Source organism: Megalobrama amblycephala, linkage group LG12, assembly GCF_018812025.1.
Source record: "Megalobrama amblycephala isolate DHTTF-2021 linkage group LG12, ASM1881202v1, whole genome shotgun sequence".
NCBI classification, from domain to species: domain Eukaryota; kingdom Metazoa; phylum Chordata; class Actinopteri; order Cypriniformes; family Xenocyprididae; genus Megalobrama; species Megalobrama amblycephala.
This window is the reverse complement of record NC_063055.1, coordinates 12,737,982-12,799,538: the sequence shown is the minus strand read 5'-3', so window position 1 is coordinate 12,799,538 and position 61,557 is coordinate 12,737,982. Positions and strand designations below refer to the sequence as shown.

Here is a 61,557-nt window from a genome sequence, read left to right as displayed (position 1 = left end):
CAGCGTTGAGTAGGCCTAGGCCTCTTGTAGTCAATCGGGATATTGAAAAACTATACAAAATAGGGATTTCTGTTGAAAATAATGACCAATCAGATGTGTTTAAGTTCCTGGTTGTCTTAACCAGCCGCGACTATTCTATTTTAGAAACGTTTTTTTTTTTTTTTCGGCTGGACAACAACACAAAGTATGGCAATGTTAATCTCAGGTAATGTTTATGTGCTTTATTTAATGTTAAAAGTGTGTAACATGACTTTGAATATCATTTAGTGCTCCCAGCTTTGTAGCTGCATGTAGCCTAGTAAAAGATAATTCACCTCAGATCATGAAATTAAACAAATGGAAGCAAAAACGTTCAAACTGTGAACAAACAAGTGTAGGCCTATTCTATGACAAAGAGTGTTTTTAATAATGGTGTAAATAATTTTAAATGGTGTAATCTTTGTGAATTTGATTATGTAACTTACTTATCAATTTCCTTGCAAGTGCCCTCAAGTTTAATCTCTGCTGCCTCGCGAATGCCGCGAGAGCCCGCTCACAGTGTGTTCTGATTGGTTGTGGTTTTTGATTGATTGACTTTTAGTTGTACAAATGAGGACAATCTGTAGGATGGACAAAAATGTTAATATTAACATATTAAAAATAACACTTAAATTGGATAATATTCAGACTTTTGAGCTTAAGTGCTGGAAAAAGTTGTGTGAAGAAAGTGGGCTGTCACGTGGAGGGAGTATGATGTCTGATGTCATAGGATCTGCAATACCCTGGCTTTTGGTGAAATGAAACCACTTGTGAAAAACTAAACAAACCCCGCCTAATATGCACTATTTTAATCGTATTTCGCACCCAAATGCCGTATTTGCTACGGCCATTATATAGCTGCAAACAATAGCTATAACTTACTGCTTGGTATTCGCCAAAAATGAAATTATTTGGAATGTCACAAAAAATGAAAGCAGTTTGAATGGGATTCCAGAGGGAACAGGGAGCAGCAGGTGTAGTGAATTCGGTAATGACGTCATGTCTGAACTCTCAGAAGTGTTGGGATATACGAGGAGACGCGAATGGAATGAGATCGAGCACCCGATGGAAAATTAAATGAGCAATGAGGAAAGAATGGGGAAAAGGGGATATAAAGAGCTCCGGCCAACAGCGACTCAAAAGCCAAAATAATAAATAAACAATTATATATTCATTCATTGTTAAAGGGTATAGGCAACATAATAAAATAGATGCATAGGCCTACTCTAAAAAATGCTAGAAACAACCCAAGTTGGGTTAAAAATGTTTTATTTAACCCAACTATTGTTTAAAAAATTTGCTATAGGCCTATTGCTGGCTTAAAATGAACCCATAATAGGTTGGAAATTAAAAATCAGACACATAATTACTAGAGGCAACAATAATAATCAAAAGGAGAACATTTATTGATAAGCAATTTCATATATGATCAGGCTATTGTTTAATTATTAATTGAACTTATTAATAAATGTTCATGTAGCCATGTAATTCATGTAATACATTTTCAATATACTTTGGGTTCATTTTAAGCATGCAATACAGTAATTTTTAAACAATAGTTGAGTTAAATAAAATGACCGACACTGGCACCCAGCATTTTTTAGTGTGTATGACATAGTAATTGAATTCATTCTTTTTGCCATTGAGATGACTTTAGAAAAAGTTTCCCAATCAATCTGCAATGTCCTCACTAATATAGTGAAAAATTGTGTGTGTGTGTGTGTGTGTGTGTGTGTGTGTAGGCTACAGGTTTATATTACATTGTGGGGTCCAAATGGTACCCACAAGGATAGTAAAACCTGAAGTCATCCACATTGTGGGGACCACCAAGCGGTCCCCATGGGGGAAATGGTTAAACATACCAAATTATGTTTTTTTTTTTTGAAAATGTAAAAATGCAGAAAGCTTTGTGTGATGGGTAGGTTTAGGGGTATAGTTAGTGTAGGGGGATAGAATATTCAGTTTGTACAGTATAAAAACCATTACATCTATGGAGAGTGCCTACAAGGATAGTGAACCAGACGTGTGTGTGTGTGTGTGTGTAACTTCAGATCTCATCCTTCAAGCTCCTCACTGATCTGTCCTGGTGAAGGGTGTGGAAATCTAAAGGAGGCAACCCACTTTCTCAAAGGTGACCACTCTAAACCTCTCCACCTCTCTCTACTCCTCCTTACCCACCCTCTCTGTCTTTCAGCCTCTCATTCACTCACATACCCCGTTCAGGTTGTGACAGCGGTGTCCATCAGGCAGAGATGCCGGCTGAGGGATTCGTGATTGTAGCTGTGATTTGCGCTCTGATGGCGCAAAACTGCCGTGGCGAACTTATGGCTCACGTGCAGGACTTGAATCCCGTGCCCGAATCCTCTCTGCTTAAACCCAAAGTCATGATCGCGATTTTGGCTCGAAACTCGGCGCACAGCCTGCCGTACTACTTAGGCTGCATCGACCGCCTGGACTACCCGAAGGACCGGATGGCGATATGGTGAGAATCTCCAAAATTGGGCTTTTGTGCAGTGTTGCCGTTGAGGACGTGTAATGTGTGTGTGAGAGATGAGATGGTTTGCTTTTGCAGCAAGTGTGGTGGTTGAAAACTGAGAAGGTCGTGTACATAGTGGAGTTATTGTGGAGCGCGCGCAGGTAAGGTTTGGTTAATGAAAACCTTCTGGCTGATAGAGGAACAGAGACGCCGCTGTCTGCGTGAAGCAGACCTGTTAAAGCGGTTTTACTACACTGTCCACGCGTGTGAGCAAGGATTTAATTACATGTTAAATGAAGATGAAAGACATTTGCTGGCTAAGCAACATGTCCTGTCGGGTTTCTTTATAATTAGAGTGCAAATTGTTACGTTTAAGAGAATTTCTGTCAGCAGAATTTTCGAGGCGCAATTAGTTGACTTTTGTATCGAGTTAACCGTCCGTTAACAATCTTTAACTTTTATGCAACATATACTTGTAATATGGGAACGCGTAATAATCAGCGAATAAAATGTGAAAAGTAATGGCAGTTTATGTTTTGCACCGTCCGAAACATGGCGAACTTCCCAAGCGAACGACTGCAATTACTGATCAGGGGTGCGTTTCCTGAAAGCATCTTTAGTCAACTGGTCGTAAGTCCCATTGAACTCTATTGGTAACGACGGAACTTGCGACCATAGTTCGCTTTGGAAAACGCACCCCAGGCCTATATTTATTTGCTCTGACTAGTAAACCTTTGTTGTTACTGAAATGTTATTTGAAAACGCAGGTGAAACGAATATACATTGCAAACTTCTTCATAATTATATGAATACCCCCCACCCCAGGCCTATTTTTCAATAAATACAAGGAGTGTTTGCCTCTGTCTTTTTCCTGCTTAGTTTCTAACCTTAATTATATGCTACTACAGATGAACATCATAGGAACTGTCTTCACTTCCCTTTAGCTTTCCCAAGGGTAAACAGCTGATTTACATTTCTAGCCAAATCCATTGAATGGAGGCACATGCACAGCTTTCATTTCAACTCCTCCCTTCTCTAATGCCACTATGCTCCACCATCCGAGCGGAACTGCTTCGAGTTTGAGAACTTTTAGTTCCATGTGTTTGGGCTGGCATTAGACTCCACTCCAGTGTTATGACTTTGTGTTTTACCACTTTACCTCTATTTCTTTTGGCAGGAGTGTTCTGAATGAAGCACATACTTATGAAGTGAAATCCTTTTGTAAATTGTTTGAACTATAGCTAATTAACCAATCACCTGTAAAAATTTGTCTGACAGTTTTTCATTTTTATTATTCGGTATTAAAATTAAAGTTGTGATGAAACAGAAGTAAGGACAAATCTTTTCTTCCGTATTGTGATGTACATCCGAGTGAAACAAAAAAGAAAAAAAAGAATGTAGGCTGGGGATTTGGTTCTATGCATTGGTTGTTGATTGGAGCTTGATAATGGAGCAGATTAATGCAAGCTTGTAAAAGTTCTGCATATGTCATCAGAGAGAAGTCTGTCATTTTCACCTGAAGGTCCAGTTATGACATTTTCATTAACATTACTCAAAAAGAAAGAAAGAACATGAATAGATTGTTCACAGTATAACATGCATTTAGAAAATAGGGTGAATTTTCATTTCAAGCCAACTTGAATGAATTAGCTGTCTTTGAACATTTATGTTTGTATGCGCACTATCAGGAAAACCTTCAGAAGTTTACTGAACAAACGGAGCATTCAAATGACAGGCTGAAAGTCTCACTGCTTTGCGAAAGAATGCGGGGAATTAGGGGGAAGAAAGGATGGAGAGAGAGGAAAGTGCAGGGGAGGGGAACTGTTGAAAATTACACAGGGGCACCACGAGTGCCCTAACAATCCACATTCCATCCCTATTGACCATGTGCACAGGTCACCCACTATGACATCTCTCTCTCTCCCACTTTCTCTTCTCTGGTTTGTTATGGATCTCAGATTGGATCAGAGACTGTATTAGGTGGAGGAGATGTTTTTACACTAGAATTTGCATGTGCATTAACTGAACTAGCCTGAAAAATACTGTTAAATAGCATGATTAGTACAGAATAAGCAACATTACAATACAGTTTCATTGCTGTTATTGCTGTTGTAGCCAAGATGGCCACCAAGTGCACTGACCTCCCTTAAAGTTGACATTAAATAAAAATTCACTTAATGTTTAATTCAGTAATCTTACTATGAACAGTTACATGCATGTTTAATTTTTTTGACCTCATAATTCTTAATCAATATGTCATAACCTGATCTTCCAGTGAAAAGACTGCGCATGTATGCAGGACTTCTCCAATCAATTAGTCCACTTAAACCCCACCCAGCGTTGCCAAGTCTGCGGTTTTCCCACGGAATTGGGCTACTTTAACACTGTTGCCGTGGGTTGTTTTTCATGTCCGCGGGCTGAAGCAACCCCAAATAACATGATATTTAGCCCCTGGAATATGAATTTTACTAGGGGAACTCTGCCAAAAAACTTGTATTTTACCCCCCGGAACATGAGGGTTAAGGTTTGGGCTAGTTTTGAGTTGCGAAATCCTGGTAACCCTAATCCCGCCCCCTTATTACAATCGACTGCAGGCATGTATTCAGATCTGCCTCTGTCCAATCAACCAGTGAACAGAACCAAATCCCAGCCCTACACTTTTTTTTTTTTTTTTTAATTTTCCATTTCACTCAGATGTACATCTCAATATGAAGAAAAGATCTGACTCTACTTCTGTTACATCAACTTTAAAGGATTAGTCCACATTTAAATAAACTTTTCCTGATAATTTACTCACCCCCATGTCATCCAAGATGTCCATGTCTTTCTTTCTTCAGTCGAAAAGAAATTAAGGTTTTTGATGAAAACATTCCAGGATTTTTTTCCATATAGTAAACTTCAATGGGCACCCACAGTTGAAGGTCAAAATTAGTTTCACTGCAGCTTCAAATTGTTCTACACAATCCCAGACGAGAAATAATGGTCTTATCAAGAGAAACAATTACTCATTTTCTAAAAAAAATTAAAATTTTATACATTTTAACCAGAAATGCTCATCTTGAACTAGCTATCTTCTTCTCTATTAGAATTCCAGCAGTGTAGACACTGCTAAGTGTATTACTGCCCTCCTCAGGTCAAAGTTTTGAACTAATTTTTATATGCAATATGCTAGTTCAATAGTATATAACAATTAGTTCAAACTTTGACCTGTGTAGGCCAGTAATACACTTAGCAGTGTCTACACTGCTGGAATTCTAATAGAGAAGAAGAAGAGAGCTTGTTCAAGATGAGCATTTATTGTTAAAACTATATAATTTTCAATTTTTTTTTTTTCAGAAAATGAGTGATGGTTTCACTAGATAAGACCCCTATTTCTCATCTGGGATTGTGTAGAACAATTTGAAGCTGCAGTGAAACTAATTTTGACCTTCAACTGTTTGGTGCCCATTGAAGTTTACTATATGGAAAATGATCCTGGAATGTTTTCATCAAAAACCTTAATTTCTTTTCGACTGAAGAAAGAAAGACATGGACATCTTGGATGACATGGGGGTGAGTAAATTATCAGGAAAAGTTTATTTAAAAGTGGACTAATCCTTTAAAGGGACCATGATTACAGTTTCTGCGATCGACTGGCTTTAGCATGAACAAAGTACTACTGTAATATGAAGTGAATTGTGAGTGCAAACAGAAGAGACAGAGAGGACAATCTCATCTGGCAGTGTCTTGATTAATGGCCCAGACAGTGAATCCAGCGTCATGTTCCCTAGAGGCACAGTCCGTTAATTAGTGAAACGGTGTTCAAGCTAATGGCGCTAACACAACTTCTGACATAAGCTAAACATGACTGATCAAGTTACAATCAGATTCATTAAACACAGACTCGTTTATGAGAGCTGACTGCTCTTTTGTTTCTGTCTACTAGTCTTATCGGTATGATATGATTTTCTTGACAACCATGCAAGAAGTTTCCCTTTAGACTCAGGTGTTCGTTCCAGCAGTTATTATGCGGTTGTTGAGGAACGCTGGGCATTTTGGCAATTAAATAAACAAAGCATGGTGAATAAAACAAAGGACTTGAGAAAAGGATAGAGATATGTTGGGTATTGATCTGAAGGAGATCTGTAAATTATTGTTTATTTCATTACAGCTGTAAGTGTTTGTGTTTTTATTAGGTTTGCATGAGTATTGCTGTAATCAAAACCCTGGCGCAATATCAGTTCAGTGGGGTCTAAAGCCTAACTTGAACTTTTCTGCCACTCTCCTTCCTCCCTTTCCAACATTGATTACGTCCATTCAGTTGTCCATCCAATCCACTTAAACTCAGAAGTCATCAACCAGACAGGGGTTCAAGAGTAGAGGAACAATAGTGCACAAAAGTCCAGAAGGCAGGACGATTGCTGGCTTTAGTCACGGCTGTCTAGAGTCGAGCTGGAGAAGTAGTTTATTGGTGTTCAGTGAGTTGAGTTAGGGCAGGTGACCTGCGTGATACTGTTATGTAAAAATGTAATGGTTAAAAAACCCATGTAATACAATAGACTGTGTCAAGACTGAATAAATTAATAATTTAACTTAAGACACTGATCATATGTCATATATTACATTCTAGACCCAAACAGAATCTCTATGATGTCTATTAAAAAAGAGCAGTGTATTCTGAGAAAATGTTTTGCAAAAGTAAATAAAAATATTTAAGCCATAGATGGCTTTTAATAACATTTTAGAAAATTGCATATTTAATTATATAAAATTTATATATATATATATATATATATATATATATATATATATATATATATATATATATATATATATATATATATATATATATAATTTTTTTTTTTTTTTTTTTTTTTTTTTATTGTTATTTTCTTGCAACTCTGGAGTGATTATTCACATAGCTCAGCTGATTTACTCAAAATATTGTGTGGTCCAATGCAGCTTCTATTGGGATATTTGGGAGATATTCTCTCTCTCCAGGTATTAGATAGACTTCCTTGGGTCTGACGCTCTAACTGAGAGACTTTTGTCTCAGTCACAGTTGTTTTAGGTTGTCCCAAATGGCACATTTGCCTCAAGATCCGAGGACAAAAGACATGTGTGAAGCAAGCAGCTCTGCAGGGACATATTTTAGTGAATAACTAGGTATTTCGAAGTAACAGAGGTTTGTGTTGTTGCAGTTTTAGTGCTGTCTGCTGGATTCATCCTTCTGGTAAACCACTGGGATGACTAACATTGTCTACACAGCAAGCAATCCATCTATCTGTCTGCCTCTCACTGTTTGTCTTTTTCTCTCACACCACTTTTCTCATTTTTTACTGTCTATTTGTCTTTCTCTTGTACTTTGCATAAATCACACACTTTTTAACATCGTAGCAGATGTGTTTATATTGTCAGGAAGATACGGGAGCGTGTCTGAGTTCATGTGAATGTTTGATAAACTCCGTCAGTGCGTCAGGTGAGACTGTGGGAATCTCTCCTGCTCTAGGCTAGTCTATGGTCCTATATGCGCTTTGAGCAAAACATTTCTGTCTTTACTGATGTGTGATTGTTTTTGTGATTTACAACATATTTGGCTGTTTTTGTTGCTTTTATCACATTTGTAACTCCAAAACACATGTATAAGAGAACAACGAGTCATTGAAAAGCTGATAAAACTATAATGCTGTGGATGGAACGTTTACAGTCTCTGAGGCTGTAGTATGCAGCTGTATCAAATTAAATGTATTTGTACTTTTAATGAGAATGTGATTATGAACTTGTAACTTGATTATGTATTGGTACGTGGCATAAATTGCTGTTGTCAGCAGGGGTGAACAGGCCTCATACTCTACAGTAGGTGTGTTTGTGTGTGACATGGTAGAGCTGTGTTGACAGAGAATGGCTGGAGGAATTTGAGTGCAGCAGAGGTTTCACAAGCCCTTTTGCCCCCTCCTCAATATACAGAGCCAGGGAGCCACGTCAGCCTATGCATGATGGGGGGAGAGCCACTGGAAAGCAAACGCACACGCACACTTTGGGCTTTTGTGTTTTATGGGGATTTCCATAGACATGATGATTTTTATACTGTACAAACTTTACATTCTGTTCCCTAACCTTAAATCTACCCCTTTACAAAAAATGTTCTGCATTTTTACATAAAATAAGAATAATTTAGTAAGATTTATAAGCTGTTTTTTTCATATGGGCTAAAATTTGTCCCCACAATGTCAAATATTTGGTCCCCACAATGTAGGGGACACCTGTACCACATACGAACACACACATATGTTGAGTTTTCATGTTTTATGGGGACTTTCCATAGACAATTATTTTTACACTGTATATTCTATCCCAGTGGTTCTCAAACCTGTCCTGGGGACCCCCCACCACTGCACATTTTGCATGCCACCCTCATCTAACACACCTGATTCAAGTCATCAGCTAATTAGTAGAGACTGCAAGAGTTGAATTGGGTGTGTTAGATGAGGGAGACATGCAAAATGTGCAGTGGTGGGGGGGTCCCCAGGACAGGTTTGAGAACCACTGTTCTATCCCATAAACCTACCCATCATTTTTTTTTTTCCATTTAAAGGTGCCCTAGAACTTTTTTTTAAAATATGTAATATAAGTCTAAGGTGTCCCCTGAATGTGTCTGTGAAGTTTCAGCTCAAAATACCCTATAGATTTTTTTTAATAAATTTTTTTAACTGCCTATTTTGTAGCATAATTAGAAATGAGCCGATTCAGGGTGTGTGGCCCTTTAAATCTCGTGCTCCACGCCCCAAGAGCTCGCGCTTGCCATAAACAACATAAAAAAAGTTCAAACAGCTAATATAACCCTCAAAATGGATCTTTACAAAGTGTTCGTCATGCAGCATGTCTAATCGCGTAAGTACAGTGTTTATTTTGATGTTTACATTGATTTTGAATGAGTTTGATAGTGTTCCGTGGCTAACGGCTAATGCTACACTGTTGGAGAGATTTATAAAGAATGAAGTTGTGTTTATGAATTATACAGACTGAAAGTGTTTAATAATGAAAATAGCGACAGCTCTTGTCTCCGTGAATACAGTAAGAAACGATGGTAACTTTAACCACATTTAACAGTACATTAGCAACATGCTAACGAAACATTTAGAAAGACAATTTACAAATATCACTAAAAATATCATGTTATCATGGATCATGTCAGTTATTATTGCTCCATCTGCCATTTTTCGCTGTTGTCCTTGCTTGCTTACCTAGTCTGATGATTCAGCTGTGCACATCCAGACGTTCTGCCCTTGTCTAATGCCTTTCATAATGTTGGGAACATGGGCTGGCATATGCAAATATTGGGGGCGTACACCCCGACTGTTACGTAACAGTCGGTGTTATGTTGAGATTCGCCTGTTCTTCGGAGGTCTTTTAAACAAATGAGATTTATATAAGAAGGAGGGGAACAATGGAGTTTGAGACTCACTGTATGTCATTTCCATGTACTGAACTCTTGTTATTTAACTATGCCGATGTAAATTCAATTTTTGAATCTAGGGCACCTTTAACTAATGGACATTTACATTTGGAAACTTTTGTTTCAATTCCATTTCATTTGGAATGAAAATATGAAATCTTGTGTCTGTCTACTAGTCTTATTGGTATGATATGATTTTCTTGACAACCATGCAAGAAGTTTCCCTTTAGACTCATGTGTTCGTTCCAGCAGTTAAGATGCTGTTGTTGAGGAATGCTGGGCATTTTGGCAAATTAAATAAACAAATCATGGTGAATAAAACAAAGGACATGAGAAAAGGATAGCGATATGTTGGGTATTGATCTGAAGGAGATCTGTAAATAATTGTTTATTTCATTACAGCTGTAAGTATTTGTGTTTTTATTAGGTTTGCATGAGCATTGCTGTAATTAAAACCCTGGCGCAGTGTCAGTTCAGTGGGGTCTAAAGCCTAACTTGAACTTTTCTGCCGTTCTCTGTATAGTTCTTTTCAACATGTTCAGAAACAGTTTCTTCTCTTTCCAACAATGGTTAATGATCCATTCAGTTGTCTATCCCATCCACTCAAACCTCAAAAGGCCTCAACCAGACAGGGGTTCAAGAGTAGAGGAACAATAGTGTGAAATCTTTGGAATGAAAATAAAATCTTTTCACAAATTTTTGTGTTGTAACTTCAGGGATAGTTCACCTAAAATTGAAAATCATTTACAAATCTTCATGTTGTTCCAAAAGTTTATGCATTTTTTCATCTGTTGAACACTAAAGAAGTTTTTTTTAAAAAGTTGTCCATACAATGAAAGTCAGTGGTCCAGTGTTGATTTTTGACCCCATTTGCTTTTATTGTATAGACAAAAACAGTTCTTTCATCATATGCAGTATCATACAGTAAGTCATACAGGTTTGGATCAACATAAGGATGTGTAAATAATGACTTTATAAGTTTTGCATGAACCATCCCTTAAACTATAAATGTGGTGGGTCGCATGAGCACAGGTGAAGTTACAAGGCTTCAGAGCATCTAAAAGAAAAATCAGCACTGATATAAAAACAATACATGTTATTCAAGACTGTTCTCTGTCATTATGAACGCACATGCTAATCTTAATACAGCAGACACTGTCATTGTTATGGTTGAAACTGGTAATCGGCCTAGAAGAAGTTTTTCACTGTTTTGTCTAAGCAGGTTTGGATAGTAGAAGATTTTCCTATGGTTTATCTAATTCAGGATTTTTTTCATGTAATCTAATGTTTTTTTCTTCTTTATCTGTGATGGCTGTATACTGTGCAGGTGGGGAGAGTATAAGATGTGCGTGTATGGTGGTGAGTAGCATGTGGTGTCCAGATGCTTTCAATAATGACATATGGAGGAGAAACAGAGAGACAAAAAGAGAGAGTGAGCCTCAGGCAGTCAGATAATGAGCTGGAGACTTACAATAAACTTCAAAAAGGCAGTGAAAGAAAATCAGGTTTTTATAAGCAAGGTCCTGCTTCCTCCAAGCACAGCAGGAGCGCACACATACATACAAATCTAGAGTTAAATATCCTGCTGTGCACACACACACACAAGCAGCTCTAAACACTTTTCATCACCTTTATCATGAGGTCCACTTACAGATTAAATGGGATACCTTTCAGTAGTAAAGGGTGTTTAAAGGGTTAGTTCATCCAAAAATGAAAATTCTGTCATTAATTACTCACCCTCATGTTGTTCCACATCTGTAAGACCTTTGTTCATTTTCGGAACACAAATTAAGATATTTTTGATAAAATCTGATGTCTCAGTGAAGCCTCCATTGACAGCAAGATAATTAACACTTTCAGTTGCCCAGAAAGCTACTAAAGACATATTTAAAACAGTTCATGTGACTACAGTGGTTCAACTGTAATGTTATGAAGCGACGAGAATACTTTTTGTGCACCAAAAAAACAAAACAACGACTTTATTCAACAATATCTAGTGATGGGCGATTTCAAAACACTGCTTCATGAAGCTTCGAAGCTTTACGAATCTTTTGTTTCGAATCAGTGGTTCGGAGCGTGAATCAAACTGGTACACACTCACATAGTTTCAGTAAATGAGGCTTTGTTACGTCATAAGTGTTTCGAAATTTCAATGGTTCACCACTGGGGGGGCGTGACTTTGGCAGTTTAAAGGTCCCGTTCTTCGTGATCCCATGTTTCAAACTTTAGTTAGTGTGTAATGTTGTTGTTAGAGTATAAATAAAATCTGTAAAATTTTAAAGCTCAAAGTTCAATGCCAAGCGAGATATTTTAATTTAACAGAAGTCGCCTACATCGAACGGCCAGTTTGGACTACATCCCTCTACTTCCTTCTTTAATGACGTCACTAAAACAGTTTTTTGACTAACCTCCGCCCACAGGAATACACAAGAGTTGCGTTTGTAGAGTGTGTTTGTCGCCATGTCGTCGAAACGCTGTTATTTTCATCCCGCAGTCCAATCACCGGGTCTGATTCCGGCTCAAATTGATAGGGTAAAATTAAAGACATGTTTACAATAACACTGAGCGCGTGCATCTCCACGTTATGGTAAGAGCCGTGACTTTTCTGGGCACGGTGCGCTCAGAGCTGTCGAATAACAACACAGGAACCGCTGGCACAATCAGAACTCGTTACGTATTTCTGAAGGAGGGACTTCATAGAACAAGGAAGTCATCAGCCCGTTTTTATGACAGTGGAAACAGCGGTATACAGATAAGTAAATTATGTGAAAAATACTGTGTTTTTTTTACACGCGAAACATGAACACATGTTATATTGCACACTATAAACACAATCAAAGCTTCAAAAAACCACAAAAAACGGGACCTTTAATACACGCTCCGAACCACTGATTCAAAACAAAGATTCGTAAATCTTCGAAGCTTCATGAAGCAGTGTTTTGAAATCACCCATCACTAGATATTGTTGAATAAAGTTGTTATTTGTTTTTTTTTGGTGCACAAAACGTATTCTTGCTGCTTCATAACATTAAGGTTGAACCACTGTAGTCACATAAAATATATAACTGTTTAGCTTTCTGGGCATCTGAAAGTGTTAATTATCTTGCTGGCAATGCAGGCCTCACTGAGCCATCGGAATTTAGCGAAAATATTTTAATTTGTGTTCTGAAGATGAACGAAGGTCTTACGGGTGTGGAATGACATGAGGGTAATTAGTGACAGAATTTTCATTTTTGGGTGAACTAACCCTTTAACAGTGAAATATCAGATTACTTGCTGCTTGGACTGAGGATTTGTGTCCCAAACATAAAAAAAAAAATGAATATGAATTAATACACAGATAGGGGAAAGTACATAAATAATTGCACCTATACCTGGACCATGAAGTGTATGTAACGTGGTCAGTGTCAGAAGTCTGTTGTTGCCCTTGGGTGTGGAAATTTGTTAGAGATCGAAAGGTGAGAGTGAAAGGTGCAGAGAATGCGTCTGCCCGGATATATAACTGACTGAACCTTCAGAAACCAGAAGTTTGAGTCATTCATAGGCTGGCAGGTTCAAATTCTTCAGGTTGTTTGCTTGTCCGGTCATGAATATGAGTGTTGCCTCCTGCGGCCAGAGCTAAGACACAGGATCAAAGACTTCAAACAGGCTGCTGACTTTGCTTTATTTTTGCTTTTGCTTAATTTTTATTATGCAAAATATAAATAAATTCTTTTGATTTTGGGAGAAATATGATACAGATATATTCTTTACTCATCATATACACTCAGACATCATGCAATCATATAGTAATGTAGCATAAGGTCATGTCATAAAGAAATCATAAATCTCCATACCCACCAGAGATTGTATTTGCACACTTTAGTATGTGTATATGTGCAGTTTTCTTTGTCATGGAGCAGCATAACCCAAAATGCATTGTATGGGTCTCTCCCCAGGAGGTTTGGAGAACACATGTGAAATCATTAGCCATTAGAGAGGCATTTAAAGAGATGCAGCATGTCCAATTATTCCAGATGTTTATATTAGTTGCAGCAGTGTGATGGAACCGAACCGAACCGAACCATACCGCTCAGTGGAAATGAGCCATAATATACCTCATATAAATGCTAGAATGAGAATCGCATGCAAAGAAAAGCTAACACACGTGTATTTATCCTCATATAAATACATGCACATGCATTGCTTTTCTGCTTCATTGTTTGTTCTGATTTTGATAGATTTTTCACAGATGTTCTTGAAACATTGTTGCATCTTGAAGGCCTGTTTTCCTTTAAAAAAACTGTGGCACACTTATATTAGCTGAAGTCATCAAAAAAGCAGTGTGTGTCTGAAACCAGTGATCTTTTAGACACTGCATTACCTGTCATTACCTGTGTGTCAGGTGTTTCGAACCAGTGATAAAGAACCAGACTGCTTATCAAGCTCAATGCTGTCTGTTCCCTCTGCTTTTATACACTCATAAAACCTTGGACACACATAAAGCAAACTTAAAACACATATACAACATCTTGGCCTGTATTTTCTGGACTCTTTGTTGGGATATGTTGTTAAGAGCAAGACTGAGCAATTGTCTGTGTTTGAGTGACAAAATAGCAGTTGTGGTGTCGAATAGCTGGTCCATCACTTGTTATTTAAAGACAAAGAGTGTATAATAATATGAGTATACTTAGATGCACACACTGCATACACTGTTATCTGTTGTCTGACAATGTTTGTTTGTGGGTGGTGTATGTGTTTTTGCAGGTTTACACTAGTATTATTCACTGCAGATGTTCATGGCAGACATAGGTGTAGATTTGGGAGGCGGCAGTAGGAACAGGGTAGACACAGGGCCTGCGTGTAAAAAATCTGTGTTGGCGAGTATATGAATGAAATGCAATGTTGTGAGAACTTGAACGTGACCAAATGTACAGTTACAGTATCATAGACTGTAAAAAAAGATGGACGACGCACCTTCGTTCTCTTCCATTGTAGTATGCGAAGGTGCCAGTGTCCGAATATGGCGCTGACATCTTGAGTCTCAAGCGCATAGTGAACTTGGTGCCCGAGTCTGCACAGTAGTGAGCAAAAAGTGGAGCCGCGATATCAAAAGTCCTGCCTACATTCAGAACAACTTATTATGGCTGTGTGAAATAAACAGTTATGGAAATGTAGAAATTAATGTTAAAGCTTCAATCTCTTCATGAAGATCCAGAAAAAAAGTTTGTTGGGCCTCAGTGACGCTGTCAATCTCAGCTGTCAATCATGATGTCACATCCCCGTTTTTATAGCATCAAATAACTAACTAAAACCAAACTTATATAAAGAACGAACTCTTGAATTAACACCAGTGTGATTAAAAACTCCCTAAAATGACAGAAACCTTCAAAAATATTTGAAGTGTGATTTGATTGTTTAGTTTGTTTCACGTCCCATTACATTCCATGGAGAGGGCGGGGTTTATGACCTATACTGCTTCCAACCACCTTTTCAGGACTTGTCTGGCATGCTTGGCAAGTATCCTTGTAAGTGAGCGTAAACTATTGAGACAGAAAACGCATTAGCTCTTAAAGTGACAGCAGCCTAATATTCCTGCTGATGTCTGTGTTTTTAATTTTAATCAAACAACAAAAGACAAAGAAAAATTAAGGCCGGCCGCCACAAACACGCCTTTCAGCGGAAACTCTAGATCTTCGCAATTTAACGTCTCAAAGGCCTTTAGATTAGACTGACCAAATATGATGTTGATCTGATTAAAGCTCTAGGAGAAGTTCGTTAAAGTACAACATGTGAAAATGGCAAAAACTGCCAAAATTTTGTAGAGAAAATTCAAAATATCTCACTTCCTGTTGGGTTTACAAACTTTGCACCCAGGGGCTTTTTTGTAGGTATTGGGCTGTTACATCTGTCTACCGAATTTCATAACTGTACGTGAAACGTAGCACGAAGGGTGCTTAATTGAAATTTTGTAGGTGGCGCTATCGAGCCATTTTGCCACACCTAATTCTGAAACCCATATCAGATGTAAATTTTCACCACTTCTGACACGTGTGCAAAGTTTCATGAGTTTTTAAGAACGTTTAGGCCCTCAAAAATGCGATTCATTTTGGAGAAGAAGAATAATTGGCTGAGCAATTCCAATAGGGTCCTCACACCATCGGTGCTCGGGCCCTAATAACTCAAATCGGCTCAGACTAAATAACTTTTGTAACTTTAATAAGGATTAATCTATGTTTCATGGCTGGTAAAAAAAATAAAAATAAAAAAATAGTTATGGCTGGTAAATTTCCTTAAATTGGCAGGTGTAGTAAAAAATTAATTTTAGGCAATGTATATATACAATAAATGTATATATTTCTGTATTGTTAACAATATCTAAACATTTTAAAATTATTTTCTTTTAATTAATTTACATGAGAATAGAATAGATTAAAAGAGCAGATGGACTTTTTTTCCTCAGATAATATATTTTGAATAAACCGTGTTTTGACTTGTTTCACCGGCAAACTGTTTTTATCCCTTGTTTTACTACACCTTAAAGGTGCCATCGAACGTTTTTTTACAAGATGTAATATAAGTCTAAGGTGTCCCCTGAATGTGTCTGTGAAGTTTCAGCTCAAAATACCCCATAGATTTTTTTTTATTAATTTTTTTAACTGCCTATTTTGGGGCATCATTAAATATGAGCCGATTTATGCTGTGCGGCCCCTTTAATTCTCGTGCTCTCCGCCCACGGAGCTCGCGCTTGCCTTAAACAGTGCCTAAACAAAGTTTACACAGCTAATATAACCCTCAAATGGATCTTTACAAAGTGTTCGTCATGCATGCGGCATGCATGCGTCGGATTATGTGAGTATTGTATACTGTTATATTGTTTACGTTTGATTCTGAATGAATTTGAGGCTGTGATCCGTGGCTAACGGCTAATGCTACACTGTTGGAGAGATTTATAAAGAATGAAGTTGTGTTTATGAATTATACAGAATAATACAGTAAGAAACGATGGTAACTTTAACCACATTTAACAGTACATTAGCAACATGCTAACGAAACATTTAGAAAGACAGTTTACAAATATCACTAAAAATATCATGATATCATGGATCATGTCAGTTATTATCGCTCCATCTGCCATTTTTCGCTATTGTTCTTGCTTGCTTACCTAGTCTGATGATTCGGCTGTGCACATCCGAACGTGACGTTAATACTGGCTGCCCTTGTCTAATGCCTTTCATAATGTTGGGAACATGGGCTGGCATATGCAAATATTGGGGGCGTACACCCCGACTGTTACGTAACAGTCGATGTTATGTTGAGATTCGCCTGTTCTTCGGAGGTCTTTTAAACAAATGACATTTATATAAGAAGGAGGAAACAATGGAGTTTGAGACTCACTGTATGTCATTTCCATGTACTGAACTCTTGTTATTTAACTATGCCAAGATAAATTCAATTTTTCATTCGAGGGCACCTTTAATAAATTTAGCAAAGTTTATGCTTTAAATCAAGCGAACAGTGTAATTTAGTGTCAGTTTAGCTAAATGTAGGCCTGTATTGTTTAAAGGATGTGTAATTTGTACTGTAAGATAATACAAAATGCTAATTAAGAACAGGCCTTTTCTAATATTGTATTATTATTATGACTCTTTTAACCTTTTTTTACTCGTCTACACATTAGGTGAAAAGAATCCGATTTAATTTTCCCCATTGCCTCATTTATCATCCTGCTTCTACTGCAGAACAGCCTGCAATGCTGTGTACAACTGTATAAATATGAATTAAAAACACCAGTTGGATTTTATTTCTGGTAAAGGTGGGGCGAGGAAATGTGCATGTGTGTGTGAATGTGACAACTGAGGTGATGTCAATATTTGTTGGTTCTTTCCCGCACGATTTTACTGCAGAGTCCCTGTGCAGTGGAGGTTTCCATTGGCACAGCCAAACAGCCCTGACTCAACTGAGGACACTGTGTGTGTTTGTGTGCTTGTGTGAGTGTTTAGTGTAGTAATACTGGGAAAACTTACTGTTATGTCACAGCGTTTGTATGTTTGGAGCTTTTAATGTAGTCAAAACATGAATTAGTTGAGCTGTTTTGCATCATTTTTTTGGTATATTGTTTTATGAAGTCTATAATTGCTCATCTTTTGCATACTTAAATCTGCACTTTATCTCTGAGTTGCCAGCAAACATATTTAAGCATGCTATGTTAGGCTCTTGAAATGCTAATATGAAACTTAGACAATACGACTTTTACCTCTCACAAGCTGGTGTTGGCAAGCGGTTGTTAAGTGCCTCACTTCCTTGCAAGCACATAACTGCTCCCGAGGAATTTATCAGCACTGGCAAAAGCTGGCTAGCTGCTTGCTAGCGCTGTCAAATAGCACTTTTGACATCTTTATGTGAATTTTAATAGTCTTATCATCACACAAGTCTTTGAGTCTAGGAGAAGGAAATACTAAATCAAAACACATTGTTCTCTGTTCCACCCTAGCCTGAAGGATGCATCACTCTTTCACTCCTCCTGATGAGCAGCTGTTTTTGAAGTTTGTCTTGTTTATGTTAAAATAAAGTAAGCTCTCCTTTGTCTTTTGAAGGGCTGCAACGGACCATAATGTGGACAACACCACAGCCATGCTGAGAGAATGGCTGAAGAACAGGCAGAGCAGATATCATTACGTGGAATGGAGACCCATGGATGAGCCACGGTTGGTTAAAAACATCTTGTTTCAGAACAGATGGTGTCAGTCAATTAGCACTAATGGCTGTTTATGTCGGGAATTTGCGACAGTCTACTTATCTCTTTCTCATCTAAACTGAATGTTTTCCAGAACAGGGATTAAATAATTCTGTCAAGCTGTGTGACCTTCTTCCATGGAACACAAATGGAAATGTTGAAGAATTCTAGATTATATTATATATTATATTATGTTATAACATACTAATTTTCATGTACCTAAGAGCACATATGCTTTTAAAGCTGCAGTCCGTAACTTTTTTTGGTTAAAAAAATCTATTTTTGAGCAAGTACTTAACCAGCCAGTGTTCAAAACTATCTCCTTATCTTAGCTCGATTCACAACAGTAAGCTTGTAATAATGTTTTAAAATAAGAGCGACCTGGTGGATTTCCATGGGAAATTCGAGCATGCAGCAGTTCGTCTTTGCGTCATTACGTTACGTCTGTAAACAGAAAGGAAGGAGTCCCATCCAGGCTAGTCGGTTTTATTATGTGAGGATGCTGCTGCAGCGGATCATTTATAGCCTTTTCTCACAGCAGCTGAAATAATTAAACTTATTATTTTGATGGCGGATTGTAATCCAGGAAGACCCAAATGACAATCATCAGTGACAACTGGAGATTCACCCATAGTCAAAAAGCAAAAGGCTTTGAACTGTGGAGTGGCTACAGAAATTGAAATCTACAGGTAACGCTAATACACACTAAATACACATAGTCACTCAATGCTGATGTATAACATTAACAATTTGAGAACAATGTATAACCGTAATAATAATTTGCACAGTTTGGCATGATCCGAGCTAAGCGATCGTTAGATTTAATCATCATTGGTAGCACGATTTATTGTAGGCCTAAAGCTTTTTTCTTCAGTTGGTCAGAACAAAAGTGGCAGAAATGTTACTGAAATCCGCGCTGACGAGCTGTGCCGAGGCACAACGCACGTACAGATAACTATTCCGCATATGACTGCAATTGCAGGTTTCAAACAGAGATGGCAACAAAGAGGAAAAATGGCAGACTGCAGCTTTAAGCTACAAAAAATGATACAAAAGCACCATAAGTATCATGAAAGTGTTCCATATGACTTATTCCCTATATTCCAAGTCTTCAGAAATCATATGATAGCTTTTTGTGAGTTTTTTTCACTGACAGTTTTTTCACAGTCAGATCTTTGCCCTAGTGGTTAGTGTACTTTCTCCTACACATTATGCTGTGGTTCTCATGCAGAGGATGTGAGTTTGTTTCCTTTTCCCAATCTTATCTCTATCATTTCTTGTTCTTTTTTTTTACTAAACCATATATAAAATTAAAATAAAGGCCAAAAAAAGGCGGTAGTGGTGTAGATATCTGTAGAATAAGTTTGCTTATTATAGGAGTTCAGCCAATTGAACAGATTTTATTTTATTTTAAGAAAATGTGTATGCATCTTTTCTGATGTAAGGTCATACACGGATGAGTGGGGTCCGAAACACTGGGCTCCGTCTCGTTTCAATCATCTAATGAAGCTCAGGCAGGCGGCACTGAAGGCTGCACGAGAACGCTGGGCTGATTATATATTGGTAAGATCATGCTGCCATTCTTGTAATACCCAAGTTAAATAAAAACCACAAGGTCTAATACTCTACCATATTCATCATGTGTCATTCTCTCAGTTTGTTGACAGTGATAACCTCCTGACCAACCCACGGGTGCTGGATCTCATGATGGCAGAGAATTTCACACTGGTGGCACCTATGCTGGATTCCCGATCCCTCTACTCAAACTTCTGGTGTGGCATCACACCTCAGGTACAGCTCTGTCAACTCAGAAAACAGACTAAAAGAGTATTATTTTAAAGGGATATTTCACCCAAAAATACAAATTCCGTCATCATTTACTCACCCTAGTGTTGTTCCAATTCTGTATAACTTTCTTTCTTCTGAGGAACTTTGAAGATATTTTAAGAAATTGAGGTATTTTACTTTGTCCAATCAATGATTGTCCTTGGTCAACAAAACTATTTTTTCTTCAAAATGTCATCTTTTGTGATTTTTCAGAAGAAAGAAAGAAAGTCATACAGGTTTGGAACGGCATGAGGGTGAATAAATGATGACAGAAACTTAATTTTTGGGTGAAAAGGCAAGATTTATTGCTTTTCTTCACCAGTACACAAAATGTACATTCAACATTCACATTGGAAACTAATTATAAACAGTAGGGTGAATTCAGGTTGATTGGAACACTTTTTCCAATTCATCTCAATGGCAAAAAGTGTCCCAATCACCCTGAATTCACCCTACTTCAATAGCCTGGTTTCTCTGCCATCCTCTCAGGGTTATTACAAGCGCACCCCAGACTACCAGCCTATCCGTGAGTGGAAGCGTTTGGGCTGTTTCTCTGTTCCCATGGTGCACTCCACCTTCCTGTTGGATCTGAGACGTAGCGCCACGCTAGAAATGACCTTCTACCCACCTCACCCCGACTACAGCTGGGCGTTTGACGACATCATGGTCTTTGCATTCTCTGCACGACAAGCTGGTGAGAGATCTCCACTGGGTTGCTTTAACAGCTGTCCATTAGAAATAATGTATATTTTTCTACACTATAATTACAGAAGTTACTATCAACTATAACTAACAATGAACAACATTTTTTCTAGCATTTATTAATCTGTTAAATTATATATATTTAATTTAAATATTAAATAATTAAATTAATATAATTATATTACTGCACTATGACTGAACATGAAAAAATTGTATATTTGACTTTACATTACATACATACAACACTTTTAAAATAAAAAAATTATATATATATAATTTTATTATATTTATGTACTATTCTGCTAGATTAACAAAAGCTGCTAAAATATTTTTCATTGTCAGTTCATGATAACCTTAACTAATGACCACTATTGCAATTGTTACCATTTTATTACTTAAGTGCATGAGTTGTTTTTGAAATCAGTGTTTTTAAGCACAGAATGTTTTCAGAGCAAACAGATGAGGGCAGTTAAAGTGGCATTCTTCTGTTTTTGGGACCCAGAACAGACACGGATCAGAACATAACACATAATTCACAGCACCTCCAACTGTCCTCCACTTTCCATGTTGCTGAGGAGGGTAGCTTTAATGTCGGATAATCTTGTGGTTAACATAACCAGCTCCAGCTGGGCATTTTTATGGCCTCTTTGGGTGTTTGTGGATGTTCCATTGAGGAAATAATGTGTGTGAGAGAGAGCATGCAGTGGAGTTACAGTACATCCAGAGAACACACAGCTAACACATAGTCGATGCATCATGATTCCAAACACACCCATGAATACAAACTGTAACAGCACAAAACCACTCAAACACATATTAATGATGTAACACTCATGTTTCTAATTGTATTGGGTGGGCTATACAGTGTTTCCATGACATGTATGTATTATGCTATTGTTTTTTTCTGTAGGTGTACAGATGTACGTGTGTAACAGAGAGCATTATGGTTTTCTGCCTGTACCTCTGAAGGCCCAGCAGAGTGTAGAAGATGAGAAGGAGAGTTTCACACACACCATCACTGAGGCCATGAGTAAGTATTATCATTTACAAAACAACACATTATATACAATTCATGGATGTTCATTCATTCAGTCATTCACTACAATTCAAAAGACAATTTAAAATAACTGTATTCTATTTTAATATATTTTAAAATAAATGTTTATTCCTGTGATGGCAAAGCTGAATTTTCAGCATCATTACTCCAGTCTTCAGTGTCACATGATCCTTCAGAAATCATTCTAATATGATGATTTGGTGCTGAAGAAACATTTCTTATTATCAGTGGTCAAAACGTTTTTTGTGGAAAACATTATTTTCTTTTTTCCAAGAACAGCATTTATTTGAAATAGAAATCTTTTGTAACATTATAGATGTCTTTACTGTCATTTTTTGTATCAATTTAATGCATCCTTGCTGAATAAAAGTCTTAATTTCCTTTAAAAATCTTACTGACCACAAACTTTAGAACAGTAGTATATATATCTATATGTAACACACATGCACTCTCATATGCATTTGTTTTTCTGTCATGGAGGAGATTATGATGTTTTCCTTTCCATAACCCTAAACACTCACTGAAACCTGTGCATTGTTATGTTTTCATTACGACATTGAGTATGTTTATAAAGGCTTTTTCTTCTTAGGGACCGTTGCCTGGTCCCTACAATGTAGGCAAACACACACACCCATAATGAAGCACACCCATTGCAACTGCCCCTAATAAACAACCCTTTTTCCAGCACTTTAACTCTTTTAGACTTTTTATTTTCAACCTCCATTAATTGGAGGTTTTATTTCAAATTTGTTATGTCCCAGTGTATAATTGTTAGTCAAATGCCTTTTCTTACAGTCGATCATAACGTAAAACCCTCCGAGTTCCTCTTCACTCCACCCAAACCCCAGGACAAGATGGGCTTTGACGAGGTGAGAGAGCAGAATCTCTGGAATGTCTTGCTTGACTGGACACTCATGACAGTTACCCTGCAGAGAACCTTCAGCTGATTTAAGCTTCTGTGAAGTGACATTTTCTTATTTTGTCCTGCTTCATGCCTCAGACTCTCTCGTTCTCTCTTTTCCCCTCAGATCTTTCTGATTAATCTGAAGCGGAGGTTGGACCGGAGGGAAAGGATGTTGAACACTATGGCGGTGCTGGGTATTGAGGCTACGCTGGTTGTTGCTGTAGATGGGAAGTAAGTCATCGGCGGCATCACGTTTATGGTGTTTGGGTATTTCGAAATGTGGCAGAACCATTCGAGTGAAAGTCAAACTTTGTAGATCTTACCTTTTGTACTCTCTCTCAGGTCACTGAATACATCTCAGCTTCAGGCTCTAGGTATAGAGATGATGCCAGGATATAAAGATCCGTATTCTGGTAGGGTTCTGACTCGCGGAGAGATTGGCTGCTTCCTCAGCCACCACTTCACCTGGAAACAGGTACAGACACACTCACAAATAAACATAAAATAAAATAAAAATAACTGTCCAGTTGATCTCGGCTGGACAAGCAACAATCCAGTAAATGTTACCAATTGCTGAAAGAGCTTTTCAAAAACACAAAGCATTTTCTGTTTAGTTCCAGCAGTTTAAAGGTGCACAGTGTGTGTGTGTGTATGTGATAGGTGGTGGAGAGGGGTCTGCAACATGTGCTGGTGTTGGAGGATGACGTGAGGTTCGAGCCTCGGTTTAAGAAGAGGTTACAGACCATCATGGAGGATGTTGAAAAAGCTCAGCTGAACTGGGACCTCATGTAAGAACAACACCAGCTGATGAACAAGCACATGATGACACGTTTTCATTGCTCACAAAAACATCTTTCTCTTTCTTTGCCTTTCTCAATAGATATGTGGGCCGTAAGCGGATGCAAGTAGCTAAGCCAGAGGTGTCTGTAGAGGGTGTGAATAACCTGGTGGAGGCCGATTACTCATATTGGACTCTAGGTTATGCTCTTTCACAGCAGGGGGCCAAGAAACTCCTCGCCGCTCAGCCTCTTGGCAAGATGCTACCTGTAGATGAGTTCCTGCCAGTCATGTTCAACAAACACCCCAAGTAAGTGCTATGGATGGATGGATGGATGGATGCTTATTCCTAAATGACAACAAGTCGGCTATGTCTATTAAACCTTTGACAAGTACGATCACCACTGACCCAGAGGGAGCAGTTTTCATGTATAGGTATAAAACAGCTTCACAAACAGTCTTTTAAACCACATAAAAATAACTATTTCTATGTCACAGTAATTGAAATTATTACAGAAGTACTGAGATAAAAGTTAATAGTTCAGATATAAACACTGATGTCTACATTAGCAAACAAAATAGTCACCTTTTGAAATCGCCTTTTGAAAGTAACTTGATGCTTCAAATAAAGATTGTATCAATTACATTGTTACATCAGTAGGTGGCGACAATGACTATTACAGTTTTTTTACAGACGCTAGGACACATTTCTCAATACTTAGGTCACTTTTGCAAAACTCTTCACACAGTGAGCACAACAGAAGTCTATGTGGGCTAAACTGAGGATCAATTATCATTGCTTTGGCACAAAATGCATTCAGTGACTACATCTCTCAAATTTCATGAATTCTTTTCTCACTCAGACACAACAACTGCCAAAACTCTTGTATAATGATACCTGATGTTAGTGTTTTTAGGTCAGTATTTTATGACTAACAAAGTGTGTTTGCTGGGTGAAAACCTTTGCTAGTGTTCTGGAAGAATGAGTTGATTTGAGACATGAATGAAGTGTTTTGGTAGATTTAGTGCATTTTGAATGTGAAATTAACTACTGTGCCAAGATGAAAGTTGGTTAGGAGAACTGTGTGAAGAGTTTTGAAAAAGTGGCCTAAGTATTGAGAAATGTGTCCTAACGATTGTAAAAAAAACTGTAAAAATGTATTTGCCATTGAATCATTCATTCAAAAATGCTAATTCATTCAGTAATGAAACAAGTTAAGCCTTTATGAGTGAGTCACTGAATCATTCATTCAAACTGTTTAAAAAAAAAAAATTCAAATGACATTATTTTATTTAGAAGATTCAGAATTTTGTGATTTTGTGATCAAGAATCATGCAGCGATAGATAGATAGATAGATAGATAGATAGATAGATAGATAGATAGATAGATAGATAGATAGATAGATAGATAGATAGATAGATAGATAGATAGATAGATAGATAGATAGATAGATAGATAGATTGTGTTTTTTGCAGCAGTTACACACAGGTACACACTGGGGCTGTATTGCTGAGTGGCACAGACACAGTGCTAGATTGTTAAGAGTGAGAAAATAAGTACGGTGTCCCTGCTGGGTCACACAATGACTGCCTTTCTACCTCATTTCCTCTAGTGGGAGAACTGCTCAGCACTGGCTGTGCCCCCAATATGTGTCACCTTTACTGGCCCTTCTCTTTCTCTCCTTCAGTACCCTGCGGTCCTTCTCCCCTGTTGTCTTGCATTCTCTGGGTTCCCCTGTCTCTCTCTCTCCCTGCTCTTTCTTCAAGGAATTTTGGGAAGGGCCAGTTCTTCCTGTTGCCAGCTTTAGAGGGACAAAATTCCCATTGATAGCTCTCTGAGTTTGGGGGAAGGGCCATTGGTATAAGACAGATGGATTACTGTATAAATATACTCCTTTTTCTGTGTTTTGGTATGTATGTGTGTGTGAGAGAGAGATAAAGACTCATTGTGTACCCCAAGTGTGTGAATTTACTGTTGTTTTAGCATAAAGTGTAGTGAATAACACAATGTTTCTCTAGATGTAGTGTGTAAAATATTATCGTTATGTAGATAATTTTGAAATTTCGTTAATTTTAACATTATATAGACTACCGCTCAAAGGTTTGGGGTCAATACGATTTTTTTTTTTTTAAAGAAATTAATATTTGCTGTTCTTTTGAACTTTTTTTTTTTTTTAAATGTTAAGCAGCACAACTGTTGTCAACATTGATAATAAGAAGAAATGTTTCTTAAACATGAGATCAGCATATTAGAATGATTTCTGAAGGATCATGTGACACTGAAACCTGGAGTAATGATGCTGAAAATTCATCTTTGCCATTACAGGAATAAATTAAAATTTTAAATATATTAAAATAGAAAACAGTTATTTGTAATAATATTTCATGATATTACTCTTTTTAATGTATTGTTGATTAAATAAATGCCACCTTGGTGAGCATAAGAAACTTCTTTCAAAAACTTAACTTCTTAAAAAAATCTTACCAACCCCAAACTTTTTACATAAAAATTTAAAAACTATATAAATAATTTATCCACCAAAAAAAAAATCTTCCAGTTTGTAATTTTTCTCACGCTCCTTGCTTTTCTTCCTCCCTCATCCTCGCTCTCTTTCTCTCTCTCTCTCAGTGCGGCATACATGTCTCACTTTGATCCCAGGGATCTGCGTGCTTTCTCTGTTGAGCCGCTGCTTTTGTACCCAACACACTATACGGGTGAGCCGGGTTACTTCAGCGACACAGAGACGTCCACTATTTGGGATGACGAGGCTGTCAGCACAGACTGGGACAGACAGTATGCTCAAAAAACTGCCCAGCAGGCACAAATTCACTCCGTCGCCCAGAACAGCGTCACCGGGGACACACCACCGCCTGCGTCCCGTGCCTCGCGAGACGAACTCTGAGTTCTTTATTTGTTCTTGAACTACACAACTGAATGACAAAACACACTGACTCATAGACAGCTCACTCCTCAATGTCCAGCAGTCCCCTCCTCCTTGGCGACACATCAGCCAATAGCATTACAGCTGGCTGGGATGCTCGAACACCATTGGCTGGCTGGTTGATTTTGCACAAAGACACACAAGCTCTTTTTATTTCCACTTTATTTATTTCATCAAGCCTTCCAGAGACATCAGGGGACCAAACGGTCCCCGATGGACACTTCAAAGTGTTTGAAGAAGGATGAGGACATTGCGGAAGGACTGGACGGAGAAACAGACATATGGGAGTTAGATTTGGTTTTGCTAGTCAATGAACAAGACAGATGAATCTTTATTTTAAAGTTTTCTTTTTATATTGTAATATAAAAACAGATACAGTTTTGAATAAAATAAACCTACAGCCTGTCCACATTTTTACTGTATATTATCGGGAAGGAAATGATATTTTAATAGCATCACAAAATCACTTTTAAATGTCATTCATGTGTCAAGTATATTTTAGAGCCAAAAATTAAGAGCACTGGTTACATACTTTTGTGGGGAAGTTGTTCAAATCTGCCATTTTCACATGTTGGACTTGATTTAAAACCCTGTCTAGAACATGTTAAATTGCCATAGAAGGAGAACATGACTTCTCATTAAGAATGGGAGTTTTTAATAATTCAGAACAGCTGTACAAAATCTAGTTCAAAGTGGTGCTTTTGTGTTATTGTTGACACCCTATTGTCACTAATTCCTTTCAGAATGTTTCTGGAAGCTCAAGGAGATACATATTCCATGCATCTTAAAAGAGTTGTATGATTCTATTGGGCATTATGTCATATATCCTATTTCGAAATAGCTCTCATTTTTCCATACACACTTGTATTTTCTTTAAAAAGTTGTATGATTCTACTGGGCATTATGTCATGTATCCTAATTCGAAATAGCTCTCATTTTTCCAAACACACTTGTATTTTTCCACTCAGCAGGCTGGCTCCTGTTCTCTGACTGTTTCATTACCTTCTTTGATTAACTGAAGATATCATGGTGCTGGTGGTGGGCTGATTCAATAAAACTGACCGACTGATAATATAATGTGTCTAATGATGTCTGTTGAAGCTAACAAACTAGCCTCAGATTCATTTTGGTATATCAGAAACCTATTTGTGCTTGAGTAGTTAACTGTCATCTTGAATAACATGTACTTCCAACACCCTCTGGCTGTTTCTGTGCTAAACTCTCATAGATGTGTTTGTCTGAAACCTCCATTCGGTGTAGAAGGGTTGTGTACTCGCTGGGTTATTGTTAAAATAGGCTGCTACTGCATTTGGCACATTCTAAAAACATTGACCATAAATAAGCTTGCCATTTCAGAATGTGCTGCCAATTTTATGTTAATGACCACTGAGTAAATAAGAGATGTTTATACAAACCAGCTCCAGTGCTAAAATGTCTCAAGTCTGTGCCATGTTAGAGTTGGTAGATTAAACCATTAGTTTAGAAATTTATTTCACTTGGTATTATTGTGTCAGAATAAAAAGAGCGGGAAGGCCTTTGGTTTTTACCAATCAGTATGGGAATCATAGCATGACACAAATATATAGGACAGACAATGTCTTTCTATATTATTTCGGTGGTGTAGATTTAAATAAAACGCCCAACACAGTCTGTTTCATAAGTGGCAAAATGCAGCTTGGAGTTGGTAACTCTTCGTGCTGTAATATTAGGAGGCCCTGTCACCTGCTGGAGCATAGTGGTATTGCAGTTCGTCTGTGAGGTGGAGTTCAAGTCATGGCGGGTACGCTATTTCGGATTAAATCTTGTGTAAAACAGTGTAATATAATTTATATACCGAAATGTATTGAAACGGAAACCATTTAGCATAATTATAATTAATTATCCATGTGTGTTATATATATTTTTTGTTTATTATGTGTAATTTAGTTTACCAACATGCTAACGGACAAACTCAATGGAAATCAATTGCAAGTTGAGTGTCACGTGAGCTTTGCTGTTTGAGTACACACATTTCAAATCCAGTTATGATGCAGCTTTACTAACCCAAGTGTCCAAACCTACAAGTATATGAACTCTGACTTGGTAAAGCGCGCCAGCGTCTACCAACCTCACAAAGAATTCGCGTTCCGGGGGCGGGAGAAATGGGAACGCGGGGGCACCGAGATGCGACCACATTTTATTTGTGCTGGCAAAGAAAATGTGTTTAAAAGGACATAGCTGAAATCACAACAACCTCTGCATTTATAACAGAACATGTACAGTGCACAGCATAAATGAGTACCCCCTCTGAAACTTCTGAAAGTCAGCAATTACTCAATTACTTAGAAGACATGTTAGGGTTCTTTAGAGATATAATGTTCCAGCAAGTCTACTTAATCAATTACCAAAGAAGCATGTCAAAATTATATAGGAAAATAAGATTTTCTTATCAAAGTGATAAAATGATGTGTAGCAAAAATGAGTACACCCTCCTAAAAGTTACTAAATAAAAGGAAATAAAAATGTTCTGGTGTAAGTTTAAGGCAATGTTTGATCAACAGGTAAGTATGTTGAACCAAAACATTTAAAGAGAAGTAATTTCTTGACAATTAAAAGTGCTACAGAGGATCTTTTCGTTGACTGAGAAACCAAAGACTGTTACTGAGTTTTTGAAATGAGCACATGCGTAAGAACAACCCCCCTCCTTCACAGCTCATTTCGAGGGAACGCCTCCCAAAACTCGTGCACGAGTATCAGAACACGAGTGTTTACCACCGGCATTCGCTGTGTCGTGTTAGTGGATTCATTATGTCATTATTCATTAACTCATAATCTGCAGTTGTTACTCCTGTCTCCTAATAAAAACATTGCATGCGGCACCTGTGGAGTGTGGAAAGTTACTGGAGCGCGCAGCCACGCACGTCTCTCACAAGGAAGTCATGGCAGTGATTGACAAGCCAGAGGGCCAATCGTTTAAGCGATGATCACGTAAACGATTGGCTGATGTTTTTAAGGCCCTACCTCGTGCACAGATGATGTATATTAATATTATTACTTTCAGTGAACCTAATACATAGTCTTTTATCAGTTAGTAAAGACAGTTTCAAGTAATATTGCAAAAATGTATAAAACAAAACATCCTCTGTAGCACCTTTAAAAGTGTTATATAGCCCACTGAATCATTCTCAGACTTAATGCTGACAACAATGGAACCACTTGAGGAAACTGTCAGGAGACTTATTTCTTAGCACAAAAGAGGACAGTGGTACAAGAGGATTACCAAATCATTGTTTTAAGTGTGAAAATATAGCAAAAGTAACACAGAAATTCAAAAACAATGGACTTGTAACAAGGCCCCTGAAATAATCAGGCCTTCATTTCATTTAGTGATGAGGGATTGTTTTGCTAGACAAAGAGCAGGAGAAATACCAAGCCAGCAAAAGCTATGAAAAGAGTGACTGTTTATCTCACAGAGTAAGATGCAGCCTGCAGAAATGACATGCATGGTTGTTGTTCTCACTGGAACTACCTACTGTAGCCAAAGCACAATAAAGTCAGTTAGCCATTTCCAAAGTCCATATTTACAAAATATAAATTCTGGAATCAATACTCTGGTCTCATGAGACCAAATCAATCATTTTGGATCTAACAGCATCCAAAATGTTATGGTGTTGCTAGAGGAGGAGTACAGTGAGAAGTGCCTGGTTCCCACAGTAAAGTTCAGTGGCAGTAAAGCTCTTATATAGGGATGTATGAGTGCTGAAGGTGTGAGTTGTGCTTTATCAATGCTGTCATGAATTCACACACCACTGTATAATTTAATACACAAACTTGAAACAGAAGATGTTACCCTTTCCTCACTCCCTGCATTGGTGGGCATTTTTTGGGATATGCATTCTCCCAAGGTGAAAAACCTTCTATGGACATGTATTGCACTCAATCTTAACACTCTTGAGCGCCTGTGGGGGATTCTGTAGAGACGAGTTGAGCAACACTCCCCATTAAAGATCAGGGCATTTAAGGAGCTCATCATCCAGGAGTTAAACAGGACAGATGTGACAATTTGTCATGAACTTGTACACTCTGTACCAAGAAGGGTCAGAGCAGTATATTCAAAATTATGGAGGGCATACTAAGTACTATAATATTATATATTTGTTGAATTAAATCTAGGGTGTACTCATTTCTGCAATCCTTAATTTAAACAAAATTGGCTAATTTACATATTTTATGGCTTTTAATGACATATATTTCTCGGTTTTTATTTTATATGTTTAATACATTTTAGTTTTGCCATCTTTCCATGAATTGTATTAGTGATCATAAAGAAAATACATTGTTCAGAGGGGGTGTACTCATTTATGCTGTGCACTGTATGGCATCCTGTGATTTTTGTTTAGGAGTGTAAGCAAATTCCTGTTCCTGGTCCAGTTCTGTAACCCTGTGTGATCAAGGAGAGGACTCTTCAAAGAACGGAGTGAAAAAAGAGCAATGGAACAGGACAGGTTTGGATGTCACAGAAACACTCACTTTCTCAGGCTTGACTTCTGAAAGATTATTCATTAAACTGTGCAAAAAAATAGACTTCTCAAAGGGTGATAGATTCAAATAGCAAGGTTTGGTGAAACTGGGAATTCAAGGAGAGCAGAGTGATTTGTGTGGGTTTGAATGTACAGTTTGCAAAATTAGTTGACTGTAGGGCACTGCCACGATTTCACTCACACAGTAAAATCTATTTAATATGGTAAAGAAGAGATTTACACCAACAAACCTTTCAGGGTAAAACCAAAGACTGCACACAATGAAATTAAACCTGAACATATTACATGTTAAATAGACGCCCTCTACTGGAGAAACTAACAACGTGCCAAATACACTGACGGATATAGAAGTTTGGCCACATCTAGGAATGTCACTGCATTAGATAACAAGTTAGCTACCAAATAGAGTCATATACCTTCATTAGATTTTTATATCATATATATTTGTTGTAATTTAAAACCAGACAAAAATACTAACAGCAACAATTTTATTAATAATAAAAGGATATATTCAGCAAAATTCAGGAGGAGGAGGAGGGTGATGGAGAGAGGAGGAGAGGAAGGAGAAAGGGAGAGTGCAGGAGAAAAGAAAGAAGAAGAAGAAGTTGTGGAAGAGGCTGCCCTCTTTCTTCAGAGCTGCCATAAAACAGCCTCCAGAGAGCAGCTCAGGTCAGGGAGAGGTGAAGCAACAGCAGGATGAGGGAGAGAAGAGGAAGGGAGCATGTGCAGAAAGAAGTAGTCATGGTAAATGACATGACCATCTTACGAGAATATAAATTACTACATCTCTACATTGACAAAGTAAAAACTCATACTATCAATACTATCTCACACAATATCAAATACACATCAGTAAATATTATACCAAAATCCACATCAATGCCATGATGAGATCTTTATTCCATGATATTAAAAACATGTGTACATCTAATGTTAAAACTTCAAATATTATAGTCTCTATTCATTAATTAAAATACATTGAAATGAATAATTATATGAATTAAATGTTGCATGTTACAAAACACTCCTCTTCTGTGAAATTTCATGTCATTTTATCTTTTAATAGACTACATCTTCAGCCAATAGTGATGATACATGTGATGGTGATCAGCTTGGGAAAGGTGGTTTTGGTGTGGTGTACAAAGGGAGAAGTCTGGTGGATGATCTTAAAGTAAAAATAATTGATCAAGCCAGCAAATGTTGTCTTATCATCATCTTTTACTCTACATCCTCATAGTGTATCTTTTAATTTTTTTCATTAGGCTTTGAAATACGTCACAAACACTCAGGACATGAAATGTTTATTAATTGTAAGTACATTACACTATATAAACAATATAAAACATCTCATATTAACCTAAATCACAGACAACAAACCCCTATTTGAAATACCACCTTCATCTATTGACGAAAAAAAACTGTTTGTCTTCTTGCTTGATCATCTAAACCCCCTTCCGAAAGAGATCACCCTCACCCTCCTGGTGAATAAAGGTCTCAGCGTGCCAGAGATCATCAGGCTGCTGGACTGGCAGAACCACCCTGACCACTTTGTTATGGTCCTTGAATGTCCCTCTCCCTGTGAGGATCTGGTACAGTTTATGAGGCATCACGGTGGAAGACTCGATGAAGAAAAGGCATGGCGTATAATGAGGCAGGCGGCTCACACTGCGAACATGTGCTGCCTTCGTGAAGTGCTCCACCGTGACATAAACTGGACAATCTGCTCATTAACAGCGAGACATTTGAAGTCAAGCTGATTGACTTCGGATGTGGGGACATCCTGAGGAGTTCGCCATACAGGTCATACTCTGGTATGTATTATATAAATAATTTATACATTGCTAATGGATACAGAAATAAAATCATGTTGCATTAATGCAAACTTACACAGACAAAATCTCTTTCCTCCAGGAACAACACGTTACTGTCCTCCAGAGTATCATGTGAGGGGAATGTACTACGGCAGGCAGGCGACGGCATGGTCACTAGGGATTCTGATGTTCGTGATGTTGTGCGGACATTTCCCTAGTGACTATGATCTGCTGCTACTGAAACGGAAGCTCTGGTCCAAACCTGGCCTGCCAACAGGTCAGATCTTAAATGAATAATTCTGAATCATACAAAACATCTTAACATGATCAAATAGAGCAGAAGTAAAGTTTAAAGGTGCCATTGAACGTTTTTTTACAAGATGTAATATAAGTCTAAGGTGTCCCCTGAATGTGTCTGTGAAGTTTCAGCTCAAAATACCCCATAGATTTTTTTTTATTAATTTTTTTAACTGCCTATTTTGAGGCATAATTAGAAATGCACCAATTCATGCTGCGGCCCCTTTAAATTCTCGTGCTCTCCACCCACGGAGCTCGCGCTTGCCTTGAACAGCATAAACAAAGTTCACACAGCTAATATAACCCTCAAAATGGATCTTTACAAAGTGTTCGCCATGCATGCTGCATGCATACATCGGATTATGTGAGTACTGTATTTATTTGGATGTTTACATTTGATTCTGAATGAGTTTGAGGCTATGCTCCGTGGCTAACGGCTAATGCTACACTGTTGGAGAGATTTATAAAGAATGAAGTTGTGTTTATGAATTATACGGACTGCAAGTGTTTAAAAATGAAAATAGTGACCGCTCTTGTCTCCGTGAATACAGTAAGAAACGTTAACCACATTTAACAGTACATTAGCAACATGCTAACAAAACATTTAGAAAGACAGTTTACAAATATCACTAAAAATATCATGATATCATGGATCATGTCAGTTATTATTGCTCCACCTGCCATTTTTCGCTGTTTCGCAGCTCCAGACGTTAATACTGGCTTGTGTAATCCCGTGAACATGGGCTGGCATATGCAAATATTGGGGGCGTACAACCCGACCGTTACGTAACAGTTGGTGTTATATTGAGATTCGCCTGTTCTTCTGAGGTCTTTTAAACAAATTAGATTTATACAAGAAGGAGGAAACAATGGAGTTTGAGACTCACTGTATGTCATTTCCATGTACTGAACTCTTGTTATTCAACTATGCCTAGATAAATTCAATTTTTAATTCTAGGACACCTTTAAGGTAATAATCAGACATCCTTCCATCTTCCTGCACAGAATGCTGTCATCTGCTTAGGGCTCTACTGCAGGCAAACCAAGGTGACTTGGTCTGGGGCTAATCCTGTCCCACAACTGGTTTAAGGTAGTGAAGATCGGCTAAATTTTTTATTTCCTCATGGGAAGAATTTGCAAAGTCAAATCTGTTCTTTTTTCTGTTTTTTTTTTCAGGTCGTTGCATAAGGCCACTCCAGTTGGCGTCTTGTGGGCTGCAATGGGTGATGCTTCCATCCCTCCTCTCGCCTTTGTGTCTTGCGGGGCGGGCAAGCCATGTGTAGCGTCTTGCGCCTTGGTTTGAGAGAGCAGTATTTGCGTCTGGCGGTACTGCTCCTGGAGGGATATGTACATACTTCTTTTGGTTGCCCCTTTTTGTTTTTCCCATCATGGCCACTCCGTTCCTGAGGTTCCTGCCACAGCTGTCCAAATGCCAGAGTTGTCTGTCTCCACAATGTCAGAGTTCCCTTCTCGACCACCTTGATGCCAGCCACAGGTACTAAAGAGGTTTCCGCTACGGCTGCTCCAGACCTGCCTGTCAATGCCAGTGCTCCCAGCCATGGCTACCCAGCAAGTCCTGCAACAGGCACCCCAATGGTGTCATTGCCTCCACAGATGTTCCTGCAAAGGCCCCAGCAAGAGCAAGCACCAAAAGCCATCTCAGCCACTCTGGTTTCCAAGCTCCCAGTCTTCTCTGTCCAGGCTGCAAAGGTTCCTGTAATTGTCTCAGTCAGCAGCCATCTAAGATGACTTAATTCAAAATCTCCTGTCTTCAAGCTCCCAGTCATTTGTCTTGGTCTCCTGGGCCCAAAAGTACCAGTAGTGCCACCTCAGTGGTTCCGTGGCCATTTGAAAGCCAGAACCCGACTGTCTCAGAAGTGCCAGAGGTTCTTGTTACGGCTGGTACAGAAGGTGCCTCCATGAGCGTCCCCATCTCCAAGCTCTCTGCAATGTCACCTCGGTCCCGAAGCTCCCTGCTATGTCTGTCCAACCTCAGAGATTCCTGGTATGTTCACTCGGAAGGTTTCTACGATGACCACCTTATGTTTGCTCAGTCCAGTGGGTCCAGTCACTTAGAGGTTCCTGCCACAGTCAGCCCAGGTTCCTTGTCATGGCTGCTTCAGAGCTCTCTGTCTCTGAAATAAATCTGAAATAAAAAAAATCTGAAATTATTGTTTACATGTCATCATTTTGGAGACTCTTTAACCCAAAGGAACTAATGTAGTTAAGTAATAGTGAGAAACAGTAAGAGAGTTTTAACAGAATTCATTTACAGGAAGTGCCTTTTGACCAGTGGTGGACGAAGTACACAAATCAAGTACTTCAGTAAAAGTACAGATACGTATAATAAAATATTACTCAAGTAAAATTATGAAGTACTCCTTTTCAATTTTACTCAAGTGAAAGTACAAAAGTACTTGATCTTTAATGTACTTAAGTAAAAAGTACTGATTTATGAATGTTTATTGTGTGATTTTTAAATAGGCTACTTGATTAAATGTTATATTATATATTTTATTTAATTCTACTGCTCAAAATACCTGGAGTTTTCCCACTATATGGAGCCAAGACACATTTCTGTTGTTGCTATGGACTACATTGACAAGAGTGATGTAGAAGTATTCACTATGAAGCTTAAGGCTGATTTATACTTCTGCGTCGAGTGTACGACGTAGCTACGGCGTAGGCTGTACGTAGCACGCGTAGCATACGACGTAGCCTGACGTGCACCTCTTCAAAAATGTAACAACGCGTCAATTCTACGCGGACCGCAAGCGTTCTGATTGGTCTGCTAGAACCCCTCCCTCGGGTCAAAAAATTGGCGCGGAGCACTTGGAGAAGAGCGAGCACTTTCAACTTCACTATGAATGAAAAACAGTCTGTTTCAGAGGACACATACAATCAAACTGCAACAAAAGTCATTACCTATTTGCCGCTTCTCTGCCGTTTCTGTTTGTAAGCTTCTCTGACAACGTACATGACGAGCTGCTTCTTCTTCGGCTTTTGTTTTGATACTCAACATGACCACGGACACTGCCTCCTAGTGGTATGCATGCACGTCGACGCGCACAACGACGCAGAAGTATAAATGAAAACAGACGCATAGCCTACGGCGCAGAGGCTCCGGCGTAGGTCCGACGCTGAAGTATAAATCAGCCTTTACACTGGCGATATACCTGAAAGAAAACAGATTTTACCACAATGATCTAATTTTCAGCATTAAGAAAAAATAAGTGTTTTAAAGCTTGTTGTTTTGCAAAACATCACAGTTATATATGATATGATAATAAGGCCTTTAGTTAGGGAGTACATTTTATTTAAGGAAAATATAATTATATTTTCATAGTGACATTCTTTTAAACTTGGGGTAAAATGCCAAAAGATAAAAGCTACAATACTGACTGATTTTCAACATGGTTATAAATAAACATTGATATTTATCTACTGTTATTTTGGCTTGTCTTTTTCATTTTAAGCTAAAACTGCTTAAATGTACAAAGCAAATGGCTTTGTTAGAGTTTGGGGATTTTACCCCACCTGTGGGAAACGCCCCCTTGGTACAAATTTAATTAAAAAAAAAAAAAAAATCTAATAACATCTAATGGGCATTTTTCATACTTGGTTTATAATTGTCTATTCTAGACACATTTAACTTTTGATTCACAGAAAAAAATTACACAATCCTTTAGGGCAGTGGTCACCAACCGGTCGATCTTTATCACTGTTCCAGTAGCTCGCGAAAATAAAAGAAATATGAGTACAAAAATGCATTACATTTCTCCAGTCTTTGTACTGTATTTTTGTATTTATTTTTATGTTATTTTCTGGAACTACTGGGGCAGACAGATAAAGGTAAATAGCCCACATTACGTCTGAATCTGTAAACGGCCGTTAAGAGGCCAGAGACGCTGAAGACGGACGCGAAGAGGAGAAAATTCTGTAACGTTAGCAGGCAGAGCAGCTCACTGTTCACGATGCTCGAAATATAGGAAGAAAATATAAATATTGAATTGGGGGTGAGGGATTATGAATTCATCTCTAAAAAGAGATCAGTCTTCAGGAAGATTTCGACGGCAATGGCATTTTATTTTCCTCTTACCTCCGAATAAAGTAGCTAATTATTAGCGCATTTCAGCTTTGTTTACAGCGGTAACCAAGGAAACGCTGTATCACTGCTGCTCCATAAGCGCCACCTGCTGTCAGAGAGTGAATCTGCTGTTTTTGTTTCATGCCTTTTTTGTGTGTGTAGCATTTATAATTTCACAAAGATAAAGTCAGAGCGTACTGTTTTTGCTTTAAATCTTGAAATTAAATCTAATTCAAATAAAAACCCTGCTGAAAAATCCAGCTAAAACCAGCCTAAGCTGGTTGACTGGTCTTAGCTGGTTTAAGATGGAAGTAGCTGGTTTTAGCTTGTCTCCCAGCCTGGGTTAGCAGGTGTTCAGCTGGTTTAAGCTGGTCAAAAGTCAAAACCCCTCTAAAACCAGCTATGACCAGGCTAGGAGACCAGTTAAAACCAGCTAAGCCAGGCTGGGAGACCAGCTAAAAACAGCCTGACCAGCTTAGGCTGGTTTTAGCTGGATTTTTCAGGAGGGAAAACAACTGCTCATGCAACGTGCATAGCATCTTTGTTTGGATTGTGATTAAAAAGCAGTGGTTCCCTCTAATTTGAAATGGCTATATATTTTTGTTTATTATAATAATATTAATAATAAATATCTGCAACCAGTATCAGAATTGGCCAATTTGCTTGTAAAAAAAAAAAAAATAGGCTAAATAAATCAGAATCTACATTGACCATGAAAAAAATACTAAATACAATCTGGGCTGTCTTTTTCTATCAAGTAGATCTTGTCTTTCAAAAAGGTCAAGGTCAGGGATCTTGGGCTTAAAAAGGTTGGTGACCACTGCTTTAGGGGGTCCACTCTACCCACGAAATATTGTCAAGTAGCCTGCACTAGTCGGTGAGGAAGATCCAGACACATAATAGTGTGTTGACTAACATCATAAAAACAGACATGAGGTCTAAATGCATAACATTTTAATAAAACTGCTACTGTTGTTCTTGTTGACTCAAGAACAGCTGCATTCGGATCAGTCCAATTCGCGAATCAATCGTTTGGTGCGATTTTCAAACCGATTTAACAGGTTCATAGAAAAGAATCAGTTCGTTCATAAATCTGACACTACTTTTGCGTCTCGGAGCACGTGATAGGTGTAACGATATGTTTTATGAAATGTAGACAGTGTAGTAAAAAGTACGACCTTTGGAATGTAGTGAAGTAAAAGTAAAAGTTACTCAAAATAAAACTACTCCAGTAAAGTAGGCCTACTTGAAAAATGTACTTAAGTACAGTAACGAAGTAAAAACACTGCTTTAGACTACCTCATTGTGATGGAACAAAGACTGGACTTTGGATGGAACCACCAGATGCTGCTCGCATAATGGAGAGAACCTGATATCAAATTCTGTTGTATTCCTTTAAATCTATTTATAATGTACAATATTCAGCATCATTATTAATTTGTCCTGATTATATGCCAACACGTTTTAAACTTAAATTTAAAAATGCAGCATAATTTATCGAAATGATATTAAATGTAGGGACATTTTAACAAAATATGAAGTTATATGTAATAGCCTAATTGTTTACTAAACATTTTTCTCAGTAGCCTAATCTACTGTATGTACTATAATAACTTATTTCTTTACTGACCCAAAACATCAGTTTTTATATTGGTGTCCTTGCTGGAAAGTGTAATGTTATCTGGCCTATAGAGACATTTCAGTCAGCATTCAGGATGGAGACAATGCATTTTACACATACACAAATAAAACATGCTGGTTCATGCTCTTGTACTATGAATTAGGCCCTACTTATATATACAGTTTTGTGTTTCTCTCTCTTTTTTTGCTCTAGCTGGCTGTTTAATAGGCCTGTCTTGTGCACGTGTAAGTAATGAAAAGCAGTGTCCTTAAGTGTGTTATGTCTTAGGTGATGTTCTTCCTATATAACCCATACTTACTGGAAAATACATAACCAAACATGTTGCTCATAAACAAGCCACTGTGACTAATGTTTTTACTATGCGAGGCATGAAGGAAGTACTTGATTTTTTGTGTGTTTTTTGTTATCAATATTTGCCATCAAGACCACATTGTCAGAAGTGCTGTGCTGTTTTTCAGAACAGACTTCAGATGCTAGGCCTGTCCAGACAGCAACGGATCTGGGCCGACATTATGTTGCTGTCAGGGTGAATACATATAGCTTTTTACCCATTTATTTTTAACCCATTTTAATTGTAAAATAAATAAATAAAATAAGTCAAATGTGCTTATATGAAGTGTGTGGATTATTTAATGACTTTCTGGGGATTCAGAAAAAGAATTTCTGTCATTTATTTTCTATTTTCATTTATTAAAGTATAAAAAAGAACATCAACAAAACACTGCAGGCTAAATACAAAAACAAAACAAAAAAAAAAAAAAAACAATGTCACTTAACTAGACCTGATTCACATGATTTAGGGTGACTGACTCACATGTCAAGTCATAACAGACCACTCTAAAAACCAGGTTTAAAAAAAATGAAAACAACACAAGCACAAAATAATTACACATATATTATTATGTCATTAAAACACTGGGCCAGAATAAAATTGTAAATACCACCACATCAGTATATTCTCCAAATGCCAATCATTGTGAAATTTGATTACAAAGCTGATAAAGATTGTATTCTTAGAATAATTAACAAACCTGTACTCCATACAACTAAGGTAACAGAGCTTGAGTGGGGTTTTCATTTGTATTCTGTTGCTCTCTCTGACTCTCTACAACACTTTGGCCATCATTGTGAATCTCTTCATACCCCCTGCTTGACCTGAAGTGAGAAAACCTCCTTCTCCTTTTCATTAAAAGGACAATTCCTGCCACCACAACAGCAATCAAAGTCATTACACCACAGGCCAGACCAGCCTTTTCACCTCCTGACATCCGGGTAGTTGACGCATCTAACATTATGGCCATTTGGTTGACTTCACCAGGCTTTGCAAGTCTCCATTGTTTCGTATTTCCAACCCTCAGCCAAGCCCGATCCCCTTCTGTCATCACAGCTACAGTGTTTGTCGCCATCTTGTTGACCAGAGGTGGTTTTGTGAATGGTGGTAGGCGAATAGGTTTTAACTGGCCACCAGTAAACTCGGCTGATTGGACACAGTACAATACCTGACAGCCATCACTAATGGCAGCAAGGTGTTGGCTGTACTGAGGTGGACAACGGTATTCACCCCTTGCAAGAGGGTTACCAGATTGGCAGCTAAAGAAACCCCCAAAAGGCACAGAAGATATCGTTCCTGCTTCATAGTCATTGCTCAAACAAATCATCATGCCATTAGTCAAAAATATTTGTGCAAAATAATTTGGCGGACAGTCATGAGATTTGGTCAATGGGTTTTGTAAAGATGGTCCGAACAGACCTCCAAAGAGGTATCCAGAGTACTGAGGGACTGTCTGATTTGTGGAACACCAGTAAGTGTCAATTTTTGCACTACGGACGTAATAAGCATTTCCACAAACATTGTCACAACAATCTAAAATTAACCAGCATGAATGACATCGCTTATGGCACTCATATTTATTGTAACTCTGCTCTACTGTCTCTGAGTGTAACAAAGAGGAAGCGTACGGCTGGCGGCAAGAATAGTCACCAGTATCCGGATTTTTTTGCGCAAGCTCATGACAGATGACATCTCCATCTGCCGCCAATGGAGTGCATGTTTGGTAAACTCCACCAAAGGTCAAATTGGTGACTGGACCTTCACATGATTTGTCATTTACATTAGCCTGAAAGTTAAAGTTCGGGGAATTTTGATCTACACATCCTGGAATGGTGTTTATGTTGTAGTAGCGCTCTGCAGCCTTTTGGACTGACAAGGCCAGTTTTTGTAAAGTTGGAACTGGAAGATCAGGAAATGTGGATGGATTGAGGAAATAGTGCATTGGCATACCAGAACGGTCAATAGCCACAAGGTTATTTTGCGTGCTCTCTTGCCACTTCTGCAGAGTGATGCCTTGGTAGAATAAAGCCCCGCCGTGACTCTGAACTATAGAATATGTAAGGTTTTGCTGATAACTGAGAGTTTCAGAGGTTTCCTGGGATTCCTTGCTGCCAAAGTTAAAGTTAACCTTGTTAAAAAAGTTCAAGCCTGCTGATGCAGAGACAGAAGACTTGTCTGACTCACTGTCAGAGACATAAGACCTTTTTATATAGTCCTCTTGGACCAAAGTGGCACCGGCATCGATGCTTGTGATGACATGGGTACCATAATCAAGTATGAGTTTCTCTGACAGATAATTTGCTTGACGTGTTTGGTTGTTCTCAATAGCGTCTGCGATTTCCACTATCTGCTGAGCAAATCGGGAGTCCAAAGTAAAGTCAGGATATGCATTAACAGTGTAGAGATGGTTGCGTACCTGAGAAGATATAGAAGAAAAGACAAAATATTTAAACCCTTTTCCTGGTCAGTTTAGACTTTTTTTTCTACTGAAAAAAACAAACAAACAAACAAACAAACAAAAGTTGACCCAGGTATAATTGTTTTCTCATTCATTTAGAGAAAATATCATATTTTTATATATTTTTAGAGTGTGTAAACAACAGTAAATTAAAAAGCTCTTTATGTGAATATATGTATTTTGCGTTCATATTAATTAATATTAGTCGATACAAAATATATCCTTGAACAAGCACATTCTCAGATTATGAAGTGATCATAACCAGTCCAGACTTCTTTAATGTGAAATGAAACTGAAAGTGATCTTGACTGAAAGTCAACTTTGCTCTGTGATTGCGTCCCTTTTGGCAAATAACAACTTAGCGTTCTGTGTTTATTTTTTATATCTCCCTCCTTATGAATGTTAATAATTGCTGCATAATACATTTGAAAAACCCTGCTGCTTTTATTTCCCCACTTTTCTGACTTACCTGAACTCGTGTTGTTACGGAATTGCCTCTCACTTGGTGTATTTTCATACGCGTATTTTCTTCAGAGAATTTTCCGTTTAGTACAGGAGGGAAGGAAATGTCTGCATTGATGGATCCTGATGTGGAGCTTTTCTGTTCCAGCCATGACATGATGGTCTCAGAGTGAGTTTCCACTCCGCTTGTTTTCCGTGGAATAACAAAGACTTCATCTGGGATGAGATAAAGTCCATCTTCTGTGGTCTGGCACTGGGAATAGCTCAAGTTCATCACCCGTCCCATGTCTAAGTTGCGCAGGTTATCCCATCCTCCCCCTGGGAGCACCTCAAGTGCTGTTAAAGTTGAATTTATGCGACATTCGCGGAGGCCATTACTAGGTCGGATAAACGCATTAGTCTTGCAGACAACGACGAAGATAATTAGGAAAGTATGTAACGGCTTCATGGTGGTGTGAAGGAGCACTGACTACACTGCTTCCTCGGGAATTTTTGCCTTTATGTCTAACAGGGGGTGTGGCCTTGGGAAGTTTTAATTTCACATTCAAACCTTAAGACAATATTGTACAAGCTTAGTCCAAATTTCCCAAATGAAGGAAACAACTGTAGTCTGAATTTGTAGAGGAATGTTGTGTTTAAAGTAGATTCCACAAAAAAAAACAAAAAAACAGCTAGAACATTTTAAACCAGCCAAACAGACCAGACTGGTAAAAGTTTTTTTGTTTTTTTCCCCAGCAGTGAGATCAGCTGTATCCCTTACATGTGGGTTAATGTCATAACGCCGAATAATTCATTTGAACTCCCAGATAATTTGAGTTAAAGAACTGATAGAAATATGAAAAAAATGAACAAGCAACTTTAGTTTTAATTTTCCTTTACAAGGCCAAAATACATTTGTGATCATCTGTTCAATGTAATTACATCCAAAACAATTGTGTGACATTACTAAAACCTGATACTAATTTTGTGCATCTAAAATAATTGAACCCCAAATTACTGCAACACAAACTTGTAAGCAAGGAAAGTATTTAATAAAGTTTTATCCAAGTTTTTACTGTTGAATTTAGCCCAGAGTTCAAGTATCTTTTTAGTTTCATTTTGTTGGGAATCTCCAAAGCTCTGCACATTGTGCAACTGTCAGAGATCTGATGTTTCATCTCTTGAATTAGCCTACTCAAATTGTTGTCATCAACTGGAAAAGTCTGTAGGGGATTTTTTTTTTTTTTTTTTTCTTTGTTCTTTGTAACCTTGCAGATATTTTTAATGCTCAAACATCAACATTAAACACTAACTAAAGTTGAAAAAGTGAAAAAGATTAATAGGACCCCAATTAAATGTTAAAAAATTCATGATACACCTGTCACATTCTGTTTTGTTTAGCTTCTGCGTTCCCATTTTCCTTAGTTTCTTAGTCTTCCTGGTACTTAATTTAGTGAACACCTGTTCTGTTTTAGTCAATCATCCTCCATGTATTTAAAGGGTTAGCTCACCCAAAAATGAAAATTCTGTCATTAATTACTCACCCTCACACCCAAAAGACCTTATCTTTTTGATAAAATTGAGAGCAAGTTAACTTATTAGAGTTTGAAATGCCCAGAAAGGGACATATTTAAAACAGTTCATGTGACTACAGTGGTTCAACCTTGATGTTGTAAAGCAACGAGAATACTTTTTGTGTGACAAACAAAATAACTTTATTCAACAACATCTAGTGATGGGCGATTTCAAAACTCTGCTTCGTGAAGTTTCAGAGCTTTACAAATCTTTTGTTTCGAATCAGTGGTTCGGACCACTGCACACGTGAACCATTGAAATTTCGAAACACTTATGACATAACGAAGCTGAAAATTACTGAAATCATGTGACTTTGTCAGTTTGAGATCGTTTGATACACGCTCCGAACCATTGATTCGAAACAAAAGATTCATAAAGCTTCGAAGCTTCATGAAGCAGTGTTTTGAAATCACCCTTCACTACTGTTGAATAAAGTTGTTATTTTGGCGCACAAAATGTATTCTCGTCACTTCATAACTTTAAGGTTGAACCACTGTAGTCACATGAGCTGTTTTAAATATGTCTAAATTAACTTGCTCTCAATGCAGGCCTCATTGAGCCATCAGATTTTATCAAAAATATCTTAATTTGTGTTCCAAAGATGAACGAAAGTCTTACAGGTGTGGAACAACATGAGGGTGAGTAATTAATGACAGAATTAGGGTGAGCTAACCCTTTAAGCCTTGGGTTTCTTGTGTTTCTTTGACTGGTATTGTCAGTATTATTGTGGTTGTGTTTTCTGTATCTCCAGTGATCTCCTGAGTTTATTGATTAAAGGCTGTTTTTGTTCCTGAATTCCCCTCGTTGTGCACTTCATACAGCCACACTATGACAACACCTAATTAATATAAGACATTACTGTTGTCACCAACGATGTACACTTCACTAAATAGCACTCCACTACTGAAATAATGAATTATTGAACTGAGACGAAATGTAATTTAAAAGTTAAATGCAATGGAATTAAATACTCAAACTTTCTGCTGAGTTATGGTCATAAACATTTAGTTTACAGACTCAGATCACGAGAATGCTGAAAGTCTGCAGCTCACTTATCCATGGAATGAAGACAGAGGATGTTTTGAAAACTGTCCCAACTGGTTGAAAAGTCAATTTTTTTCTACAAATCTACAAAAATATTATTTTTTTACACAAACGTATAAACAGCCTCAAACACAACAGGAAACCACCAAGAGAAATCAAGATTAATATTCTTCATAATCATGCATTTCTGTTTCTGTTGACCAAGCAGTTTCTTTAAAATAAGGAAATATATCTGAAACTGTGTGAACTCCAATCACTAACAGGTTGCTATGAAATTTCCCAGAGTCATAGGCATAAGTTCACCAGGAAACCAAGTCACGTTTACAAGGTACAATGACTGCTGAGAACAATTCTATTGAGCTACAAGGATTTGAGCAAAAAAATCGAATTGCGATTTGCAATTTAAAATTTGATTTAAAAAAAAATAAAAATAAATTCAAACCTCATTGGTTCTTTCGTTCAAAGTAGTTGTGTAGCTGTCAATGAAAATCACAGAAATCGCTCAGATTTTATTAAAAATATTTTCATTTGTGTTCCGAAGATGAACGAAAGTCTTACAGGTTCGGAACAACATGAGGGTGAGTAGGCTAAATGATGACAGAATTAAAATTTTCTGGGTGAACTAACCCTTTAATAAATGTTTTCAGTTACCGATGCAAGGTGTGCTATTCGCAGACATCTATGATTGATTGATTTAATGAATGAAAGTGTTCACAGAATGTTAAATGAGTAGTATTTGAGTAGTAGCGACCTATACTCATATGGTCTCACATGTAGCACTAATGAGGCGACAGACGCGGTCTCCGTGGACTGAAGATGTGATATTGCGAAAACACTGATTAAAAGCATGTAAACTACTCTGAATTAGCGTTTATTATTTGGTTAGGATGACAGTGCCTCTTGCATATATGCACAACTACACAAACACATTTTTACACTCATGGTTCATACTCATGTTTTTTCATTTCACCCCTGTCATTAACACTAAATAATAATGAATAAATTTAAGCATTACTTGTCCATGACCTTAAAAAAATAATCACTTTTCTGCTGGGACACCATAGTGAATACTTGTGGATAGTTGATGTAATTTGTATGCAATTTCACAATTGTCAACTAGATGGTGGTAGAGGACAGCAGGAGTTTGAGCAAATATTGAGAAATTATTGAGAAATAATTCATGAATTATTTTTGTATAAGAATTTTGGTAGAAACAAACAATTGATCGCTGTATCAATCTCAACAATGGTGACAACAAAATATTCAGACAATCAGATCAACTCTGGACATCACAAAAAGCTACTGAAAGACAGAACAAAAACCACAGCAAAAATAAAAGCAAATAGTTAGAACTGAAAAAAAAAAAAAACGACAATTCAACTGCATAATTTATTCATGCTGTGATGCATGCTGGGAATTTTGTACTATTGTTCCCAGCATACATTGCAGCATGACACTTTTGGTTGTCACCTTTGTTGAGATTCATGTGCTGATTCTTTGTGTGTCATCTTAGATTTTTTTTTTCCCAATCTTCAGATTGATTTTGTTCCATTATGAGATTTCAGTGATGGTTGGTTTTGTACGATTGTGAGATCTCAATAGATTTCATTCACTTTTGTTTTTTTAGGAGATCTCAATTGCAGTCAGATTAAATTATTTACTTTCAATGACTGTCAGTTTTGTTTCTTTACAAGATTTCAATGACAGTCAGTTTTGTTAACGAGCTTTTAATGATAGTTTTGTTTGGTTACGAGCTCTCAGTGACGGTCAATTTTCAGTGTCAGGCAGTTTTGTTTCTTTACAAAATTTCAAAGATGGTTGATTTTGGTCTTTTACTTGATCTCAATGACAGTCAGTTTTGAATTTTCAGTGACGGCCGGTTTGGGGGGTTATGAAATCTCAATGACGGTTGGTTTTGCTGGATCATGAGAGCTCAATGACAGTTGGATTTGTTGGGACATGAGAGTTTAAAAACGGTTGGATTTTTCGGGTTATGAGATATCAATGATGGTCGGTTTTGCTGGGTAACAAGAGATCTCAATGATGGTAGGTTTCAGTGTCAGTTGTTTTCTTGTTGTTACGAGATTTTGAGAGACGGTTGATTTTGTTTTGTTATGAGATCTCAATGACAGTAGGTTTTGCTGGGTTATGAGATTTGAATGATGGTTGGTTTTTTTTGGGTTATGACATCTCAGTGATGGTAGGTTTTGGTGAGTTATGAGATCTCGATGGTAGATTTTCAGTGTCAATCTTCTTTTTCGTTACAATTATCTCAATGACGGTCGGTGTTGGCAGGTTGCGAGATTTTGCTGGGTAACAAGAGTTCTTAATGATGGTAGGTTTAGAGTGTCAGTTGTTTTTTTGTTGTATATGATATTTCAATATGATATTGTAATATGATATTTCAACCATGTTCTGTTTCGGTGAGTTACGAGATCTCAGTGATGGTAGGTTTTGGTGTGTTATGAGATCTCAATGATGGTAGGTTTTCAGTGTCAGTTGTTTTTTTTTGTTGTCACGAGATTTTGAAAGACGGTCTATTTTGTTTCGTTACAAGTTTTCAATGACGGTCGTTTTGGTGTGTTACGAGATCTCAATGATGGTAAGTTTTCAGTGTCAGTTGTTTTTTGTTATTACGGGATTTCAATGACGGTCGGATTTGCTGGGTCATGAGAGATCAATAACGGTCGGTTTTGTCGGGTTATGAGATTTCAACATTGGTTGGTTTTGCTGGGTAACAAGAGATCTCAGTGATGGTAAGTTTTGGTGGGGTACGAGATCTCAATGATGGTAGGTTTACAATGCCAGTCGTCTTTTTATTGTTAGGAGATTTTGAAAAGTTTTTGAAAAGTCTGTTTTGTTTCGTTACAAGATCTCACTGACAATAGGTTTTGTTAGATTATGAGATCTCAGTGATGGTAGGTTTGTGGTGGCTTATGATATATCAGGGAAAGTCGGTTTTGCTGGGTAACAAGAGTTCTCAATGATGGTAAGTTTAGAGTGTCAGTTGTTTTTTTGTTGTTACGAGATTTTGAAAGACAGTCGATTTTGTTTTGTTACAAGTTTTCAATGACGGTCGGTTTTGTGTGTTATGAGATCTCAATGATGGTAGGTTTTCAGTGTCAGTTGTTTTTTTGTTGTTACGAGATTTTTAAAGACGGTTGGTTTGGGGGGTTACGAAATCTCAATGACGGTTGCTTTTGCTGGGTCATGAGATCTCAATGACAGTCAGATTTGTTGGGTCACGAGAGTTCAATAACGGTCAGTTTTGCTGGGTAACAAGAGATCTCAGTGATGGTAGGTTTTGCTGGGTATCAAGAAATCTCAATGATGGTAGATTTTCAGTGTCAGTTGTTTTTTTTGTTACAAGATTTTGAAAGACGGTTGATTTTGTTTCTTTACGAGATCTCAATGACGGTAGGTTTTGCTGGGTTATGAGATTTCAGTGATGGTTGGTTTTTTTGGGTTATGACATCTCAGTGATGGTAAGTTTTGGTGAGTTATGAGAGTTCAACGATGGAAATTTTCAATGTCAGGTGTTTTTATTTTTCTGTTACAAGATCTCGATGATCGCAGGTTTTGGTGGGCTACAAGATTTCAGTGATGGTCAGATTTGCTGGGTTATGAGACTTCAACCATGTTTTTTTTTGGTAGGTTTTGCTGGGTAACGAGATCTCAGTGATGGTAGGTTTTGGTGGGTTACGAGATCTCAGGGACAGTCAGCTTTGCTTGATAACAAGAGATCTCAGTGATGGTAGGTTTTGGTGGGTTACGAGATCTCAGGGACAGTCGGTTTTGCTGGGTAACAAGAGATCTCAGTGATGGTAGGTTTTGGTGAGTTATGAGATCTCAATAACGGTCAATTTGGTTTCCTTGCGAAATTTCAGTGATGGTTGATTTTGGTCCATTACTAATTCTAAATGACAGTCAGCTTTGTTCCTTTACGAAATTTTAATGGTTGATGCTTTTGTTTTGTTATCTCAATGACGGTTTTGTTCAGTTGTGTGATCTCAATGACAGTCAGTTTTGTTCCTTTATGGGAATTGAATGATGGTTGGTTATGTTCCTTTATGAGATTTCAATGACTTATTGAACTTACTGAAAATATAACAGAGATTGTGGGTTCAGGTCCCGTGTGGGACAACTTTATAAAATTGTGTGTAAAGTTTTGTCAGTTGAATTCCTTTATAATCCCAAGAAGCATTGTTCTAGTCTTTCTTCCTCTAGGATTAGAAGTCTGTTTTTGTTCATTCCGTGTTCATTCAGATCTGAACTTCTTTTCATTTTGAGTTCATTCTCATGTGAACTATGGAAATTCGGCATCTAGGTGAACGTGTCTTCCCAGTGGTGCAACAAGATGAGTTATAGGTGCTTGACCCAGAGACTGTGGGTTCAAATCCTGTGTGGGGCAACTTTATAAAACTGTGTGTAATCTTGTGTAATTTCAATTTCTTTATTATCCGGGTAAGATTTTGGATTAGACATAAGTGTGTTTTTGTTCATTCTGTGTTCATTCTCATCTGAACTTTGCTCATTTTGAGTTCATTCTCACGTGTACTTCTGAACCATCTTTTTCATGTACGTTCAATTTCTACTGTTTTTGCTCTTCCTGCTCCACATTACGCTGCAGCCATATTTATAGTTGGTTTTGTTCTTTTATGAGATTTCAAAGACAGCAGGTTTGTTTCCATTATGAGATTTCAATGATGGCCAGCTTTGTTTCATTGTAAGATTTCAATGACGACTAATTTTGTTCCTTTGTGAGATTTCAAAGACAGCCAAGCTCAGCATGTAGAGCAAAGTAAGAATGTTCTTATTGACCCCAAAAGAATTGAGCTTCCTTAAAATGTACTGCCGCTGCTGACATTTCCGGAGTATCAAATTGTCAAAAGTTGTGCCCAGGTACTTGTACTCCTCAACAATCTCTCTGGGCTTTCCTTAGTAGTACAGTAGTAACTGCCATTTGCCTCTGCTTATTAGAAAAGGTTACAACCATCTCTTTAATCTTATTCATGTTTCGCTCCAGACAAGAGTTGTCGCACCATTCAACAAATTCCTGGAAAGCTGGACCACGCTGCTGTGAAGAGCCTGAAAGCAGAGATACCCCACTAGAAATTTTACATTCCCAGAACATAACAGGACATTTGAGACATTGTATTTCTTTCATGTTCTTATAGTTCTATTATAATGCATAAAATCCTGTACTGCTTTGATATTTTGAAGTTTTTATCATTGTGCAGAAATTATACAGACAGGGTCAGGTAGACTCACACAGACATCAACATTCTGCCTATGAACCTCAACAATGGTGACAAAATTTTCAGATAAACAAATCAGTTCTGAGCATCACAAAACAAGCTACTAAAGTCATAAAAAAGATTTTGTTTATTCTCAACATTGTTGAGGTTCATACGCTGATTCATGATGTCTGTGTGAGCCTAAAAGACACTGCTCAAAACTCTGTCTGTATAATGAATAAAAACAAAACTGTTAATTCATTCAAAACAAACACTTAATACAATCAGAGTTTAGTTTCTGGAGAGGATCAGTGAATCACAATCACTAAATAACCAAATTTATCTGATCAGATATTCTTTTGCAATTTTTGCTATAAGATGCGTGTTTTGGAAACCTATTTAAAGCAGACAGAGACAATCTAAAGTTAAAATGTCAAGAATCAAGAGCCCATCTAAAGCAAACGCTCACCTCCATAACAGTGACATAAAACGTTATTATTTTCTATAAAACATTAACAGAACGTTAACAGAACGGGACATTAACAGAACGTTCCCAAATGGTCCTCTGTTGGTCATTTAATAACGTTCCCGATATGAGTTTAGGGGGATGTCGTGCGAGAACATTACAAAGAGGACATTTGGGAAGTTATCAGAATGTCCTATATTAATAGTCCCCTAAACATTTCCAGAACATCCTGAATGTTCCCTAAAGGTCCACCAAATAACGTCCCCCAACCCTTAAAAGAACTCCACATCGTGACCATCGCTGAACGTTCTGGGAACCTTTTTTGATCTACTTCAAATGTTGACTACTGTATTTTATTATTTTTTGTAAAAAGTGTTTTCATGCATGCTTGGCCAGAGGTTTCATTTACACTGTTCTGACCAGAAGGAGTCACCAGCGTGTGGTGTTTCTAATGCTTCAAAAGAGTGAATCATTTTGCAAACCAATTCGTTAATTTGTTTAGAAGCTTTGAAAAGCTTAATTTCTCCCATCACAAGTGTAATGTATTAAAAAAACTTTTTTTCCCCAACATGTGGAAGTGTTATCAACAATTCACCCTTTGCTGGGAGTTGGATTGACAGGTGATTTGATCAATCATAATGCTCAATGTGCCGTTTTGTTTGACAAATTAACCAGGGACTTTACCATCTGTAGAGTTAGTAGATTGATGTTGGTGGAGTTGTAACTGAGACCAACTAATGAGAAATATGCAGGTAAACTGGCACTAGAAGCTGCAGTCTTTGGTGTTCTTATTAATGGGGCCCACCTCCCATGCCAGTGACCCAGGTTCGAGTCCCGCACAGGTTACAGACATACATTTAAAATATGGGTTGTATTGATGTCTTTCTGCAGTTAGAAATCTTTTGTAACAATATTACAAAAAAGAAACATTTTGCAACAGTATACACTACTGTTTAAATTTTTGGGGTCAGTCATATTCTTCTTTCTTTTTTGAAAACAAAATTAATACTTTTATTAACAAAAGGTTAATGACAGTTGGTTTTGTTCCATTAAGAGATTTCTATGATGGTCGGTTTTGTTCAGTTACAAGATCTCAATAGCAGTCAGTTTTGTTCCTTTACGAGATCTCAATGACTGTCAGTTTTGTTCCTTTTCGAGATTTCATTGACGGTCGGTTTTGTTCCTCTACAAGATATCAATAACACCTGTTTTTCCATTACGAGATTTCAACATCACTCGGTTTTCCCTAACAATATTTTAATAACAGTCGGCTTAATTTCTTAACAAGATGTTAATGACAGTTGGTTTTTTCCATTACGAGATTTCTATGATGGTCAGTTTAGGTTACGAGATTTCAATGATGGATGGTTTTGTTCAGTTGTGAGATCTCAATGACGGTTGGTTTTGTTCCATTAAGAGATCTCAACGATGATTAGTTTTATTATGTTTAAGAGATTTCAATGACAGTCAAGTTTGAAACTATTCAAACTGTTGGTTTTGTTTTGTGACGAGATTTCAAAGACAATCAGTTTTGTTTCGTTATGAGAATTCAACGATGGTCGGTTTTGTTTCTTTAGGAGATCTCAGTAGCAGTCAGATTTGTTCCTTTGCGAGATCTCAATGACTGTCAGTTTTGTTCCTTTGCAAGATTTCAAAGGCGGACAGTTTTATTCAGTTACGAGATTTTAATTATGGTTGGTTTTGTTCCTTTACAAGATTTCAAAGACAGTCGGTTTGTTTCCATGATGAGGTTTCAGTGATGGCCAGATTTGTTTCGTTGTAAGATTTCAATGACGGTTCATTTTATTCCTTTGTGAGATTTCAATGATGGTCTGTTTTTATCGTTTATGAGATCTCAATAGCAGTCAGTTTCATTCCTTTACAAGATCTCACTGACTGTCAGTTTTGTTTCATTACAAGATTTCAGTGACAGTAGGTTTTGTTCCTATGTGAGATTTAAATGACAGACGCTTTTGTTCCTTTACAAGATTTCAATGACGGTCAGTTTTGTTCCTTTGCAAGATCTCAGTAGCTGGGTTTCCATCTAAACGTGAAGCAAATCAGTCAGGGTATCTTCCGTTCATTCGTTTTTTTATTTAATATTGAAATCAGAAAACAAAAAATTGGCTTGATTTTTCATTTTTTCGTTCTGGGGTTGGAAACGAATAATCAGCTTGAATAGTCGATCTCTACATGTGGGAGGGGAATAAAACGCCTCTTTCCACTGATTGGTTAAAGTCCTTCGCTGTACAGCTGTATGCATTCTTAACATGTTTATTCTACATTTCATCTTGATATTTATTCCTGAATTAATCAGTGTTTTGAACGAATCGGTTGAATAAATGTGATGGTAGATTTCAAAACACTGCTTCAGGAAGCATTGGAGCACAATGAATCAGTGTATCGAATCATGATTCAGATCGCGTGTCAAACTGCTAACGGCTGAAATCACATGACTTTGGCGCTCCAAACAGCAGATTCGATACACTGATTTATTTATGATCCGATGCTTCCTGAAGCAGTGTTTTGAAATCGGGCATCACTTTATAAGTGAAAATATTCTCATCTCTTTATAATATTAATATTGAGCCACTGTACTCACATGAACTGATTTAAATATATGTTATTAGTACCTTTATGGATCTTGAGAGAGGAAATGTCATTGCTCCCTTTGAAAGCCTCATGGAGCCATCAGATTTCAACTAAAATATCTCCATTTGTGTTCCGAAGATTAACGAAGGTCTTACGGGTGTGGAACGGCATGAGGGTAAGTAATAAATGACAGAATTTTTGGGTGAACTAACCCTTTAACACAATGACTTGCCGCCACCTACTGGCGACATTAATTTCATAATCCAAATATCGTTTCATCTTGCCATTCATTTAATATTTCTATATCTCATTACATTATGCAATTGCTACACATTTACTGCCCTCTCTGAGCAACACTATCTAACATCTAAAAGCAACTTCAGATGCTCATCTTTGCCATCTCTGCAACTGATTTAATTGGTAACAACCTATAGCGTCATATTATTCTAATTTAATTGACCAAATTTAAGAACTTAACATTAAAGATGGCATACCTACATATTTAATAAGATTGGGAAAAAGATCCTATATAAAGGTAAAAAAATCCCCTGAAAATCAATTACCCCTTAATTTCTGACACCGACAGATGGCAGTAAATAGGCTATAAAAATTCTCTTCATCTCTTTATTGTTATTGTTATTTCAGGGTTTTGATATCTTCTTATAACTAAGAGAGTACTAATGGCTATTTATTTAACATTACCCCTTATTTATTTATTTATTTATTTATTTATTTTTGGCATCATTGGCGTTCACCTCCGTCATCAAATCACGACATCCAATTCGCATTTCAATAAAGTACATCTTTGAACTAATAGCACCGCTAATAACATGTAATATCTTTTCATATCTGTCATATTTCAAATTCGTCCCATGTCCAAAACAAAGGGTGTTGTCTAAAACAAAAGTTATGACTGCTGCTGCATATTTACACTCAAATTAATAGCAGGGCTCTCAAGTGTCACGCACTGAGCGTAACAGTCACTCATTTCGGTCTTTTGTCACGCACTCCCGCCACCCATTGTATTTCTCACGTAGAAAATCTATTTATCATATATTTAATATGCCGCAGCGCCCAAAATGTATCTGGCCGCGCCGCTCTCTCTATGGAACCGGGCAGGAATCAAGCGCGTCTCGAACCTGCCACTTATCAGCCAATCAAAAAAAAAGAAAGAGGCTACACAATAGCCAATCAGAAAATAGCACTATTGTATCTGGGTAAGATTTAACGCAACAACCAATGAAAAAAAAGCATATCCTGGAATTGTTCACCATCATCCTCGTTCACCCACAGAGGAAAACACTGGAGCTCTGAGCATCACTTTGAGCACAGAGTAAGTCATGATCTCCTGTTTTAATGTTACAACAAATTCACAAATTGTTTGACACAAACAATGACAACTGCTGTTAGATAATCAGATAATCAGCTTCAGTTTTTCATGAGTGTGAACTTAGATAACAGTTTTACAGCCTGTTCATTGACACCTGCTCAGAACAAGTAGTCTAGTTATATTTTGCTATCACACGAAGACTGACATTTTGTTACATTAAACATCTCTCTCTCCAAATAGTTTTAATAATTTTATTAGCACTAAATAAATTAAAGTGTATTGCATCGTCGATGTTATAGGTCACTTTTAAAATCATGTCACATTTTATATCCTGGCCATGGATCAGTGTTTCCCATACATTGACTAGACTGTGGCAGCCCGCCACATTCTAATTGGTCCCGCCACAGTCGCAAAATATGAATACGGATATGACGCGATATTTAAATTACCGTCCGTAATTAGACTAGCACCAATTAAGTTTTCGTGCACTATATTCAAAGTCATCTGAAGCCATTCCATAGCTTTTTTTTTTCTTCCAAGAATTAGGCTAGAATACTTTTTGCTGCTGAATTATATACTCACCTAGTTTACTTATTTATTTATTGGTATATTTTTATTTTTATCTATAATGAAGTGGTGTGTTTAGTGCATTCTTTTACTTTTAGAGCACAAAATTGTTTACGAGAGAACAAATTTCTTCATTGATCTAGTCTCTTAATTTTACTCTTAGAATGCACTAGATTCATGCATTTAAATATAAAATGTACAAAATTTTACTCCGGGGTTTTTAAAAAACAAAAATTTTAAATGGGGGGGGGTTGGGAATGTCACTCTTGCCTGTCTCCAAAACTTGAGAGCCCTGTAATAGGCCACTGCACTTTACTTCAATGTATTGTACATTCGCTCCGCACTGCCCAGTGCGTCAAGCAGCTTCGCTATATTTTTTTATAGTTGGTCAGTTAAATAAAACAGGCAGTGTGCCAAAGTTGTAGACTGGGGGTTTGTTGTTTGCAGCTGCAAAGTAAATTAATATTTATGAGAAAGAGAAATGAAATGAAATGTAGAATAATGAAATGTAGAATAAACGCGTTAAGAATCCGGACAGCAAGACCACACACCTGTTGATTGCAGGAACGATTTCCGAGACTCTCAACATCAAACGTGACTTGAGAAGAAAAATAAATGAAGGATAATCGACGTTGTCAGCAGGTTCTTCCGTCACACGTTCTGCTTTACAGTGAAACACACAATAGAAAAAAAGGAATATAGGTAATCTTCTTTCTCAATACTCCACTTTTGTGGTATGTTTGTGGTTACTAAGTTTCAGCTAGAGGCATGAAACAACTGGTATACTTGCTCTCATTTGTTAACACAGTTATCGCATCAGAGGCAGCCCTGTTAAAGGTGCTAAAGAGGATCTTTTTGTCGACTGAGAAACCAAAGACTGTTACTGAGTTTTTTAAATGAGCGCATGCATAAGAACAACCCCCCTCCTTTCGAGGGAACGCCTCCAAAAACTCGTTTATATTGGAATATACTCGAGTATTGGAACATGAGTGTTTACCACCGGCATTCGCTGTATCGTTTTAATGGATTCATTATGTCGGACTCACCGCAGGTAACTCATAATCTGCAGTTGTTACTCCTGTCTCCGGACAAAAACATTGCATGCAGCGCTTGTAGAGTGTGGAAAGTTACTGGAGCGCGCAGCCGCGCACGTCTCTCACAAGGAACGTCATGGCAGTGATTGACAAGCCAGAGGGCCAATCAGCGCACGTCTCTCACAAGGAACGTCATGGCAGTGATTGACAAGCCAGAGGGCCAATCGTTTACGCGATGATCGCGTAAACGATTGGCTGATGTTTTTAAGGCCCTACCTCGTGCACAGATGATGTATATTAATATTATTCCTTTCAGTGCACCTAATAAATAGTCTTTTATCATTTAGTAAAGACAGTTTCAAGTGATATTGCAAAAATGTATAAAACAAAACATCCTCTTTAGCACCTTTAAGAATAGTAAGTATCACACATTTTGAGGATAGAGTATTTTTGGATTTGTGTCACCAAATCTCAACAATGGTGACAATCAAAAGTGTCATGCCACAATGCATCCTGGGAACAATAGTATAAAACTCCCAGCATGCATCACAGAATGAATAAATTATGCAGCTGAATTATCCTGTTATTTTCTTTCATTCTAAATATTTGCTTTTATTTTTTGCTGTGTTTTTTGTTCTGTCTTTTTGTATTTTGGTGTTTGTCATTGTAGTTTATTGTTTTCTGCTAACAGTTTTTATCTGCAATCTTCTAACTGATTTATGCAATGCAGTGCGATCTCATGTTGCAGTAAAACAGGGTTTGTAATTTAAATGTATTAATGGCACAAGACAATTATTACGTTCAAATGACAACAGTGATTCAGGCAATTTCACTATTATTATAAAATCATCACCTGGTCTGATTTCAGCTTTCTTTGGTAGGCTACTGCAAATGTGTTTGACAAACACACTGTCTCAGCAGCCAGAGAAAACAAACATATCGTAAAGGCAGGAACACATCAAGCCGACGGTCGGCCGTTGGGCAGTTTTTATTTGTCGGCCAACTAAGTTTTCTCAGTGTGTTCTGCACCGTCGGCTGAAGTTGGTCCTCGTCTGCTTTTTTTCGGCCGATTCGACATGTTGAATCGGTGTCAGATCTCGTCTGTCCATCAGATCATTCTGATTGGCTGTTCAGCTACTGCCGTACTGCTGGTACGGAAAGGCATTTCTTCTACGCAGGCACAGAACGGACATGCTACTTGGCCGTCGGCTGTCGAGCGCTGATTTGGTGTGGCAGGGCAACTTTGGACCCAGACGCCGCCGATGTGAACCGACCCCGCAATCTGCTTTTGTCGCCACTAGTTTGTCGGCATCGGCTTGGTGTGCTCCTGCCTTAAAGGATTAGTCCACTTTTATATAAACTTTTCCTGGTAATTTACTCACCCCCATGTCATCCAAGAAGTTCATGTCTTTCTTTCGTCTTACGAAAAAAAAAAACGAAACTGGCGTGCGTTCATTCCGTAAGTAGAATAGAGAAGGTGTAGAACATTCAGCGTAAGCGTTTTGAAGAATGCGGAAATGGGAAGTACGTTCAAGGCGATATTTTGTGTTTATAAAGCATAAACGGGTGTATTTTTTTTAGAAAATGACAGATCGTTTCGCTATATAAGACCCTTATTCCTCGTCTGGTATCGTTTAAAGCCCTTTGAAGCTGCACTGAAACTGCAATTTGGACCTTCAACCTGTTGGTAGCCATTGAAATCCACTATATGGAGAAAAATCCTGGAATGTTTTCCTCAAAAACCTTAATATCTTTTCAACTGAAGAAAGAAAGATATGAACATCTTGGATGACATGGGGGTGGGTAAATTATCAGGGAAAGTTTATTTAAAAGTGGACTAATCCTTTAAGAGTTAAGAGACCAACACCAATCGCCATTATGGTGACTTCAAATGAAACAAAGATGAGCATTAAACTTCTGTTAATTGTCAATAGGTTGTTTGCACATGGCGTCACGGGGTGGCACGAAATACAGATAGAGGGCAGGAAGTGATTTTTTACTTAGGGAAGCACTATGAAATACCTGTTATGTGTAGTTTATTGTTGCTCTAATCTAATGTTTATTGTCAAACCAGGAAACCACAAGGAGCTTTTATCGTGTACCAAAAGTTGTTGTTCATCAGGGGAAAAAATGCAAGAAATTGACTGAAAAACTCAGGAAAAAGTGGCTTGTAATCCTCTGTCTGCAGTTGGGAGGAGACAAGTCGGATAATGCTTGTGAGTGTGACCGCTTTGTCAAAAGATAAATACATCTTGCGTATGCACCCACTAACAAAAAAGTAGTATGCATCCATAGTTTTGTTGTATGCTTTCATTTGTTTTCTGGAATAAAAGGATGTCCATGCCCGGTTGCATAAAGCACCTTAGGTGTAATTTTCCTTAGTATAACATGTTTTGGAAAACTTCACGGAGCGAGCAGGTTGAATCCAAGTTTTCTAATGAGACAGCCGATGATAAACATTTTAATTTAAGCGTTTATTCACTTATTCACCAGACCAAGCTCAATTTAAAATTGAACATTGGTCTGGGGAGTCTGTATGTATTTTCTACTGCACAAGAGGCGTGATCAACGAGCATTATTCACGCAATTGGATAGTCCTTCAACCAATCAGATCAACGATCCGGGTGGCGTACTTTGCAGAGCGACACGAAAACTCCAGACAGGTTTAGTTTGTACTGGTTTGTAGCATTGATCAGCGGTTTACAGAAGCAGCAATAGCATCGAGCGATTTTTGCAGGTTGTGCAAAAAAACAAAACAAGAAAGTGAGTAATATTTACACCCACTCGAGCAATTTGTTTGCTAAACTACAGAAGTCATTCAGCTGTCGCTTCTCTATCGTCATCGTGTTATACCCGCCAATAGCGAGCAAGGTGGATAAGCCAGTCTGTGATTGGTTCCCGCAAAAGTGTAACAGAAGCAGTAGAAATGAATGTACGGGTTTCCAGACTGAGTTGCCGGGCGAAATCAGGCTGGGTTTACCCAGTCTATTTAATCACATAAACATTTATCAAATTACATACTTAGCATACCCTATCTGTATTAACAAATAACGTGTCCGTGGCAACAGTGGCAGCACCTGGGTCGCTGTCGTGAAACACTTAGCAATTTCGCTTAGAGAACTGTTTAAAGGGATTATATCAAAGACTTTATATGCAACACTCTTAAGTCATTCCCATAGGTAAGAGGAAATCACGACTTAAGTCTCATACTTAAGGGAAAAACTTGAGGTGCTTTACGCAACCGGGCACTGGAGAAGTTGCTTACCGTCTCGATGACAGGCAAATATTCCAATTTAGTAGAAAAATCACTCCTCTTTTTAACATAAGGATCACGTCCAAAATATGTTGTGATTTTCTGTTTATATCACTCTTGTGATAGTGTCTAAACCAGTACATTAAGGACTTTCCTCCATCTCATCCATTCTGACTTTCACCTCCTGTTCTCCATCTGAATTTCACAGATCATCAGAACCACGTGAATGCAAACAAACTATAAGAACTTCTGTAGATGAATGACAGAAATAAAGTCAATCTGGTTAGTAATATGTGAAGCTGTAATGCTGTTTGTGGAGTTGTTTAATCCTCCTCCGCTGAGATCTGGAGAGTTTTAATGTCTTTTTTTATCTTCAGTTGATTTCATCTAAGGCTGTGGCTGAAGTCAGTTATAGCTCTTGTCTTTTCTGTTCTCTTATTTCCTTCAGTGATTCTGCTTGTTAACAGGCTTGTTAATGCTAAGATGATTCTATAAATAATATATAAAGATTTTGTGGCTCAGATAAGGTCCAGTTCTGGTTTATTTCTTTGCTCTTGGCTGCCATGTAGCATTGCTATGGCCTGCTTGTGGCTCAGATCTGGGAAACAGCTACCATTCCATGCCACATGTGGCCGAGATCATCATACCACGTGTGGCAGATGTGGGCCGGATTTGGGCTGGCACAAAGCCATCTGGGACTAGTCCTATAGTGAACTTTACCCTCACAAAGTTAAATCCTGTGATTTACAAGAGTGTTATATGTCCAGTATGTCCCACATGGATGCCCTCATCAGCACTTTTTGCTGATAACAACAGCTATACTGAAAAACGCTGCTCAATATGTGTTCATTGATGTTTTGTTCATACTTTATGATGCTTAGTTCATACTTTAAGTGTCTTGTGTTGACAAACTGTATAAGGAATATAACTTGGGTGATATAACTTGTTTAAGTGTGTGTCTGAGTGTAAGTGTAAAAGCCAAAAAATTGTGCCAGCTGTGTAAACTTCAGCAGACCGCACTCAGGCTCTGTCAGCAAACTGTAGAGATCAAAATGTACCAGTGGAGAGACTCTATGAAGGGAAGCTGAGAAATTTCAAAACAGTTCAGATGGGTGTTGAGCTCTGCCATGGGGACAGAAGTTGGAATGAACAACAGAGAAAGGAAACAAGGAGGGAGGAGGAACAGAGGGGGAGAAATAGAGGAATCCATGAGATTGGAAGCAGGGGGGATTCAGGTCCCTCATTCTGTGGTTCACAATAAAATCCTCTTAAATATTGAACAATAGATGAGGAGCCTGAGGATATGAAAGAGAAAATCGATGGCATTCTGGTTTAATTGGCTGATTTATTCACTAATCTTTGCTTTTGAATGTGAGCATGTATGAGAGAGCGTATATTAAGCTTGAAGCACAAATACCCACAGTCAGAGCTCCTCGGTTGCAAAATGTTAAGGCTTTGTATTACCTCATTTAATGGACTCGTCTCTCATTCTTTAAAAACAAACAAAAGTTGTCTTTATGAATGCAGGAAATGATTCTATGTTAAATGTTTAAAATCTAGGGATGCACAATATATGACCTTATTAGTTAATGGATAATATTAGTTTTTTTTTGTTTGTTTTTTTAAATCATTGATTATTTTTTTAATTGTGCATGATAATTTCTCCTATATTTACTCCTATATTTAGACAACTTTTCCAATCATCTTACTCTTAACTGAAGTTAATCGTTAAAAAACATTAATAATTTAACTACACTGTTAAATGTAATCTTTGACAAATCTTAAATTAAATATCCATTTTCATTATGTACATTATTATATTCCTAAATTCAAATTTTAGTTTTTTATTTAGTTTTTCTTTTATTTAGACAAAACAGTAGAATTTGAACTGAATTACTTTAAGCACAATGTCTTTTCGCGCAACCTAAGGCACAAGTCAAAATGATTGTCTGCAGTAATGACAGCATGTCATGGAAGCTTTCCACAGATTTAAAATTATGCTTTACCCAGAAAATGC

At 37.7% G+C, this 61,557-nt stretch overlaps 3 protein-coding genes across 4 annotated transcripts; 2 read left to right on the top strand and 1 right to left on the bottom strand.

The window, feature by feature from the left end:
• Positions 1–2,048: 2,048 nt before the first annotated feature.
• Positions 2,049–27,932, top strand: colgalt2b (collagen beta(1-O)galactosyltransferase 2b). Of its 2 annotated transcripts, XM_048210625.1 has the most exons (13): positions 2,072–2,149; positions 2,242–2,500; positions 18,506–18,616; positions 20,091–20,208; positions 20,302–20,436; positions 20,962–21,166; positions 22,085–22,204; positions 23,027–23,100; positions 23,260–23,366; positions 23,478–23,610; positions 23,796–23,923; positions 24,016–24,222; positions 26,543–27,932. In XM_048210625.1, exons 2-13 carry the CDS (start codon positions 2,271–2,273, stop codon positions 26,814–26,816), a joined length of 1,842 nt encoding a protein of 613 aa, XP_048066582.1. In that variant the 5' UTR covers positions 2,072–2,149; positions 2,242–2,270; the 3' UTR covers positions 26,817–27,932. The 2 variants fall into 2 exon arrangements, with proteins under 2 accessions (XP_048066583.1, XP_048066582.1); XM_048210626.1 differs by lacking the exon at positions 2,242–2,500 and having other exon boundaries at positions 2,049–2,149.
• Positions 27,933–31,916: 3,984 nt separating this feature from the next.
• LOC125280114 (serine/threonine-protein kinase pim-3-like) lies at positions 31,917–33,594 on the top strand. The gene is given in 4 exon segments (XM_048210435.1): positions 31,917–32,055; positions 32,744–33,079; positions 33,082–33,211; positions 33,213–33,594. Coding segments are annotated over 4 exon segments (876 nt in total). The 3' UTR covers positions 33,484–33,594.
• Positions 33,595–39,881: 6,287 nt separating this feature from the next.
• On the bottom strand, positions 39,882–42,963 carry mpeg1.2 (macrophage expressed 1, tandem duplicate 2). Its single transcript, XM_048210444.1, has 2 exons — positions 42,471–42,963; positions 39,882–41,959 (listed from the first exon to the last, which is right to left on the bottom strand). The coding sequence occupies exons 1-2, from the start codon at positions 42,909–42,911 to the stop codon at positions 40,259–40,261; spliced, it is 2,142 nt and encodes a 713-aa protein (XP_048066401.1). The 5' UTR covers positions 42,912–42,963; the 3' UTR covers positions 39,882–40,258.
• Between the last annotated feature and the right edge of the window lie 18,594 nt (positions 42,964–61,557).

Coding starts and splice junctions, on each gene's coding strand:
- colgalt2b (XM_048210625.1), top strand. CDS start 2,271: ATGCCGGCTGAGGGATTCGTGATTGTAGCTGTGATTTGCGCTCTGATG. Junction 23,924..24,015: donor CAGCTGAACTGGGACCTCAT/GTAAGAACAACA, acceptor CTTTCTCAATAG/ATATGTGGGCCGTAAGCGGA. Junction 24,223..26,542: donor ATGTTCAACAAACACCCCAA/GTAAGTGCTATG, acceptor TCTCTCTCTCAG/TGCGGCATACATGTCTCACT.
- mpeg1.2 (XM_048210444.1), bottom strand. CDS start 42,911: ATGAAGCCGTTACATACTTTCCTAATTATCTTCGTCGTTGTCTGCAAG. Junction 41,960..42,470: donor CCGTAACAACACGAGTTCAG/GTAAGTCAGAAA, acceptor ATATCTTCTCAG/GTACGCAACCATCTCTACAC.